The sequence below is a fragment of the Cupressus sempervirens genome, chromosome 7 (genome assembly GCF_028749045.1).
Source record: "Cupressus sempervirens isolate cs-2001-9-10 chromosome 7, ASM2874904v1, whole genome shotgun sequence".
Lineage (NCBI taxonomy): Eukaryota > Viridiplantae > Streptophyta > Pinopsida > Cupressales > Cupressaceae > Cupressus > Cupressus sempervirens.
The window spans coordinates 77,823,479-77,895,567 of record NC_143124.1 but is presented as its reverse complement, the minus strand read 5'-3'; the positions used below and the strand labels follow the sequence as shown (position 1 = coordinate 77,895,567).

Below are 72,089 nucleotides of genomic sequence, written 5' to 3'. Positions count from 1 at the left end.
CATCCAACTCATCATCAAAACATGAAATCCCAACCCTATCATGATGAGTTTGGTCGCATTATCCTTTTTCTTGCTACATCCTATTTTAATGATGATGAAAATTTTGTTGACTATGATGGGTATCTTGACAGCCTTAGATGCCTTTCGCCAACCATCCCCCAAAATCCAAGCATTCCTCCAAACTATCTAGTCATGCCATCTCATATCCCAGCTTCTCCTCCATCACCCAATCAACCAAGCTTCCAATCTTCCACCCCCATCACACCAGCTATTCTTGTCAATCCACCACCTCCACCTCCAACACACAAGTCTCCCAGGAATCTCCTAGAGGAAATACAAGAAAAGTTGCCTCCAACAATCGATAAGCCATGTCATCTAATCCAACCATGTGAAGTAGTCAGTGATGAAGCTTCCCCATCTATAATATCACCTCCATCTCCCATAGATATCATCCCCATACCATCCATCAAATTGCTTAAAATCCTTCCACTTCTTGCAAGCATCAAAATCCCACCACCTATCAAATCTCTCCAAATCCTATCCACATCACCTCCAAGCATTTCTCAAATCTCCCATAATGACCCTTATGCATCCATCTTCTACTCACCCATCTCCACTACTAAATCTCCCATCTATCCATCCATTGCCTTTGAAGAATCCATCCCTTCACCTCCTATCGCACCATCCACTCCAATCCAATCCTATCAAGATCCTGCCCAAAAGCATGTTGACATCCCCTAAAGCATAAACAAAGATATCATCGTACCATGTCTTCCATCCATAGTACAGTCACCATCCCCTCCATCTCTAAAACCTCAAGTCCTACCTCCTCTACTAGAGGATATCTTTTCATCCCATCAGCTAAATCAAGATCCTATCCTACCATCTCCTCCGCTCCATGCTTCCATCTTACCACCTATCCAAGTTATTCCACCATCTATAATCTACCTTCTTGGTTCACTTACATTCATCCATGGTGGCCCCCTCTCAGCAGAAGAATTAAGAATGGTATCTCCCCATTGCAGTACATCTAATAAAGCACTTCTACCATTTTCTAGAAGCAAAAAGTTTCCTCAGCTCGTTCAAATGCTCAATCAATGGCATTATCAAGGTCAAGGTTTAGGACCACAAGAGAAAGGAATCAAAAAGCCTATTATTGCACAAAAGAATCCAAGATTTCATGGTCTTGGATATGTATCCAAAGGCTCACCATCTAAAAGTGTTGGTACACACCATCCCCAAACCAAGCCTATCTCCAGGCCCACCATGCCAGCTTCCCATCACTCCTTCAAGAAATCTTATGTCATCCCCTCTCCACCATCTTTGCAACCCAAAACAACCTACCATATCCCCCCTTCATCAGCTAAATCCATTTTGGGTCCCCATGTCCCAAAATCTACCATCCTCCATCCTCCTATCAGCCATCATAAAAATCTTATTCCCTCCATTCCTACGCAAGATCAACAAAGGCACATTTCAGGGCACATCATACATCATCATCCCCCTACATGCTCTTCCACATCCTCTCCATCTCACAAAGCTTCTCCTAACCATCTTTCCAAAGCTTACCACAGTAATGTGAATGCCAACTTCAAAATGCATAAAGCTAAAAATCCACATCCTAGGCAATCATATGTTTATTCTAAAAGACATACTCCAAAATGGAAAAATCCAATCAAAGAATGCAAAACAATGCAAAAGCCTATGAAAAAAAAATCAAAAACCATGTGGATCCCAAAGAAAAAAGTTGAAACCCAATGCATAATGGAATCCACCATTGCTAATCCCCCATCCAGTGACTCGTGTCCCCCATCTCCTAAATCCATCTTGGGTGCCTATATCCCCAAGTGCGCTTCCACAAATCCTCCATCAAGCCCACATCTACCATCTATCCCCCATATGCTCTTTTCACACCCATCCCAATATGTGCCAATGTTGATCCTACAAGCATCCCCATCTCATGCTCCTTTCCATCCTTTTCATCCCTCCATCTCCTACCATCAATCCCATCTAATCTGATCTATTGCATAAATCACACATCTGGTGTACCAACAACTAGCAACAAAATTGAACAACCCAATAGCCAGTGAAAAATCCCAAAAAAGTCAAAAATAGCTGAAGAGAGTCAAATCATTCCAGCTAAGTCCAAAGTCAAAAAGTCAAAAAAATAAAGAAAAATAAAGTGTCCACTAGTGAAAACTTGGCAATTCAAGTGCCTTGGACAAGTACCATGATGAAAACTTGGCAAACAAGCATCATGCATAATCGAGCCATCCCCAGCTTAGCCTATCATCCTCATGCTTTTGGTCACATCTTGCCATCCAGCTCCATCTTCCAATTTATCCACCTATCTTTCATCCTCTAGCTTTTATCTATCACTATCCACTTATCTTCTGCAACCTCACCCCATCATTCCAACTATCATCCATCTCCCTAGCGCCTTCAGCTTTTCCATCCTAGCTTCAATCCTATCACATCCATTATAAGACCTCCTTTCACATGTCATCTTCTGACTGGGGGCACTATATTCCTTGGAGATCTTGTCTTGTCCATCCTCCCTTGTCATTGGTATCTCGTTCTAGGCTATCCTCATGCAACTCCAATGTCATCCTCTCATTAGCCATTCACTCTAGCACCATCTATCAGCTCAGTTACCACCAACCTTAGCATTGTCCCCATCCTTGGTCACACATCTATCATCATCATTGGATGCATCATGCCAAATCCATATCTTTCGCTATCACCTCATCCTTAGCTTCTACATCTTTCTCCAACTTGAGCCATCCAGCTATCTTATCATCTAGAGCTCCTGTATAGCTTGTAAATAATCTTGTATCCAACGTTTATATCATACCTTGTATCATCACTTGTATATCCAATCTTGTCCAAAACACCTTGTACATTTGTAACATATCTTGGTCTATCAGCTTGTACATCCTCTTTAGCTTAGTACCATTGTATCTATCCAACTGTTATGTCAGTTCATCCTTGATCAGCATCTTGCACACATCGCACAACCCTTGGTTAGCTATTCAATTGTATCTGTTAGCTAGATCTCCTATCACCAAAGTGTTATCCTTCTTAGTTCAGCTTGCCAGATGCATCACTCATCTAAATCCACCAGCTTAGGTGCTCTCTAATAGATCCTTGCAGGATATATCTTTCCTCATGTTTGATTTTGGTATGTTATTACCTTGTCCTACCCATCTCATTGGCAAATGGTTCTCTTTTAAATTTTTGCTTTCTTTTGATTTGGAATCTTCCCTTTTTGGGTCTTGAAGTATCTTTTCCAAGCAATCTTTTTGTTTCCTCTTCATGGTTTTCACGATCTTCCATATCATGGTATGCTACAAATGGGGCACTCTAAGCATATGGTTTTGATCAAGTCTTTTGTTTGTTTGTTTTTTGTTTGCGGGTTACCCAGTGTCAATTCCATGTTATTTCCTCCAAATTTCATGTGTGATGCTGGGGCAATCCTTGTGTGTTTATTTCGAGTTAGTTTGTCAGTCCTCTGGACGGTTGGTGACATGGCCTTGATATTCTTGGTAACCTTCGCAATTAACCAACAGTCCTATAGCAAATCTAGTGCTCAACTACATGGTGTACTTCTCTTTGAAGTATCCCCCTGCTCAAAAAGCTTCAATGGATTCCCTTCATCTCCATTATCCCCCATCCATATCCAACATCTGTCTCTCCTACCCCAGCTTATGCATCAGTATCTCTTTGAATCAATCTTCACTTTTAGCTTTAGGGATCCACAATCCTACTCTTAGGGATCCACCAGTCAAATCAATCCACCAAGCCTCATCTTTCGAGATCCACAATCCTAGTCCTAGGGATCTCTGAAACCCATCTCTCGCCAATCTAGCTCTTTGAAATCCTATTGCATCAGCTTTATCATCCCATCATCCATCTCCCTATCTTGGATTTCTTTTTATAGCACTCTGCTCCTTCATCCTCGCCCCAATCCTAAAAGTCTTAAAGCTTATTTACTCTTGTGCCTCTGATTTTCCCCTTTATCATTCTCCTATAGTGAGAGTTTGAGCTAACTAAACCTCTTCTCTTAAGCCACTCTTCATCCTCCCACCCGCCGAGATTCTTGTACTTTTCAAGAAGTCATCGAGCCTCACTTTCTCTCCCTGCCACCTTCTTGAGGGGGCATCTCGCAGTCCATTCTCTCCTCTTCTGCTCTAGCCTTGGGCATCTTATTTTCTTATCTTTGATGCCATGCCACTTGTGGCATCACATCAAAGAGGGGCAAAATGTAGACACCAAAAAATTCTTTAGAAAATAAAGTATTTTTATTTTCTGAAAAAGTCCCTGATGACATCATTATTTATTAATTATTTTATTTATTTATTTATTTTTATACCATTAAATCCCTTTATCTTAATTAAAAATATGTAATTAAGGAACCCTCCCAAAAATGTTTAAATCTTATTTAAACATTATTTCCTTATTTATTAATTATTTAATTAATAAATTGACCAAAAATCCCAAAATAAATTATTTATTTATTTTTTGCCCAAAACTTGGCCAATTTCCTTAAGACAATTAACCTCTTCCAAAATTTTCTAATCTGCCTTTAATTTTGACTAAAGGCTAATCCCATCATTTCCTTACCCTAATCCCACCTCAAAATATTTAATTAAGATTAAATGTTAATCCTCATGTTTATTAAAAAAAAATTAATAAATATCTCCTCAACCCAAACCCTTGAAATAAATAAACTTTATTTATTTCCAAAAAACCATATTTATCCTCAACCTAGGAAGTTCTAGACTCTTCTAGAAAGTCTTCATCCTCATTCTAAGCCTATCCCTAATCCTCCATTTGGCCTAATCCACCCCATCCACCCATACTCACCAAGCTTAGCCACTAACTCACCCACCCTCATTAAATTCCATCCACTTGCACATCTCTAACATCCCTAATCTAATCCTAAACCATCTCTAATCCTACCCTTAATCATTTGCACAATCCTAAACAAGCTTAAGACTTTCCTAAACCAAACCAAAGTCTATCCCCTCAAAATATCCCAACCACCAAGCCATGAATTCTCTTACAAAGTCATAAAAGACTCTTACAAGCCCATTCATTGCTCTTACAAGCCATTTGAGGGTCTTTATGAGCTTTGAGCCTCCTTTGTTGACCCCTCAACCCCTCTTGCTCTAACTAATGACCCTGTGACATGTGTCACTCTCTGATTGGTTGTAAGGAAGCACAATCCATGTGCTCTCCTCTCATTCAATCTAAACCTTCCATAAGCTTTCTCCCATCCTTGCATCCTAGCCCTTGATCCCTCAAGCCATTTGCCTATTTAAGGAATCCTCTCCCAAGCCATTTAAACACAATCCTTAAGCTAAAGTTATCATGCCATTTTGAGAGAAAATTTTACATCAAATCCATTCACCCAAGCCAAAATCCATCAAGAACACCATTGAAGCCTTTGGAGAATCGAACATACATCCTATCTAATTAGACAAAGCTACTCAACAAGAGAGCTTCTCATTGAGAGAGCCCATTAATGGCTCATATTCTCAATTGAGAGCTCATCTTAGTCTATCTTGAAGTTATGTTTATTTAGTTTTGTGAATACTTTTGATTTTATATTTAGTGTTCTTTGCATTACTAATCCTATGAGTTTCCTCACTCGGAATAACACCAATCATATCATCATATTTTAGGGTACTAGATCTAGGAACAGAATTATTCACAGCCATTACCAAGTCATTTTAGCTTTCAAACAAAGAACACAAAATCAAGAGAGCCTTAATTTCTTCATCAATATTGATACCCAAAGAAGATAACTGACTAGTAATAGTATTAAAATCATTGAAATAATATGCAACAAATCCACCTTCTTCCATTTTCATATTAAATAAATGCTTCATGAGAAATACCTTATTTGAAGCGGAGGGCTTTTCATATAGTTTCACTAGGATTTGCATCAATTCTTGTGTTGTCTTCACTTTTGTAATATTAAATGCCACCAGTGGTGCCAAGTATAATCATATCCTTCCAAGTGTCTTTTTGTTTAAAAGATCTCATTCATCATTTGACATAGATCATTGATTCTTGACTTTGCCTTCTAATGGCTTCCATAAATCCTTCTAATAAAGATAGTCTTCCATTTGCATCTTCCATAACAAGAAGTTTTTCCCATTAAACCTATCAACCCTCATCTTACCCTCATCTGTCATCACTCCCACTTAACTGTGACACTCCCACTCAACTATGAGACTTTCCTGTAGAGGATAATTGAAAAAAAAAAACCTTGCTCTGATATCACTTGTTAGGAATAAACCATAGATAGAAATAACAATCACATGCAAATATAACCAATATCAGAAAATAATAGATCATACAGAAAAGAAAAAAAAAACACCAGGATTTCACCCAATCCCTAGGCTATGTCCACGAAATAGAAAGCCCAATATTATTACGATCCAGTGATGATAACTTGATTACAATTTGGTAATCCCTTAAAACTCAATACCACTGTAAGAACCAATTTTTGCATCACCAATATGAAACAATCCCTAACCCTAAGCTTTTTTATATAAGTATTTTTACTACTTTATGGTTGTAATTATGAAGTATGTACAGTACTTCCCTTATCAGTCACCACAATCTAATAGAAACATAGAGTCAAATAGGTCAGATAGATTCATCTACATCTCTAGCACAAGTTCAAGGTGCAATCCAAAGCAATGTGGTAGAAAAGGACAAGCCTGAAGAGACTTAGCTGACACCCAACCCAAAGGATCTAGCAGCAATTCAAGCACTAGTAACTTTTCCAAAATTTGGTGCCCCTTCCAGTCACACTCTTTAGAGGTCAAGCATAGATGCAACACCTTTGCAATTCTCAATACTAATTCCAAGTTCATTAAAGGTAGAAGAGGTAATAACATATAGATATGTAAGCCTAGATGAAGAAATTATTTTTCCAAAATATGATTATGCCACAGTGACAATAGAGCATATGGGTATACTTCAAGAAGCCCTACCTAGAAAGAAACATCAAGAACTACTTAGAAGGGAGCATAGGCAGAAGCAAGCTTTGCTTGATATTAAAGACATCTTCCTAGATGCATTCAGTCTACCTACTCTAGATGAAACAAAGCCAGTTATTGAACAATTGACAAATATAGTGGAAAAGGTAAGTGATGCAAACTTTGATACTAATACAAAATTATTAGAATGGTCTAAAAAAAAAATTCAAGTAAAGTGAATGAAAAAATATCTAGTGATATAGCACTTACACAAGTTGCATTGGCAACTAAGGTAGGAAGTGTGAAGAAGGTACTTGAGAACATTTTCTCTCTTTACACCAAACTATGTAATCCTACACTCTTCACACAAGAGACAAGGAGTCACATTCTAAGGTTGGAAAGTCAAATTAATTCATCAGGTTCAAAATTGCCCATGACTCTAGCTTAAAGTGAGAAACATTTCAAAACTTTATTGCAAACTCAGAGTTAGTTAGCAGCATTATCTACAATGAAGCCAATATAAGGGCCAAACTTATAAGCATCCAAACTACATTGACTACTCACATGGATATTTTGCACAAGGAGTTAGGCTATGTAGAAACTCTTATGAAAAAAGACCCCAATCTTTCTACATTAGATTGCCTAGTTCACCTTACTACCAAGTTGGCCATCCAAATTAAGTCTTTGGAGGTAGCTTGTGACAATTTAGATGCAGCTCTTAAGATTATCCTTGAGGTCCATAAATCTTTCTTGGACAAACACACTATTAGTGTATAACCCATTGGCATCAATATCAAAAATGGGGAGAAAGTTAGCTTAAACAAAGGGGGAGAAAGAGAGCTAAGCTAAGGAAGAGGAAGAGCATGGGGGAGCAAGCAAAGAATAGCAAGCAAGTAAAAGAGTACTAGTTGAGGCACATCTACTCATTAGGAGTAACATTTTGAGTACAAAACTAGATCTAACAACTCAACAGGAGTTATAAGATTTTGAGGTATAATTTGTTACAAAAAAAAAATTATTTTGACATTTTTTCAGGAGTAACATTTTGAGTACAGAACTAGATCTAACAACTCAAGAGGAGTTATAAGATTTTGAGGTATAATTTGTTGCAAAAAAAAAATTATTTTGACCTTTTGTATAGAAGCCAAATAAGAGATATGTTATACTCGTAAGAATAAAAGTATTAATGCATGACAAAGTGTTTTTGACACTCATGTCAAAGGGAGAGATTTTTTATCTCAGATTGGTTTTGACTAGTGAGTGTCTATACACTTAAGTCATTTACTTAGTTCATGCCAAACAAGTACTATATGTCAAGCACAACATGTATAAGATAGATCATGCAGAGTCAATAGTAAGTGTTGAGTCACTCATGTTCAGAGTCACTCAAGTACCGAGCAGATAGCATATGCCAAGTGATTTAGGAGCCAAGTAAGCAATACATGTCAAGCCATTCAAATGCTGAGTCATAGTATAGAAATTCGTATATTCTGAGCATTAGAGACTTTAGATACCGAGTAACATAGTTTTTTCATAGTTGTTTGTATTGGCACAAACTACTCTGTAAACTATTTTTGAGCTGACTTATAAATTGAATTATGATATTTTGATGATAAGGATGAATCTTAATTTAGAATCGCTATGAAGTACATGCATCCAATTAGGTAAAGGGAAGGTTTCAACAAAAAAATGGATGAATCACAGTCGCTAATTCATATCTAATCCTAAGTCACCTAGGTCTTTTAAAGGAGGAAAAATCCTAAAAATTTTGTGTGGAAGGAGAGAAGAGAGAAGTTTGCATGTTCAAATAGAGTATTCATGGTTGGTAAGGAGTTGTGAATTGAAATTGCATTGTAGAATTAGTTAAAGTATAACAGAGGAAGGAAATAGTAAATAGCAAAGAGACATATGATCAAGAAGGATCAAGAATACATTAGTTTAGAGGTGATATGTCATCAAGAAACAAAGTGCTAACTACAAGATCAATACTAAGACATTCTAACAAGTGAATCAATTGAATCTCTTCACAAAGTAGTCCTAATAGGTTGTATTGAAATCCCCTAACAAGGTTCTTACTTAATTGTGAGTTGAAGTCCTTTAACAAGGCACACTTCTAATAGGGTGTTGAAATCCTTTAACAAGGTAAGACCTAATAATCTTTGTAAGCCTTTAACAGAGAAGACTTTTCATAGGGTAGATCATGTCTCATAATCAAACATTGTAACCTTCATTCGATACACTTTATTACTATAGTAGTGAAGGTTTGTGAGTGTCATCCCCACCCTAGTTTTACCTTCTCATTGGAGAGTTTATGTGTAATCATATATGGTGTCATATATGTGTAATTCTTACTTGCTTACATGATTTAGGTGTACATGCTTTACATGTCATTTTAGTTTACTTATTGAATGTATGAGATGGATGTGTGGTGAATGTTTTATAGGTCAAATTTTAAAGCACTGCTTCACCCCCACCCCCCCCCCCCCCCCCCCCCCCCTCAGAAGTTTAGCTTTCCTATTTGTAATTCTAACATTATCAGGCATAGCCAAAGTGCTTACTTCTCACCTATTGTGATGGTGCACAAGAAGGATGAAACTTGGCACATGTGTCCAAATTATAGAGTGATCAATAAGTACACCATTAAAGATAAGTTTCCTATTCTAGTCATTGATAATCTTCTAGATGAATTAAATGGAGCTATGTATTTTATAAAGTTAGATCTTAGATCAGGTTATCACCAAATTTGGATTAAGGAGGAAGATATTTATAGGATAGCATTTCAAACTCATGAGGCTGATTATGAATTTTTCATGATGTCATTTGGTCTTACCAATGCACCATTTACATTCCAAAGTTTGATGAATTCAATTTTAAGAAGTTCTTAAGAAAATTTGTAATAGTGTTTTTTGATGATATATTAATTTATAGCAAGACTTGGGAAGAACATTTGTAGCATGTAGATCAAGCATTACAATTACTTGAAGATCATCAACTCTATGCTAAGCCATCCAAGTGTTCTTTTGGTCTTAAGGTGGTGGAGTATTTGGGACACATAGTTTCACATGAAGGAGTAAAGGTGTGGACCCTAACAAAATTAAGGGTATCATGGAATGGTCTATCCCAAAAACCATTAAGAAGTTAAGGGGTTTCTTGGGATTGAAAAGGTACTATAGAATATTTGTAAAGAATTATGGTCATATAGCAACACCCCTTACCACTCTATTAAAGAAGGATTCATTTCATTGGAATAAATATGCTAATGTATCTTTTGAGAAATTGAAGAAGGCTATGTGTACAACTCCAGTACTTGCCACTCTAGACTTCACCAAGGAATTCATTCTGGAATATGATGCTTCTAGAAATAGGATAGGAATAGTTCTCATGCAAGAAGGTCAACCAATTTCTTTTGAGAGTCATCAATTAAAAGGTAAAAAATAACTCAAACCTAGTTATGAGAAGGAAATGCTAGCAATCCTTCATGTAGTTAAGAATGGAGACCTTATTTAATGGGTCAACACTCCAAGGTTGAGACAAATCATGATAGCCTAAAATATTTTTTGGAACAAACACTATCTTCAGAAAAGCAACAATAATGGGTCACTAAGGTGTTGGGATTTGACTTTGAAATTATATACAAGAAATGGAAGGAAAATATTATGGTCGATGCACTTTCCAACAAGGATAAAAAAAAATGAAGCCTTATTGCATGCCCTTTCAATATTATAATAAGATTGGGTGGTATAAGCCAAAGAAGAGCAGCAAAACGATGTTACAACAAGTAATCTCATCCAATAAATAAAAAGTGAACCTAGTAGTTTAGATAAGCTTTGTTTAAATAAGGATATTCTTTGGTATAAAGGGTGCTTCTATAGCTACAATAATTCCACTCTTAAACACAAGATTCTAAAAGAACTACATGAGTCCCCAATTGATGGTCATTTAGGATTATTAAAGACATCATTAGGTCAAGCAAGATTTTTTTGGGGAAGGGTTGAAAGGTGACGTTCAAAAATTTATGGCTAAATGTTTGGTTTGTTAAAGAAATAATGGGGGGGGAATTAAGACACTAGGTCTCTTGCAACATTTATCTGTTCCTAGCCAATGTTGGGAAGAGGTATCTATGGACTCCATCACAGGGCTTCCCAAATCTAAAGGTCATAATTTCATCATGATAGTATTTGATTGCATCATTAAATATGCACATTTCATTGCATTATCACATCCTTTTATAGCAAGTATAGTGGCAAAAGTTTTTTTCTTGGAGAATATCCAAAAGCTACATGGTACACCAAGGTTATTGTTAGTGATCGTGATCCTATCTTTACTAGTCACTTTTGGAAAAATTTATTCTTATGTTTGGGTACTCAATTGGCTCATATTTCTTCATATCATTCTCAATCAGATGGGAAAACTGAGATTGATAATAAATGTTTGGAAGGATATCTACGTTTTTTTCACTTTAGAAAAACAATCTCAATGGGTAGATTGGCTACCTCTTGCAAAGTGGTGGTACAATACTTCTTTTCACAGCTCATCAAAAATGTCTCCATTTTTGGCACTTTATGGATATCATCCTCCTTCCATCACATCATTATTAAAGGTTTCACCAAGAGTTCAAGTAGTAGAGGACCACTTGATTCATCAACAATAGGTACTTTCAGGAATCAAGGAGAATTTAGCTATGGCACATAATCAAATGAAACAACAATTGGACCAACATCGTAGTGAAAGAAATTTTGAAGTTGGGGACTAGGTCTTCTTGAGATTGTAGCCTTATAAAAAAATCTCAATGAAGCAACAACAAAAAGAATAATAATATGTCTCCAAGATACTATGGACCATAGCAAATCATGCAAAAGATTGGTAGTGTTGCCTACAAGCTTGAGTTGCCACCAACAACAAAGATGCATCCAGTTTTTCATGTTTCTTTTTTGAAGAAGGTAATTTGGAAGAATATTCCTACTCAAAATATACTACCAAAGCTTGATGCAGAAGGAAGAATAATTTTGGAACCAAATTGCATTCTTTAAACATGCATGAAGAAGCTAGGAATAGAACCCTCACTCAGTATCTCATCCAATAGAAGAACTTACTAGTTGAAGAGGCCACATGGGAGGATGAGGAGTTCATTCAAATGAATCCACACTTGGTTAGCATTGAGGACAATACTTCTTTCAAGAGAGGGTGCATGCTACACCCTTAATATTAGTGTATATAGGGTTATGAATGGTCAACTTGTGTTTATCTTAATCCTTAATTAAGTCATGTTATCAGTATTATCTTATTATTTAGGTAGCTAGGTTGGCTAAGTGTTACACAGGGTTGTGTCTATTCAACCTAAGCATAATTAGGTATATATAGGAGGTTGTGAGTGTTATTTCAAGACATATTCTGAATTATGTTCTAATTGGAGATATTTGGAGGTTGCCCCCTTGAAGTGGCCTATTACTCTCAACTATTATCAAGTATTTATATAATATTTCATATTATTTCTTCTATTGTGCAAGTTATTTGATTACATATACTAAGAGATTTCAAAATAAAGTGGATTAGATTTGTTTTGATCAAAATGCACAACATGTCCTTTTTGTTATAACAACCTATGAAGATAACAAAGAAGATGGTTCACTGAGGTACTGTTAGGATTTGATAGATCCAGAACAATATAAGAATAAATTGTTATATGCAAAAATAATAGAAGAAAACATAAAGAACATAGATAACACATAGATTTAATGTGGGTCACCCAAAACTTGGGCTATATCTACTTACACAACCTTCAACATTTGTATTATCCAACAAAAACTTTCACCAACATTACAATGCATTATGCATCTTAGCTGCTTATAACAATGTTTTAGGGAAACCTCTAAAATTGACCATTTTGGGGTTTTTACAATGTTGTTAGTTTTCTTTTCTTGAGAAGGTACCGCAACATCAACCCCCACTACATGATTAGTCACCACAATATCAACAATCTCCCACTTGGAGACTGAAACTAGATGACAATGTAATACATACAACTCCCACTGGATAAAAGACTTTGCTATGTATTAGCTCCATGAACATTAGTCAAGAAGCCCAATAGAAGCTGAGAAAGAAACTAGTTTCTCCTTAGGGACTACCTTTGTGAACATATCTACAGGATATCACTTGTGTGAATCTTTTCAAGTCGCAATTGGTCATCCTCCAAAATAGACCTTATAAAATGGTACCTGAGCTATATGTGCTTTGTCCTTGAATGAAAAGAAGAATTCTTTGCAAGATGAATTGCACTCTGGCTATCATTTTACAATGGGAGATCTTCCTACTTCTGATCCAATATCTCTAGAAAATATTGTATCAACCAACAAAATGGTATAGCTAAAAGAAAGAACATAGCCATCATGGATTGTGCAAGAACCTTAATGATAGAAAAGAGTGTTGTAATCAAATACTGGAAGGAAGCAATTAGTACTCTAGTGCATACCTTAAACAAAGTACAATTGAAGAAAGACTCAAATCAAACTCCTTATGAACTATGGTATGGCTACAAACATAATGTAAGTTACTTGAAAGTATTTGGTAGAAAATGTTATATCTTGAGGGAATTTTGGAAAGGTAAATTTGATGTCAAAGGTGATGAAGGCATGTTCCTAAGATATTCCTATAAAAGTAAAGAATACAAGTGTTTGAATCTAACTACTCATAAGATTATAGAAACTACACATGTGAGAATTGATGAATTTGGATAAAAGAGTGAAGAGGAAAGCAACAGAGAACTTGAGGATTATTAAAAAAAAAATTTACTATGAACCTGACACAGTGCCAAATCTATTTGGAAGTCAAGAGGCCTTGGCTCTTGAGTCCCCAAAATCTCCAAAAGCTATCAAGTTGCAACCAATGAAACCTGAGTCATAGTCTAAAGGACTTGAGTCGCAGTCAGAAGCTATTGAGCTAGTGCTAGAGCAAACCGAGTCTAATAGACCCAAGTCACAACTAGTGGGACCAAGCTTGATATAGAAGATCATGAAGAGGTTAGTGGAATGAATTTTAAATCCAAAATACCTATGTCAGCAAGATATGTTAGAAAGCACCATGCACCTGATCAGATCATTGGAGACAAGTTAAATGGAACAATGACAAGAAACAAATTGAAAGGTACATGCTTGCTTGGTAATTTGAACCTAGAAATGTTAAAGATGCTTTGGATAATGAAAGTTGGATTGAAGCTATCAATGAGGAAATAGAACAGATGGAGAAGAATAAGACCTGGACTCTTGTTCCAAGACCCGAGGATAAAAATGTTAATGGCACAAAATGGGTATTCGAAAATAAGCTAAATGAAGATGGAAAAGTTTCAAGAAACAAAGAAAGGTTAGTGTATAAAGGTTATTACTCAAAAATAATTTATTGACTATGGTGAAACTTTTTCTCATGTTGTAAGATTAGAAGGTGTTAGTACTATACTAGCATATGCAGCACACTAAGGATTTAAAGTTTATCAAATGGACGTAAAATCTACATTCTTGATGAGGAAGTCTACATTGAACAACCTAAAGATTTTTTAGATCTTATCAAAAGAGATATGGTCTATAAATTACACAAAACATTGTATGGTCTCAAGCAAGCTCCTAGAACTTGGTATGAAAGACTTCATAACTACTTGATAAAGATTGGTTTCCAAAGAACAAATGATAATAGCAGTGTGTATATTAAAGAAGGACCAGAAAAGAAGATTTTTTTAGCATAAATATTTATGGATGACACTTTATTTAGAATAAATGATGACTTATGCAAGGTAATTTTAGAAGAGATGAGTAAAGAATTTGAGATGTCTATGTTTGGAGAGATAAAATTCTTTTTTGGATTGCAAATCCAATAGAAGAAAGATGGTATCTACATTACTCAATAAAAATATATCAAGGAGATACTAAAGAAGATTAAAATGGAAGATTCAAAACCTAATGGAACACCTATGTCTATTAGACATAAGCTTTCAAAAGATGATGATTCCAAAGAAGAAGATCAGACCACATACAGATCAATGATTGGAAAATGTAGTATGTAGTGCATACAAGACCTGATATTTCATTAGCAGTCAGTATGGTGGAAAGATTCTCAAAAAATATCAAAGAAAATCACATGATGGAAATCAAGAGAATCTTGAGGTATCTGAAAGGTATTGAAGAATATGGTTTATGGTACAAAAAAGGAGACAACCTAGATTTGAAAGCATTCATATATGTCGATTGGGCAGGAAGAGTTGATGATAGAAAGAGTACAAGTGGTAGAGCACTCTTTCTTGGCAAAAGGTTGGTGTCTTGAACAAGCAAGAAGAAAAATTATATTTCTCAATCCATTGCAGAGGCAGAATATGTGGCAGTAGCAGTTAAGTGTTCAAATGTTGTTTGCTTCAAGCAATAGTTGGTAGGTATGAAGATAGAGATCAAGGATCTAGCAGTTATATTATGTGATAACACTAATGTAATTAATATATCAAAGAATCCTATGATGCATACCAAAACCAAGCACATTGCTATAAAATATCATTTTTTTAGAGAATTGCTACAAGATAAAGAGGTAAGATTGAAATATGTGAATTCTAAAGTGCAAATTGCAGATATATTCACTAAGCCATTACCTAAGGATTCATTTTATATCTAAGAGGTAAGTAAGGGGTCATTCCCCTATCTAAAGCTCACTAAAAGAATTTTTGTGATGCATCAACCAAAGCAAGTTGAAGATTAGCCAATTGATGTAGTATTGTCAAGGCACAATGCAAATGAATCAATGCATGAGGTACATTGATATTCACTCGATATTGTCTTTGGCATGAGATGTCAAAGAGGGAGAAGTTTGTTGTCATATCTCACAAAAACTTTATCACTTCAAGAGATGACAAAGAGGGAGATATCAAAGAAGGAGAAATTGGCCTGATATCAAAGAAGGAGAAATTGGCCTGATATCAAAGAAGGAGAAATTGGCCTGATATCAAAGAAGGAAAGTTTTCTATCAGAAGAAGATGTTGAAGACAAAGTTTTTCTAACAAAGGGAGAAACTAAAGGCAAAGGGAGTTCACCCTGATGGAGAGAGTTCTCAAGGATGAGAATTAGAATGAAACTAAGGATATGTTCCTTATTTTATTCTTCCTCTAAAATTTTATTGTACTATGACATGTTGTGTTTCCATCAATGCCAAAGAGAGAGATTGTTGAAAACAATTGATTAATTGTGTATTTTCTTTAATATCACACAAAATATCATATCACTACCAGTCAGTGTATCTCAATCTCACTCGCATGTTGAAGGCAATTTCCTATGTCTGTCAAGCATTCCAAAGTTTGCCTAGTTTAGAAGACAGTTCTACCAAGTTCACTCGGTCATCAAAAGAAAGTTTACAGAAGTTGAGTGTTAACCAAGCTCACTTGGTTAATGAAGGAAATGTTGGATGGAACCAATGTTAACTAATCTCACTTGGTTACCAAAGGAACTTTTTAATTATGTAATGTTAACCGAGTTCACTGGGTTGACACAAGAAAATTTCTAGATTGAATTGTCTAAAGACCTCTAACAAGGTCACTCCTAACAAGGTGATTAAATACTCTAACAAGGTCACACCTAATAGTGTGTTTTGTAACCTTTAATAGGGTTGATTCCTAATAGGGCTCACTTCAAAACAGTAAAAATTAGTAACTAGTTGCAATTGGTGGTTTTTCCCAAATTGGGTTTCCATTTTAAATCTTGGTGTCAATTGTATTCATGTTATTTCTTTTATATATGCAACTAAGTTAAGTAAGGTTAATCATAGATAATATCTTAAATATTTTCATATTAAGCAGTTGCTGATTTATTTCAATATTTACCAAGTTATAACATTTTCTAGTGTAAGTTGAGTGCATGTGTATTTGCCAAGTTGGAATAGAATATAGTTTAATCAGAGTTTTGATTTATATTTACATCTAAGGGATCTTGGATTTAATTTAGTAGTAACTGATTTACCCCTCCCCTCTCAGTTACTCCTCTTATATTTCCAACAATAACTTCCATTATCTAATCTCTTAAAATATACATAGTGATCAGAATGACATCTATGGTACCCTTGTTCATCCATAAAACTATCAAATTTTAAATACCATTATGAAGGTGTCTGCTTTATGCCATATAAACTTTTCCTTAACTTGTACACCAAATTATCCTTATCCTTGACCTCATATCCCTTTGGTTGCTACATGTAAATTTCTTCATCCAAATCTCCATGGAGAAAATTTGTCTTGACATCTAGTTGTTCAAGATGCAAGTCATATGCAGCCACAAGACTTAGTACAATTCTAATTGAAGTAATTTTTACGGTAGGGGAGAATATTTCATCAAAATCTATACCCTTTTTCTATGCCTTATACATTTCTTTCCTCCATCTTCCTCCTTGAGCCTATAAACCCATTTGTTAGGCAAGGATCCTTTTCCTTCAAGCAGAGGGGCTAAGGCCCAAGTCTTATTTTATAACAAGGAGTCAATCTCCTCTTTCATGCCTAGCTTCCACTATTTTTTGGCATCCACTTGCATTGCTTCTTCATATTCTTCTGGTTCATCAAAATTAGTCAATAAAATGGAATACAAAGAAGGAGAAAACTTTTCAGGAGGTCTACTTGACCTTGTAGAATGTCTAACGCTTACAGGATTTTTTGGGATATATTGTTCTTGATGAGCATTAGGTACCTATGGCTTTTAATTTTTAGAAGTCTCATCCAACACCACATATTCTTGTTTGACCTATTCATACTTCTTTTCCTGCAATTGTTCTTTATACATGAACTTCTCATTGAATATAACATCTCTACTTCTAATTATTTTAAGATTTTCAAAATCCCATAATCGATAACCATATTCATCTACTCCATATCCAATTAAGGTACATTTTAGAGATCTAGCATCAAGCTTGGTTATATTTTCTTTATCAACATGGACAAAAGCTTCATTACAAAAAGTTTTCAAAAATCAATAAGTTACCTTTTTTCTTCCTTTGGAATACCACCACCCAAAGGGATTGAAGGTTCTCTATTTATCAAATAAATAGCAATGTTTACAGCATTTGCCCAAAAATGAAGAGGCGGGCCAGCATGCGATCTCATGCTCCTTACACATTCCATAATTTTCCTATTCATTCTTTATGACACCCCATTTTCTTGTGGGGTTCTTGGAACTATCTTCTACCTTTGAATTACATTAATAGAATTGTAATCTTCAAAGGTTATACTAAAATACTCACCTCCATTATCAAATCTGAGACACTTCAACTTCTTTCCTATCTCATTTTCAACCAAAGCTTTGCATTTCTTAAATATTTCAAAAACATCATATTTTCTTGGTTGAATCATCTATCAAAATAACATAATAATGAGAGCCACAAAGAGATGATACCTGAGCTGGTCCCCATACATTTGAATGTGCTATCTCTAACTTCTCATTCTTCTTTCCTTTTCCAACTCTAAGAAATCTGACTCTTTGCTATTTGCCATAAATACAATAGTCACATAACTCTAAAATCAATATTTTTTAGTCTTGGAAATAGATCTTTGGAGTGAAGGATTTTCATCTCTTTCTCACTCATGTACCCAAGCCTATGGTGCCACATTTTTTAATCTATTCTTGCAACATCTATATTAGCTTTTCCTGCATTAACATCATCAGTAGTAGCTAAGGTAGAATAAGTGTTACTAGTACACAAATATAATGTGCCTACCTTTACACTTTTAGCTACTACTAATGAACCTTTAATGACCTTCCAAATATTGTCTGAAAACATGACTATGCATCCTTCACTACCTAGTTTTCCAATAGAAATTAAATTTCTTCTTAAATTAGGAACATGTGTTACCTCCTGTAGTATCCATTCATTTTTGTTTGACAACTTGATCTTTATTTTTCCTTTCCCAACAATGAGATAGGCTCATCATCACCCAAATATACTTGTCCAAAATCACCTTGAACATAATCTTGAAAATATTTTCTATGGGGTGTAGCATGGAATGAATCCCTAGAATCTATTATCCAGGAATCATTAACATTATCCAAACATAAGATTAAAGCATCTTGTAAAGTATTACTTACAACAATAGCTTCATTACTATCATCTTCATTTTCATCTTCTTGTTTTTTTTTCCAAGACCAACAGTCTTTCTTTAGGTGACTAGGATTTCCACAATATTAACAATATTTCTTTCCTTTAGATTGAGAACATCCTTTCTTTGACTTCCCTTGTGACTTGTCATGTGAAGGCCCTTTTCCTTTTTCCCTTGTTCTTCCTTTATTCTCCACATTTAAAGTAGAACCTAATGAGGTTGAAGTTTCACCTATGATTTTCTATCACATTTCGTCAGTTAGGATAACACCAACAACTTCATCAAATTTCAAAGTATTTGAACTAGAGATAGAGTTATTTATAGTCATAACCAAGTTATTCCAGCTTTCTTGAAAAGAACATAAGATTAAGAGAGCCCTAACCTCTTCATCAAATCAAATTTGTACGGATAACAATTGACTAGTAACTATGTTAAATTCATTTAAATGATTTGTTATAGATCATCCCTTGCCCATTTTCATAGTAAACAAATGCTTCATGAGAAATACCTTATTCAAAGCTAAGGGTTTCTCGTATACTGTAGCCAATGTCCATCAGCTTTACTATCATTTTTGCCTTTAATATGTTGAATGTTATGGATGATGCAACGCACATTCGAATAGATCCCAATGCCTTCTTATCTGAGATCTCTCAATCTTCATCTGTGATGGTTCCTTTTTTCTTGGCTTTTCCTTCTAATGGCTTCCACAGATACATTTGATATAGTTAATCTTCCATCTAAATTTTCCATAATGAGAGATTCTAGCCATTGAATTTTTCAATCTTGAACGTGGAATCCTCCATTGCTCCCACTCAAATTTGAAAGTCCTATCAATCTACAGCAACAAACCTTTCTTTGATACCAATTGTTAGGATTTGACAGATCGAAAACATTATAAGAATAAACAGTTATATGCATAAATACAAGAAAACACAGATAACACATAGATTTAACATGGTTCATCCACTACCTAGGTTGTGTTCACCTATACAGCCTTCAACCTTTCTATTATCTAACAAAAACATTCACCAACGTTACAATGCATTATACATCTCTACCACTTTTAATAGTTTTTTAGGACTACCAGAGAAGGCGCCACAACATCAACCCCCACTACACGAACAGTCACCACAATATCAATGGTTACGAGTTACCCTATGTTGGATAGACCCAAAATGATGAAAATCCTAGCTTGTGGTGAATTGGAAAAGAAAATGCTCATAGGATGGGATTGCAGGAGAATTAAGCTAAACAATGTCACTGCTTATGAGATATATAGCTCAAGTAGACCAAATGATGTCCCATGTGAAGATGTTGACTTGGCTTACAAGGTATTGAAGAACAACCTATCATTTGACCTTATCAAGTTGTAGTTTAGTTAGCTTAGTAAGAACACAGAGAGCATCTAAGCTTCAAACAAGAACATATGTAAGTTTGGATCCCTCTTAGTTTTCTTATTCTTTTATGTTCAAAAGTTATTTCCATCCAAAGGTAGTGTGGTTTGGAGTAAGCGTAGACCTATGATTTACCAAATCAATGAATACATTCAAGAGTTGGGAGAAAATTTTGATTGCAAGGTAAAAGCACAAACCTGTGTCACCTTTTTATAAAGGAGAAGTGATATCAGAATTTAAAGTCTTCAATTTTAACGAAATAAAAGTGGCATTTGTGCTTAGAATTTGAAGATGATGTAAACTAATGAAATGTGTAAAATTGGATAAGTTTATGTCTATAATTTTTTTTTAAAAAATTGAGTGAAAATTTAATTTATTTTTGAACTTTTAAAGTGTATTTTTTAATTTTTTAAAAATACTAAAAATATAGAGTTTTTTTTCCTGTCAAACAAATATATGCAAATGTTCATATTTTCGTTTGATTTTGGAATATGTTAGAGTTAACATGTATACCTAGTGCACCGAAAAAGAAAAATTGAAATTCGGCTAATATTTTTGAAGTTATAACTCGTCAAAATCAAAGTTATCAAAAATTGATAGTTTTTTTCTCCCGTCAAACTTTTTCCATGAAATCTACATATTTTTTAAAACAAATTACATTTTCTTGAAGAAGACTCTCTCGTCTAGTGAAACATTAAAAAAAAAAAAAAATTTAACATGATTTACTATTTTTTTCTTATTTTTGAATAGACATCTTCCTAAATCTTAAGATACCTACTTGTAATATTTTCAAATTATAACATATTATTCATAATCAAATTATATGATCATAATCGTGACTCTAAGAACTACAAAATTATATTTTTAGTTTTAAAAAAAAAACTTCAATTTAGTAGGTCAAATTGGCCTTCAAACTGAGATGTTTATAGAAGTTCTAATTTTTGCTTGTTTGGCTACCACATAGACTGTTTTGGCCGAAACCGTTTCGGCCGGAACTATTTTCGCCAAAATTGTTCAGGCTAAAACCCCCGTCGGCAGATTAAACCACCAGTAGTTAATGTCACTATTTGATATAAAATAAAATTGTTTTTTCTTTTTTTTTTAAATTAAATATACAGAACAACGAAAATTGGAAGATGATTTTCAAAAGACAATTAATTTTGAAGCAATTTTCAACAACTATTCTGCGGATTTAATCAATATTGCAAAGGATCAAATATTTGGAAAGTTCTTTTTCTCTCATCTGCTTATTTTTATTTTTATGTATTCTATATTGAACCATTAGCTGATATTTAGTGAAATCTAAATTTATTTATTTTTGTTTCTATAGATTGAAATATTTAATGGGTAGTAAAATAAAAAGATCAAGGAAATATGATAGGAAAAGAGATGACAAAATGAAAGGCCATACAAAACATAATCAAAACCAACCTACTGAAATTCCTAAACAGGATGAGATTCATGAAGAAAATGAAAGTAATGAAGAGGAAGAAATTAGCAGTTCTATTGATAGAGACAAATTAGAAAGCATAAAAAAATTTGATGGATTTGGATGAAGAACTACTTTTTAACCAAATTCCATCTAAAGATATGATAAATGATAACACTATCAGAAAGCATTGTCAGAACATGTGGGATGAATATTTCAAGGATAAAAGTATATGTGGACAAGCACAATTATTTGTCAAATTATTTAGGAGAAAAGATATGAGACCTGTTTTGGAGTTGTTGGGTGTTGATAATAGGAAAATCCATGCGCATAATATTAATAAAACAATAGTTGAAAACTTGCAAAATGCTTATAACAAAATTGACAACACAACTCGAGGAGGTGATTTGAGTAATGCACGTAGAGCATTGATGACTACTATATCTAGTAGAAAATTGACACATAGAAAACAAGTACATACAATTTTTGATGTACTACATATATCTAGAAGAATTGTCCAGAGATACATCAAGAGGAGAAATATGCTAGATGATAACATTGAGAATAACTGGGTGAATATTTGTAGAGTTCCTCGAAAAGATAGGATTTCTAAAGATGTAAAAAGACAAGTTATTGAATTTTGGACCACACAGTCTCGTGTTTCTTCCAATAGGCATGATACTATACAAATTAAAGATCAAGAAACAGGGGCCAAAATTGAACATCCAAAACATTTCATAGATATAACTCAAAGTGAATTATTTCAAGCATTCAAACAAGAATTTTCAAATGTCAAAATATGTCAGAGAATGTTTGAGAGTTTATGTCCTTCCTTTGTACGCATAAATAAGATGCGTGAAACTTGTTGTTGTAGAAATCATGTTGAATTTGGTCTACACTTGCAATCATTTAAAAAAGTTATGGCAATATTTGATCCTAATTTGGTCTACTCTTGCAATCATTTTAAAAAGTTATGGCAATATTTGATCCTAATTTGGTCATCCCTAGCAGTACAACACAATTTGTGAGGTCCATATTATGTGATAAATTAGAAGATTCAGATGAATTCAAAGTGCAATGCATCAAAAATGAGTGTGAAGATTGTGGAGATTTACACAAATTTTCTAAAATTATGCAAGTTGAGAATATTAATGAATCCACACTAGTTTCATGGATGAGATATGAATATGAGATATACCAAAATAATAGAGGAGATGAATCCAAAAAAAATTTATTGAAGGAGAGTGAATTGTATTATGATGAGTTCATGACCAAGTTCCATCCTTTGATATATCCACATATCCAACATGGTCATGGTGCACGATGGCAAGCTAAATAGTTTCGTGATTCCAAAAATTGTTTTCCACCTAGTTGTATACTTTCAGTTGTAGATTTTTCTAAGAATTATACATTTTCACCTCATACAGAGCTCCAAGGCCAATATTATCATTCTAAACAAGTTGCAATATTTGTGCAAGTGACCTATAGACACGCATAATTTGAGGTGGATCAGATAGAAAGATTGGATGAAAATGAATGCATCATCATCAAAGAGGTTTATTTCTATATTAGTGATGATAGAGTTCATGATAGGAGTTATGTGGCTCATTGTTTTGCAATGTTCTCTGAAGATCTCAAAAATCATGGAATAAATGTTTCAAAGTACTGGATTTGGTCTGATGGATGTGCAAGTTAGTATACACGAAATAGTTACACATTTATTTAACTTATATTTATTTGGACATGTCTATTTCTATTTGATATATGTACATGAATAATTGTAGATACTTATCATGTTTCATGTTTACAAGACAATTCAAATCTACAAAAGCATTTAATTGGTTAGCAATGCAACATGCTAGAACCAATGTTAGATTTTTATAGAATTTCTTTGAAAGTGGACACGAAAAAGGGGAGCATGATGGAGCAGGAACATGTATAAAACGTGCACTTCGACAACATGAACTTGCAGGTAAATATATGCATTTTTAAATGTACATGTTTAATACTCTAGTAGCATATATTTTAAATTTTATATATACATGCATATTGTATGTACATACAAGGAATAGGATAGAGAGCGCAAATCAAATTGTTGAATAGTGCAAAGTTCATTTTTCTACTTGAGATACTGAATACAATAAGCATTACTTTTGGGAGGTGAAAGGTGAACTAAGTTATATTTATTTTTATTGTATTTTTCAAATCAAGTTGAGTTTTTAATTAAATATTTATTTTGAAATATGACAATTATTTTTTGTATTTGTAACAGATATAGATCGATCTAATCCTTACAATTGTCAAACGATTCCTGGTATTAGAAGTTTACATCAACCGATGACTACAAGAAACCATAAACCTCCAGTAATTAAAGTAAGAGAGAAAACATGTTTTTGTGATGACTGCATTAAGGACAATCTAGTGAGTGCATGTGAAAATATTGGGAATGGATATGTTTCACATTGGGATTTGAAGGAGATAGTTAGAAAGCCTCTTTTTGAAGATGCTGACATTGACATTAACATTCATGATCCTATATATTCAGCTGATTATGAGCACATTTCTGATTTAGTTATGGTAGGTTTGCATGCATATATACATATATATAAATTAATATACATGTATATTTATTTTAAAATTAATTTATATTTATCTATATTTTTATATACATGCAGGAGATATTTTTGTAGTTCAAGCCTTAGCAGATAATGCAGAAAATGTGGACTATTATCTTTTAAGATGCACAAAAGAAAAACACAAGTTGCTAGAAGGAACTATAGATGCTGATCAATAGTCATATCCAATCGGATCAGTTTTTATTGAAGGAACATATTATCAACAAACAAGGGTAATTGATAGTGGTATTGAATTTATTGAATACAAGCCTGGAGAAAAGGTTTTACACTACAGTAACCATGTTATAGCGACCAAATTACAATTTGAAGCAATACAAAGAAAAAGATGTCGTGGAAATTGCCTATTGAAGAACATGAAAAACTTCTAGAGATAATAAAAAGTAGAGAGGATCCTAACAATACATTGTTTGTGGAGCTCTAGTTTACCTATGTACTTATTGTGGAGCTCTACTTGAGCTATGCCTGTATAGCTCTTATACTTTCATATTTAATATTGACAGGATATTTGTTTTATAAATTTTTGTACATTGGATCATTTATCTTGGATATGCAAAATTACACATGTATTGTTATTTTTATTTAAATTCGACATGGATATCTCATTTAAGACCACCTCTTAGGACCTCCCCTTAAGACAATCTATTAGGACCTCCCCTTAAGACCACCTATTAGAACATCCCCTTGGTACCACCTTTTACCTGACCTCTCCTTAAGACAACCCCTTTAGTATTTGTATGTATTTATATGTACATTGTTTATGTTTTCTTACATATGATTGTTAATGTTGTTATATATTTATGTACATATAATCTTTATATGTTCTTATATGATACATTCTTTATGTTTGTATATAATCATTATGGTCTTGCCATGTATTAACTTTTACTAATTAAATATCGTAACATGCATTCTTTAGGTCATACTCTTTATATGTTCTTACATGTATATGTTATATGAACTATGTTACATATTACATACATTATATTTTATTAATTATGTTGTTAATTATAGTTAATTAAGAATGTGTGTCATTAAATATAGTTAATTATAGTTAAATTAAATATAGTTAATTAAGACATGTCATTAAATAGAGTTAATTAAGACATTAAATATAGTTAATTAAGACATGTCATTAAATAGAGTTAATTATTAAGACATTAAATATAATTAGATTAAATATAGTTAATTAAGGCATGTAATTAAATATAGTTAATACATGAGACATTAAATATAGTTAGATTAAATATAGTTAATTATCTAGTTAATTAAGACATGTCATTAAATATAGTTAATTATACTTAGATTAAATATATAGAACTTAATTATACTTATATTAAGACATGTCATTAAGTATAGTTAATTAAACTTAAATTAAGGCATTAAAAATAGTAACATCTATGTATAAACATGAATATTGAAAACATATGCATATGTATATTAACTTTTATTAATTAAATGTTGTAGTTCATGCATTCTTTCTAGGTGATCATAGTTTTTATATGTTCTTATGTACATGTATATGTTATATTCTTATGTACATGGACCATTAAAATTATATAGTTAATTACACTTATATTAAGGCATTAAGATGAATAACTATACATATACATGTAAACTTGAATATTGAAAACATGAATATAAGGCATTAAGATGAATAACATATAGAAACATGTGCATAACACATACATAAGTTACATAAAAGATTAAGACATCAAAAGATCAATAAGATAGACGTGTACACTAAAAGATCAATAACATACATGTACATATATCTGGAGAATATAATGTACCCATATCAAATGTATAAAAATAGATCATGTATCAAATGTCTGGAAATAACATATATAAAACATCAAAATCTCCATATAAACATGTATGTGGAAATAACATATAAAACATCATTTAGTGTCCATGATATAAACACGTATCTGGAAATAACATATAAAACATCAAAGTGTCCATATAAACCATGTATCTAAAAATAACATATAAGACATCAAAGTGTCTAGATATAAAATGTATGTAGATGGAAATAACATATAAAACATCAAAGTGTCCATATAAATATGTATCTAGACATAGCATGTGTGTAATAAAATAAAAGGCCACATATGATCTAATCAGCTACATCCCCCCTCCTGATCCTAGGCCTTGTCCCCAAAAGGGTCTATCAACTGCATCTGAACCCTGTGTCAAATGATAACTTGAACCATTTAATTATGTGTACAGAAAAATTATATCAAGATCTACATGTATATAAATCAAATATATATATATATATATATATTCTAACATACCTGGGACTCACGATGTGTAGGATCTGTCAGTGTCTGCAGATCAACAAAACGTAACATACTATCACTCAAACCCTATAACACATACACAAACACACACATATACATAAATTTGAACATATATACATATTATTTACTATAATAAAAATAAATCTAAACATATAGAGATATTTACCGTAGCATTATGTAATGCTCTGTCGATCTGACTGATATCTGAATCATGTAATGAAAAAATAGTATCAGCATCCAAGTCAATAGTGCAGCCCTGATCTAAAAGCATGGAAGTAAATAAACCAGGTTTTCTAGCACTAAGATCCTAAGTAGGGGAGGGTGTTGTAGGGTCCTGAGTAGCTGGAGCTGGTGCTGTAGCCTGGGCCTATGTAGCAGCAGCAGCAGTAGAAGGTGCAAGAATGTCCTCTTGCCTTTGTGAATCCTCTAGGACTACTGTACGTGACAAAATATGACTAATCTAAGAGCTCATGTCACGAAGTGGAATCCCTAAGAGTGTAGATAATGCTCGATATGCATCTAAAAGATCAGATGCTAAATATGATGCCAAATGATGCAATGCATCCTCCTCTAAGACTGCAAAAATGTCTATAGGAGAAGGTATGTCTGCAACTCCATAATCATCATCAACAGGTGTGCTAGATGATGCAGTTGTAGGAGCAGTACCTCGAGACCGTAGCATATATCTACCACATTGATCATAAGAAATCTCGTGTAACTGTGTGGCGACGGTGGCGATGCTTGAAAAAATTTGTGTCCTAATTGTGTCATCAAGAACACTCTCACTTGTGGCAGCCATCTGTGGACCTCTCGGCATAACCAAAAGGTTTGGACCTACCATTACCCATTTGTTAATGGGCGCAAGAGTGTCCGCGGGTCTAAATCTATCAGAAAGTCTCCCCTGACCCTGCCCAACATGCCCTGGATAATCTGTATAGTCAACATCGTAGTGTAAATGAAATTTTGCAAATAATTGTTTGCAGAAATATAGAGGGAACTCATCCTTTTGTGGCCATCTATGGTGAGTGGCCAACCAACGAGGATACATCAATGGTGCGATGAGTGGATCAGTACACTTCATCGTAGAGTAGCCTCTAACTTTGCGATGATCTGTATAAGATGGAAACATGGACTTCACCTTGCCGATGGAAACCTCAATGTCAATCTGTGTGTACTTCACAGTGCCAGTGACACTATGAGATAAAGAAGAATAAAATGTCTCAATGCTCATATCATCAAAAGGGTTGTATGATTCAACTGTTTGAATCAAACGAAATAACTCCTCTCACATCGCTATGACCTTCTCCCTATTAGGTAGGGTGGTAGAAGAGGAAAGTGAGGTATCCAAAACCTACATAGCATGAGATAATCTCACAACTGTATCTTTAAATAACTGTTGTGTATCATGAGTGGAGGAGGTCGATCTGCGTGTTGTACTAGACTCAGTACTATGACCCCCACCATGAACACTAGCATCCCTTGAGGATGCAAGAGCACGATCCCCAGAACCGGATGCCATAATGTATATATGAAAATAAATATGAGGATATGAATGTGAAGCTACAAGAGTGATAAATATCTAGAGATCTACACATGCATATATATACAAATATAAACGTACAAGTGTATTTAAATTAAAATAATTAAAAGTTAAATTTAATTTGAAACACACGTACATATAAATACACAACATTAAATGTATGGTGCTAAATTCAATCATGTAACATGTATGTATTTTTAAACAAATTATCTTAGAGACCATATCTAATGTACATTGTAACGTGCTCATTCAAATGTGAAAAATAAATATTCATACATGTACATGTGTATATGCAATAAAAATAAAATAAAATTTCTTGATCAAATGATAACTAAGTGTACACATGTATACATGCAATAAAAAAATATAATTCTTGACTAAATTCTAGATTTTGATGTAAATGCTTTGATGATTATGGGGAGTGTAGATGAGAGTTAGGACATAGGGATAGAAAAATTTGTTACTAGATAAGTAAATGAGTTTTGTTAGCAAATGTTAGTTTACAATTTAGAACTCATGACTTTATTTAGTAGTTTGAATTAGAGTTAAGAATGTTAATAAAGTAAATGGGATATAGTCTTATTAAGGTTAATAGTAAGGTCAGTCTATTATGTGCTAGTAAACATATGAATACCTATTAGAACCTATAACAGACGTAATGACCTAGTAGGAGTCCCTAGGTCCCCTTAACATATATATGAATAAAAATACCTAGAAATGTATCATAAGAGGTCATTATGTGTCATTTGGTAATGTAACAATCATCATTACCTAATAAGACCTATTATATCCTAATAATACATATTAAGACTTATTAGAACCGATAAAAAAATAGTATGACCTATTACGAGTCCTATGTCCCCTTAAGACACACATGTATGGATAACGTACTGAAAAATGCAACATAAGTGATCTTAATGTGTTGTTTGGTAATTGAAGACTCATTATTACCTGACAATACCTATTATGTGCTAGTAAACATATGAATACCTATTAGAACCTATAACAGACGTAATGACCTAGTAGGAGTCCCTAGGTCCCCTTAACATATATATGGATAAAAATACCTAGAAATGTATCATAAGAGGTCATTATGTGTCATTTGGTAATGTAACAATCATCATTACCTAATAAGACTTATTATATCCTAATAATACATATTAAGACTTATTAGAACCTATAAAAAATAGTATGACCTATTACGACTCCTATGTCCCCTTAAGACACACATGTATGGATAACGTACCAAAAAACGTAACATAAGTGATCTTAATGTGTTGTTTGGTAATGTAAGACTCATTATTACCTAATAATACCTATTATGTGCTAGTAAACATATGAATACCTATTAGAACCTATAATAGACGTAATGACCTAGTAGGAGTCCCTAGATCCCCTTAACATATATATGGATAAAAATACCTAGAAATGTATCATGAGGTTGTTATGTGTCATTTGGTAATGTAAGAATCATTATTAACTAATAAGACCTATTATATCCTAATAATAAATATTAAGACTTATTAGAACCTATAAAAAATAGTATGACCTATTACAACTCCTCTGTCCCCTTAAGACACAAATGCATGGATAATGTACCTAAAAGCATATCATTTAACTGATCTTAATGTGTTCTTTGGTAATGTAAGACTCATTATTACCTAACAATAACTAGTTGTTAAAATGAACATCATGAATATCTAAGTGTGGTTCATTCGGTTAGTAGAGTGCCTATGTTATTGTTAGAATGTGGTATGGGTTATGATTGTAGTTAATATGGGGTTATGTTAGAAGGTGTATTTAATGTCAAAATTAATTTCACCATAAGAGATTATTGTTTCACCTCTAGATCTATCAGGTTATGTTAGAAACTGAACAATGTTCCCTAAAGGTTTGCTACATTTTTTACTAATGTTTTTCTACATTTTTACCTCATATTTTTCTATATTTTTTAACTAATTTTTTTGACATTTTTACCTAATGTTTTTCTATATTTTTACCTAATGTTTTTCTACACTTTTAACTAATGTTTTCCTATGTTTTTATCTCATGTTTAACTACATTTTTGCTAACAAATTAATTTAAATACCATTCTAAAACAATCTAAAATAATTTAAATAATTTAAACATATTAAAAAAAAAAAATTTAAATATTTCACTCACAAAATAGGTAAAAAACAACTCCTTTAAGTACAATTAACATTTATTAATCAAAAAATATGTTAAAAAAATTTTAAAAAGTAGAGAGGAAAAAGCCACTAACCAGTTACGGCCGAAACACTTGACCTGCTCTCCAGGAACCTAGGAACCACAACAGTTAAAATGATAGCAGCAAGAGGTTTATAGCAGTTTTATTACATCATAGGGTTTTGACCGGCACTGTTCCAGCCGAAACAATTTTGGCTGAAACAGTATGAGGCACGTAGGCGCACGAAACTGCCACATATGTTCAGTCAGAACTCTTCTGGCTGAAACTATTCCAGCCGAAAGGTTTTCGGCCGAAACACCTAATGATATCACAAAGGGTGACATAGGTTTGTGCTTCCACCCAGCATAATGGAAGCATATTTTGATAAATTCAAGGATAAAATGCATAATAGGTATAGGTTACCTTAGCAATTGGCTAAACCATATGCTCACTATATTTTTTTCTTGGTTGACTATGACAACACTCACACTCAGGTAGTCATTCCTAGCATGGGTGAAATCCTTGGGATATAAAGTCAACATTGATGATACAAGGGATGTCATAGAGGCTCTTTTGAATGATCTTGTTGGCCCTAAGGCAGCTTGTTTTGGCACCTATGAAGAAGCAAAGACCAGGATATCTCTAGAGATAGAGATTCTTTGAGTCTTGAAAAGAGGAAAGAAGAGGATGGAGACCCTAAAGAAGAAAATGATAGGTGGCCCTCTCATGCTAATTGAGGGTAAAGGTGAACGAGAAGAGGAAGCAGAAGAGGAGGAAGAGGAGAAAGAACCTCCTAAGAAGAAAGGAAAAGTGTTTACAAGGGTACCCAGGAAGGTAGCTGCCCCTGTATTCACAACTGTCAGGAAATTGAAGAGGAAGCTTAAGCATTAGGATAAAGATGATGCAGAAGAAAACCCTCATATCATCCAGTTAAAGATGCCTCCACTATCCTTTAAGAAAAAAGTTAAAAGATTAAGAGATGGAAGTGGCATGGCAGGTTTCAAATACATCAAATATTAAACTAGAGGGAAAGAAGAGAAACAACAAATTGAAGATGCTCAAGTGGAAAAAACGGCCAAATGGAAAAATGACCCAAATGAGTTGAAAGGCGAAGCTCCTAGTGTCCTACTAAAGGTAGTCACATAGAGATGGACTACTGTTGTTAAAATGGAAAGGGACATCAGAGAGAAAACTCTAAAAAGTATCATGCCTGACCTCTCAAATGGAGAAATCAAAGAGGCCATGACAAAGCATGAGAACAAGTAGACTCCTAGATTCAAAGTTTTTCAAATTTTATAAAATAATATTGAGGATTTTGTGTTACAGTCCACAATAAATTTGTGGATAACTATTTTTTAACAAGAGGTACAGACTGTAGAAGAGTCTGATACAGAGATGATGGTAGTAGTTGTGATTGCATCCCTACCCTCCAGTCTGAGCCAAGTCATTGCTACACCTAGTGTAGATCAATCAGAGAAGAAGGAGAAAAGTCTTCCATACACCCAAGTAGGAACTAAGTTTAAGACTCAATCTACCTCTGGGACAACTTTAACTGAGAAAAAACCCAAGGATGAAGACAAGGTTGAAAAAGAAAGAAAAGAAGCAACTTAGAGTCAATTGAGTGAAGAGGATAAGATCTCTGATGAGATAGACTTGGATACTGAGATTGCGATTCCAAATTGGGATCAATCAAATTTCACTACTGATCACATGGAGGTACTTAGTGATCTATGGAGGAAAAAGGCACAACAAAGGAAATTAAGAGCAAAAAGAGACAAAGGTAAATTTCTTAAAGACATCAAGGACATATTTTTGGATGTACTACAAATTGATGTGGATAATGAGGCCCTTGTTATTGAGCAATTAGTAGATATTGTACATAAATTCAATAAGGATATAGATGGGTAGGAAAAACTTTTGCGAAGGAAAGAAAGGAAGTTTGAGAATAAAGTTTTGGAAACTATAGCAAAGAAGATTTATGTTGATCAAGTGGAACTATCCACTCTGATTGGAACTCTTGAAGGAGTTGTAAAGAATAATGTTTCATTGTTCACAAATTTATGTGATAGATTAGTTTTCACAAAGAAAATAAAAGACAAAGTGACAAGAAATGATGAAGACTTGAAGAGAAGTACTAGTTAGTTAGCACCTGACCCAAGTACCAACTCAAATTATTTTGCAAAGGTCATATTTTTTATGGATTTGTAGGCTAAGTTATTGAGGTAGGAAGCCATAATAAGGGCAACCATTTCAAACATCTAGAGCATGACACTTCCTCATATGGATGTGATGCAAAAGTATTTAGCACATGCAAAGACATTAGTACATTGTAATGCCTACCCCTAGTTGACTTTTCTATTGTATTGTTGAATTCTTTTAGGCTAGTGTGATGGTTATGTCTTATGATTAATGGTACTTGATTACCAGATTGATTAAATGTTATTTCATATTTAGTTGATTTATGTGATGAGTTACTTGGTTATTTCATGTGTTCATGATTTTTTTGATGATGATATATGTATGTTTATTTAGTGATTTAAGTTATCCCATGATGATTAATAAGATGAATGATTTATATGCAGGTTCTATGGTTACCCCATTCTTGCATGTGTATGGTGTATGTCTCTATTTTACTTTATGTATGACATTTCTGATGTTGTTGAGTGCTAGTCGGGGTCTACCATACTATATTTACCATATGTATATTTCTACTATATGTATATGTGGATGTACCACTCCCTTCCATTGCATGTTTAGTTAGATTAAATGTGTATGTACATGCATGGATTTTATGCAATTTGTAGGTACCAGGTATCAACTTCCATGAATTGCCAGGATGAGCGTACCCTATCGCAGTATCTCAATGGTATAAGTGGGGAGATAATTCTTGAGTCCAAACCCTAACATAAGCTAATTATCCTAGAAAGTAGGACAAGTAGCTGAGTTGTTTACCCATCTGAATTTGTCAAGTGATGTGAAGTCGTGATTTTGACCCTGGAGTTTGATTATGTTGTTTGTCTTCAGTTGAAGTTAACGTATTTGATTTTATGGATCTGTTTTGATTTTAAGTTATAATTAAATTAAATTAAAAGAGATAATTTAACGATTTAATTTAATGGAAATTTTATAAAGAAAATTTAATATTTAATTATATTTAATTAATTGAGAAATTAATTAAATAAAAGAATTAAATTTTAAAAAATTATTGAAGTTCTAATTTTGGCATATTTATATTTATTTAATTTAATAATAATTTATTTAAGATTTTTATTTTAATAATAAACTCTAAATAATATTATTAGTTAAATTAATAAATATTATATTAAAAGCATCTCATGATTTAATAAGAAAGAGAAAGCATTACTTTAAGAAAGTTTATTTTAATTAAATTGCAAAAACTGGAGCATGAAATTAAAATATAATGAAGTAATTAAAAAAGTTGTTTTGCATGATTGCACAACTGAAGTCCTAAATTGGGGAAAGCTCTTTATTAGGAAATCAAAACTCATTTCTCCATAGACAGGTTTGGAGGAGCTGATTTTTGAAAAGAGGGTTTTCGAAAGAGAAGGAAAAATATGTGTGTTTTGTGCATTCATTATTTAGCATCAGATCTAGGTAGGATCTTGTGAGTTTTGCATAGTAGTTCTTACATTGAAAATATTTGTCTTCTCCATGTCTGTTGTATTTTTGTTTTCAGAATTCCTTTAGGTTGAAACTCTTATGTGTGATTTTATCATTCTTCGCTTGAGAAACCTCTATATGAATTGAGAATATGAAACCCTTGTTGTCATTCTATTGGGTTTCATTTCTAAATTGTCTATAAAAAAATGAAATTTAGTTTTGAAACCCTTGTTCTATTTAGTAGATTTGGGATGAGGTTTGGAAAAGAAATCAAGATTTAAGTTGTAAATTTGATTGGTTATTTTCCTATTAGATCTGTAATAAAAATTTATTATATATATATATATATATATGGTAATAAACATTACCGTAATTAAAATTCTTACTCACATGTTACTTTTGAAAATAAAATATGAAATTGTGTATGATTTTGTACAGGGGGACTGTGATTGGTTTTGTGAAAAAAAAAATTGTATTGTTTTGGGGAGGTGAGCCACCAACCCCACTTCCCTCCTCCCTTTCTATTCTTACCGACGGCTTTGGTCTCTCTTTTTTTAAATCATAATAATATTTTTTTGGTGGGCAAGAGCCACCACCCCCCACCCCCCTTCTTTCTTCTTCCCCAGCTGCCCGTGGCTATCGTAGTAGTAGCTGCCAAGGCAGCCAAGCCGCTAGTTGGCTTTCCCATTTATGGGAACATGCAATATGAATCACATTTTGATTTTTGTGTTTTATTTTATTTTATTGTTATGTAAATTATTTTATATTATTAATAGTTATAGTTATTAACTATTAATATTATTATTAATAGGTTTATCATTATTATTATGTTATTTAATTTAATAATTATTATTAATAATAAATAATATTATATATATTTTATTTCATTATTAATCAAATAATTATAAGTATTAATAATTTAATAATAGTTAATAGAATTTTAATAATAATATTTAATTATAGAATTGTTATAAAAAAAATTATTTTAAATTGAATTAATAGAGCTTTTTTTTGGAATTATATTAGAGAATATATTTCCTATAGGAATTTGTTAAGTATTTGAGGTTCTTTTAGTCTTGAAGACCCTAGCGAATCCAAGACTTGAATAAGTGAGAATGTGAACCCTGATTGTAATGGAGAAACTCTATAAATTGTAATACTTGGAAATGAGAACTAAAACCCTATTTGTATATTGAACTCTTATGTTTGAAAAAACAAATTTTAACTATGAAAACTGAAACCTTACTTGTATATCGAATCTTGTGTTTGAAAACAAACTAGAACCCTAAACTCCTATAGTGAAAATTGAACTTATGTGTTTTCAAAAAAAACTAATGAATTATGAAAGTTACTTTTGTATGTACATTATGTGACGTGTGGGTTATAGTTGTTGGGTTTGGGTTGACTTAGTGTTTGACCAATCAGGATGTTTACCAGAGGCTTGGGGGTTTCGTTCTGTGATGATGTTATGGCTTATTTTGATTACGATCTTTTATACCCGACTATGGTGATGTGTCATGTCTATTTTATGATGAGTTTGATCAGATGTTTTGTTGTGCTTTCCAGTTTCTTGTGTAGAACTGAGGTGAATGGTGTGACTTTTCTCGTATAAACTTTGAGTCTTCGATCAGTTATCTTTGGATTGCTTCCCAATTGCTTGTTTAGGGCTGAGGTGATTATTGTGATTTGTTTTTGGTTATGTCATGGGTTGGTATATGTGTACTTGATTTTGGGTCAATCCTATTAGGATGATTATATTGGTGAAATCTGTGATTTTGATTAGTGATATTTTAGTACTTTCTAGTTGCTTATTTAAGAACTAATGTGTGATTTATGATTGTATGAGACCACCTACTTTTGCTAAGCTTAGGGTACGTTATTTGTATGTCATGTTGGGAAGTGGCTTGCAATAGAGGTCAGAGCCCTAAGTGGTTACCTAGGTAACCCATTGTAAGTTGTTTTAATAAGTGATAACATTTCATTAAATAGGTTTAAAATGAATTAATAAGATATCAGTGCCACATAAAGTCACTAGAGGGTCAGAGTCCATAAAGGTTGCCAGGGTAAACTTAGAGTTGACTTGTTAGTATGCCTTGTCTATTTGAAAGGATATTGATGCCACATAGAGACACTAGGGGTTGAAGTCCATAGAAGCTACCAGGGTAACCTTAGAGTCAGCTCATGCGATGACACTTGCCCACTTACATAGTAGATTTCCTACATGTCTTGTTGCCTCTAGAATTAGTTGATACTTGTGTCTTGGTACCCTTTAAGATAGTTTTTTTTTAGGTGATTCCTTGAACCTAGATGTTGGTTATGATTTGTGTTTTGTTATCTGTATGGGACTTGAATTTATCTCCTCGGCATGGTGGGAGTGGGTTAGTTAGGTTCTACAAGGTCGGGTGGTAGTGCATTTTCTTATACCATTGAGATCCAACCATTGGATATTTTTGTTGGATGTTCTTGTGCAAATGATCATTTCTTTCTGATCTTATATTTTTGTTAGATGGTTATATCCTCTTATATTGTACTTGATTTGTCATAGGTCATATGAGATGATGTATTTTATATATGTTGTATATTCTTTGAGCTTATCATACCCTGTGACTTGTATAGTGGATGATTAAGCATTTATGATTATTGTCGGGTGGCATCTTATATAATTGTATATTGTTTAAATGGATTTGCACTTGTGATTATTCTTTGATGTGGTTATGTTGAGTATTGAATTTAGTATTAATTAAACTTAAATGTGATTCAACGTCACAGAACCTTAAGAAATGTAATATGTTTTATGGTATGTGTTTATGTGTATGTTATTGCTTCCTCTATATTATATCTATTGTTGTTAAGTTATTATCTTTCAAAAAAAAAAAAATTTGACAAACTTAGTGAACTTTAGGTTAATTTATTTTGGGTTCTTTGGGGGGATATTACATACATGACACCAACTTCTCACTTGCAGATCTCATGATGGAGCTATTAGCTGAAATCCAGATTGAACTGCACATTTTGAAGGTACTACAGGAGAATTGGTATAAACTATGTCTTTAATTTTGAAATTGTATAATGATTACCTTTCATATTTTGGTATTACTTTGTAAGTATATGTTTTTGGCATTTGTAACAAAAAAAGGGGGGAACTATAGTATGTACATAATCAAGGGGGAAATATGTATATAAGGAGATGTATAAAGGAATATGTATATGATCAGATGTTCAAAAAAAAATTGAAAAATCCAAATTCGGATACAATTGTAACCGAGCTACAACATTTCAGTTCAAATCGAGTTACAAACCAAGCACATGCAAAGGGGGAGTGTAACAGAGAAAAGATTGATTAAAAAAAAATTTATTACTGATAGAACTACTCAAGATAAGTGTTTTTGTCATTAATGCCAAAGGGGGAGATTGTTGACCCTATGTAAGGCATATTGTCAATTAGTGACAAACCACATAAGCTATCCAAGAGGGTCAGTTAATACTACACTGAAATTTCCATCAAGGAATAGATTTTAGTGTAGCCCAAGTAGATGAAGGTATGTTGTGCTAACCAAGCTTGCAATATAAATCGAGCTATTCAATATTATCAATGCGAAATAGACTTCATGTGTGAATCGAGTTCACAAAGCTAACCAATAAATTGAGCTAGCTATATCGCCCAAGTTCCACGATATTACCCAAGATTTCAATACTAACCGAGCAACAATGTTACCTGAGCTCACTACATTGCCCGACTATCAGTAGAAGATCAAAAGCACTGTATTGCCTGGGCATCAGTATATGGGCTGACCTAAAGGCATAAATTGATTATTATGAAGATATCCATTGTGGGAGCCGACTTGGTATAGAGTTATTGTTTAAAGGATATATAGTTAAGACAAAAGTCATCTGTCTAATGTGTGTGAGATGTGTAATAATGGAAGAATAGAAGATACATGATTATTTTGGTGTCAAGAAGCGAATATGAAGCAGAATATGTAATTAGGCTACAAGGCAGTATAAAAAGCAAAGTAGAGACTCATCCATCACAGTCATCACAATCAGGTGATCATATTATTCAAAGGATATTATTCAACAAATCAAGTTGCATTGTAGATATCATCTTGTTGAGTCATCCTAACAAGTGCATTAGTCAAATCCTTTAACTAGGTGGACCTAACAATCTTATGCTAAATCTCTTAATTGGGCAAATACTTAATTGTATTGTAAAATCCTTTTGCAAGGTGGACCTAGCAATCCTTCATACTCCTAATAGAGTAGATCACCAAAAGTGATCAATTGTAAGCCCTAAAGGGCCAACTTCATTACTGCAACAATAAAGCTTATGGGTGTCATCCCCACCACAATTTTACCTTCTAGTTAAAGGGTTTTGGGGTTACCATATCTTGTGTCAAAAGTGCTTTGGTGTTAATTTCTTTATTCCTTTATGTTCATGCATGGAAATAGATTAGACAATCTAAAGAAGTAAAGGCAAACTAATCTAACATATCTTGTGTCAAAAGTGTTATGGTTGTGATATTGCTATCAGGATTTAACTGTGTGATTTTGAGTCAAACTCATTGACCCATTGCTACTCGTGAAACATGGGTCAATGAGTTTGACTCAAAATCACATAGTTAAATTTTGATAGCAATATCAAGATTGGAAATTATCTCCTACTTATCAAGTGTTACGGTGTTAATTTCTTGATTCGTTTATGTTCATTCATGGAAATAGATTAGACAATCTGAAGAAGTAAAGGTGGAGTAATCTAAGTGTGAAAAAATTATTGGTTCTCAAGGATCTTGAACACCCACAACCTAATCAAATATGATTATGTATTTTGATAATCAAAATGTTAAGATGTCTAAAAATTTGGCATTCTTTGCTCAAACAAAAGCATACTGAAATACATAAGAGTGTCATTAACACTTTGAATGGTTACATGTTGTGATGATTAATTCACTATGTTGCATATCTTTCCATCAAAGCTTTGATTCTCATTAAGATGAGGTCCCTCATTTGCAAGAACATTTACTCTTTGAAGAAAAAAAGAATGTCATCAAGAAGAAAAATGAAATTGTTTAATGTTAAAATAATTATATGCCAACAAATCATTGAACAAAACATATTGATGTGTCACCACTTTATTTTGCAAACATGTCATTAACCAAAAATAAAGTAAACTAATAAGCAGCCTATTGAGTAGACAAGTTTTTTTTACATTTTGTAGCCATATCATATGCAGAAAAATGATGCTTGCACAAAACATATTGATATGTGTCACCACATTTTTTAAGCAAACATGTCATTAATAAAAAAGTAAAGTAAAATAGTTTAATAAGCAGCCTATTAAATAGACAAGTTTGTTTTACACTAGTAGACTTGTTATAGATGGTTTCATCATCTGATTGTTTAGCATGACCTAATAAGTATTGAACTCCAACCTTCATTCATCACATCATCTTTATATCTATACATAGAAAAGAGATGTATGCATGTGTTTTTTATTTGAATGATTCACAAATCCATTACTAAAATATAAAAAATAAGTCTCCGAACTTAACAAGCTCATAGCTGATAACAAAAAAATAACTAAACCATAAAGAGACATATTTAATTAAGCTAAAGATTTTTAAATAAATATAAAGTAAGAGTGACGATGTAAATCAACTGATCATTTGCAATCCATCACAGAAATTCCAAAAATCTACTTAAAAACTGAACTGCTGAATGCTGAAAGGCTTTTCACCAAAACCTTCCACTTTCCTCACCATCTAATCCTCCATATTATGCATCGCAGGCGCCCGTAAAGTAACTGATTTCTAGTGGGTTTTATTTACAATCCTCCAACACAGAAATTCCCTAAAACACTACCTAAAAAGTGTACTGTTGAAAGGTTTTTCACCAAAACCTTCCATTTTCCTCGCCATCTAATCTTCCATATTGATTATGCATCGCAGGCCCTCTCCTTCCATCATGTTGTCAAATGCCTTGTTAATGTCAGAAAGTGGGAGTTGGTGAGTTATGAACTTTTCCAGTACAATCTCCTGCACAACAACATGGGCTAATTTAGCAGTAGTAAATTAAAAATTGAGATGCCTGAACGGGTATCTGGCCCTAATGATGTACAAATTTGCAGATGAAAAAGAAATCATGATATTTGTTTTTACCTTGTTCATATACTTATCCACCAGACCTGGTAGATCTGTCCTGGGCTTATAGTTCCCAAAGAATGTTCCTTTTAGTGTTTTTTCATTCAGAAAATTGATAGGACTGGTAGCAAAAACTGCATCTGAATGAGGCACTCCTACTAAAACTGCTACGCCCCACCCCTTCAAATCAACACAAAGATGAACTCAAGTTAGTTGCAGACTTCAATAGCATATTGATACCCTTTCATTACCAAAATGAGAAGCATATAGATCAAAGAGTGTTATGGATCACAGCATGCGATTCGAAACATTGACGTTAAATAAACAAACAATCAAATATACAGAAAAAGATTGGATTCAAATTGAGCACTTTTCTACAGAAAGGGTCGGACCACAGCGTGCATACTAAATAAACACACAATCAAATATACAGAAAAAGAACTGCTTCAAAATGAGAAGCACTTTTCTACAGAAAGGGTTGGGGTTGGGGCATATACATCATGACACGCTTCGAATGCCTGAATCATCGCATTAATATTCCCTGTGCACTCGATACTGTAATCTACTCCTCCATCAGTCATGTCTGCAATTACCTGTAAAACAGAAAAGGGTGAGATCTCTTGGAAAGAAACAGAATTAGACCATTTGATACCATACAAATGGAGAAATTGTATTCTTAAAATAAGTAAATTTGCGAAAATAAGAAAAAGGCATTCGGCCATTAAACCCCATACTAAAAGATTAAGTAAATGCTAAAGATCACAGTGTAAAGTGGGGTTCAACAAACCTGTTGAACAGGTTTTTTATGATCTTTTGGGTTTATAAATTCCGTTACTCCAAACTCTTTTGCTGAAGAAAAGAAGCAAAGCAGAAATTAGCGGTAAAGAACAACACCAAAACCCCTAAACCCTAAAACACCAGAACTTCAAAACCCTAAAGCCCTTGAAAGACTTTCAGACTTTCCATTGAAGAGGGGTTATTAATTATCCTGATTTGCCAAAGATTACTTTCAAAAACCAAAAACATCAGGTGGGTGGCATGTGTAACAACCTTTTGCCGTGGAAAAACTGGTTGCCAGTACCAGTTGATTATAGAAACACTGGCATTGTTTTATTCTTTAACAAATTGCAAACATATTATTGTGTAAAGCTGCATCAAGTGGTCTTCCATACCTTTCTCGTATTTTCCAGGGTTATAATCGATGCCTATAATTCTGGAAGCTCCAGCAATTCTCGCTCCTTCAGCGGCCTGAAAAACGGCCCAAAATTTGAGTTTCAAGCTTCACAAACCTTGGTAATCAATATCAAAACTAGGGAGAAATTGATTATAAAGATTTCTAGCCCGAGCTTTTTCAAGTCACTCTTACTGAGATGGACCATAGAATAGGATCGATGGCTATGATAAAAATCTGCAGACAGTTTTTTCCAAGTTGTGTTTTGGATCATAGCAATTAATTACACGAGAGAAATGATTGTTATTCTTACCGCAAGTCCAACTCCTCCGAGACCGAATACAGCAACAGTGGAACCCTTTTTTGGTTTGGCCACATTTAATGTAGCGCCCATACCTGAATTTGAACAAAACTGTAACTACATCTGATAAAGATTGAAAAATACTCGACAGTTCTGACGATTCATTTAGTATTAAAGGTACCTGTAGATACACCGCAACTTAGAATGCACACTTTGTTGAGAGGAGCTAGAGGGTTTATTTTGGCAACAGAGCCAACATGCGCCACAGTGTACTGACTGAATGAGGATGTGCCCAGGAAGTGATAAATCGGTTCTCCTCCGATAGAGAATCTTGATTTGCCGTCATTAAGCATAACTCCTCTGTCCGTGTTAATCCTTAACAAATCACACATATTACTCTCTTCTGATTTGCAGTGCCTGCATTCTCCACACTCTCCTGTAAATACAGGGAGTACATGATCGCCCGCCTTCAGATCGGTTACTCCTTCTCCCACACTTTCCACCACTCTGCCATTGTCAATTGGTAAATTTGAGTAAGCGGTAGTTTTTAAATGGACCTAACCGATCCAGATTCATCCCACTGGTACTACTCAATTTGGGTTAGAATTTAGGAGAAAATTGGGTTTTCAGTAAGAATGATTTTGAAGTATCAAATTTATGATATAATTTACATTGATCAGACCGCAGTTCACAAAATCTCGAATTGGGTATTGGAAATGTGGGCAAAGTAGGCTCCATTAGCTCTGTTTACCAATTTTGTCCAATTTTATGAGTATACATGATTGATCAGACCTCAAATCTCACAATTTCAAAAAATAAAATGCTATTTTAGGGAAATGAGATACTGAGGCAAGGAAATTTACCCGGCTGCTTCATGTCCGAAGATGCGCGGGAAAATAGGCGTTTGGCCCTGCAATACAAGAGAAACTGCGCTGAGATTTCGATTAAAATTAAATTTCAGTATATCGACATTAATAGTATTAGGCATGTAGGAGAATCAACCTTTGCTTGCCAGAAAATAAGATCTGTGCGACACAAGGAAGTATAAGCGATTTTGATTCTGACTTCCAAAGCTTGTGGAGGCGCCACTTGAATTTGTTCAATCTTCAGGGGCTCCCCTGCCTTCCATGCCACAGCGGCTGCTCACAAACCCAAATTGCAAAAATGCTTTACTTAAAGAACACAAATCTTTAAAAAAAACTTCAAAACCCGCATTCCAGGTTCTCTATGTTCTCATAAATGGAAAAGTTCAGAAGAAAGAAAGGTAGAACAAATCAATGTTTACAAGGATCTCTGTGTTTAATCTGTTGTAGAGAAATGGAAAAACTCACGAAAAAACAAGGGCATACTTTGTTACCTTTACAAGTGAGGATCTGGCCTGGAAGAGAAATCGACATTTTCGCTGTTAAATTTCCTTCGATTTCCGATTCACAAATGAAATGTTGATGAAACTGGGAGAAGCAGAGTTTTCTTAAAAAGACGCTGGTTTGCAAATGGGTTTCCAGGTGAAGTCAAAGAAAGGGAAAAAGAATTTACCACGACGACAAGTCCGCCCGTATGCATACCCTACACATAAACCAGCATCTAGAGAAGAAGTTTCGTCCCGGTATTTGAAACTGTGTTTCTGTTGGATAGTGCCTCGCGCGGCTTAAATTTTACTTTCGGCCCTGCCTGGCAAGCAATGTTATTTTTGACGGCTACAAGAGTACAGTACCCAAAAATATATATACACATGAGAATAGTTATCAAAAATATTAAACATTTTTAAAACTATATATTACGATAAAATGACTAATACGGTCCTATGGCCGTCAAATTGAAGAATCGGGATCCACAATTGGGTCGTACCATGTAAATTTGAAACGCTGGCACCCTGAAAATGATTGATCGATATTTAAGGCGGCTAAAGTAGATATTTTTCCTAGCTTCACGGGAAGAAGGCCTTGAGATATTTAAGGCGGCTAAAGTAGCCGTTCAATTTGAGAGACATAAAATATATTTAAATAAAATACACTGTTTAATTTTAGATTTGGGTTTTTTTGTCGGTAATATTTTAGATTTGGTTTTTTAATTGGTGTCTTAAAATTGTTTTTATTGATGTTTGTTATTACTTATAGAGAGAGTTTGAGCATAGTAGAATTCTTTTCTTCTAGTCAAACTTTTAAAATTGTTTTTATTGATGTTTGTTATTACTTATAGAGAGAGTTTGAGCATAGTAGAATTCTTTTCTTCTAGTCAAACTTTTAATTATGACAATTTCAAGAACATTGAATAAATATTAATAGTAACGATAGCAGGTTTAGTTCAAGAAATCTAAAATGATCTTAAATGTCAATGTCAGTCAATCTGAAAAACATACTTACAAAAATATAAATGTATCGAAATTATTATTATAAATTAATAAATGTAATATAAATATTTTGTAAAAATTTTAAAATTAATTTCATATAACATAATTTAATTTTTTTTAATTTGATTTCAGTAAAAACACATTAATATACATCAATGTTAGTGTTTCTTTGTTAAAAAACATACTATTAAAAACTTAACAATTTGTTTCAAACTTATTCATCAAATTAAAAAATACTAAAGAAATAAATAGGAAAAGCATTATCAAAATGTAAAAAAATCAAACGAGTAGATATTTTCAACCACTATTTGTTATTGTGATGGCAATGGTATTTTGTGTGGTAACAAATCTCTTATGGAATTTTCAATGATTATAGTTCTTTTGGAACCTTGGCTATTGTGAAAACAAATCCCAAAAGCAATATTGCTTTTATATACCATTCAAGTTATTAAAAATTATCCATATTTTTCTTTGTAGGGTACAAATTGCTAGGGCAAGTTGGCATCCACACCTTGTATCATTGAGAATCAAGATGTTAGGTCTAAATATTGCTTAAAACTAACATGTGTTGAAATATAAGTTGTTTATTATTACTGATAATTAATAGACTTTATTTATTGTTTATTATTAGTGATAATTAATGGACTTTATTTTTTCATATTAAGTATAATAGAATTAATGACATTTACATCATGTAGTGGGTTTCAAAATAATTCATCCCAAAAAATAGGCTCCTCAAAAGGAGGATATTGTATGGTGAACCTTAATATAACTTTACAAAAATAGTATACATTTTATATCAAGATGCTAAAAGGTACTCATATTTATGAACAAATTTCATTATTTATAAGGCCAATCCACGAAGTTTGACCATTAGACCCTTCCATCCACTTAAAGATCTTGTCATTTTGAACATTTATGCTATAAAAATGAGATGGTACTAAAACTCTAGGTCATTGAGGTATGGCAAGTGGAGGTGTGGTTGCCACAGGAATGGCTTGGATTGAGTGATATATGGTACACCTTGTTTTTTCCTTTATTTCTTGCAATTGTATTTTGAGTTGGTTCAAGGCATGATCGAATGTTGAGCTCTTTGTATCATTCAAATATATGGTGTACCCATAGGCAAGCTCCTTTTTATTAAGCATTTGAGCAACATCTTTATTTAGCAAATCACCCAAAAAAAATCATCTATCTTCATAATTACTATTATTTTATAATTTATGTTTTTTTATGTTCGATTTTTTAATTAAAAAAATATTATTTTTGGAGTTAAATATGATAATGTAATTATTATGGTTTTAAAAGTTGATTTCAATTTTGAAAAATATTGAAATGAGTGTAGAGTCAAATATCGTGTACCCCCATTTGCAATTTAGGCCACACTTTTGTAACCACTTTAGCATTCAATCCATTAGAATTCATGTAGGTCACCTTGCATCATCCTTTTCCTAGCAGGATGCTCAAATTCCACATCGGTGGCTATCTTTTAGCATTGCATTTACTTTTCCACATGTCATTTTTTATTGTGATGTGTTTGGACACTAGCCCATCATTCAGATGTTCGCTCACTATCAATTCATCCACCAACATATTAATGCTCAAATGTTGGTCATGTGCATGCTTTTTACTTATCACTTACTTGTATATGTAAGAATCTTCTAGAACCATTAGGAAGCCTCTTTTTCCCTCCTACTCTCTTTAAATTGAGGTATTTTCTTCTTTCAACCTCTCTTAAAATTCTCTGCCTACGATCTCTATATTTTTCTTGCTAACTACTCTCTTAGTTCTTATGTACACACAATCTCTTGCATTATCTTGTCTCTCGTAGCTCTCTTTCTCTCTCACGTGCTACAACAAACCTCTTGCAATGAATTGGTAATATCTCTCCATCATCTCTCTTGTGTCTTTGAGTGTCTCACAATTTATCACATCCTTTGTCTATGATATATCTCATGCAATAGGGTTTTCTCTCTACTAGTGAGGTTTTTTTCCATTTGCATATCTCATGTAAGAGGGTGTTCCTCCATCTTTGTTTCTACAACATTATTATTTATCTTTTTTCTTCTATCTATCTATTTAGTTGATGTGGAGGTGAAAACACCAAATAAGAGACTAGACTAAGGCAAGTCTCCAAATATCCCCCGACAATTTTCTCTCTCTAATAGTTGTTCAGGTCTATTGGAAGTCTTCAACCATACAAGGGTTTTCTTATACTTGATTTATTTCATTTTCATTCATCTTTGTTATTTGATGTATTTTATCATATTTCTGACTTTTATATTTTGCAAGTTATCAAAAGTACAGACCTAGGTTCCTATCAAAAGTACTAATTGTTTCTGACTTTCTTTAATCTCTCCAAGTTTTCTACCAATTGTGCTCTTAGAATCTCGCTCAAATTAGCCTTTTCTCTTTCAATGCACAATTTGTAAGTTGCATGTATAAATCATGTTGCAGAACAAATCTTAGTGCCTATGATTCTGCTCACAAACTTAACATCATCTTGTTTGATCTTGCTAATGACAATTCCTCTCCCATTGTATACAGATTTAATGTTTTCCAAAACAACTTTCTTTACATTATTTTCATTCACATGTATAGCTCCTTCATTACACAAACCAGTGACCTCATGAATAAGGTTAGCTAAGATTTCTACCACATTATCTCCTAACCAAAACTTTACATCATGAACTCTACTTAGTATGATCTTGGTCCACTCCTCATTGTCAAACTCATAAGTGAACATATATTTAACTAGGTCATTATGTTCTAGGTGTTTGAATTCTTCTTTAAGACTCGTGTCCTTATTGTATATGAAGTCAAATTCATTTTCTATGTGTCCCTCTTCGATAGACTCAAATTTCTTTTTAACATAACTACCAATATCCTCCAACTATAAAACTTTGTCTGGTATTTTCAAAAATGCAACTATGGGATTGTCTTCCAAGGGTTGGATAGAGTTTATTTTCATCTTAGGTCTCAATTCATCTTCCACATTATGAACTAACAACATATCTATATATTTAACTAAGAGTTTTGAATTTAATTTTTATAAATTCAACCTTCGTAAATTGTAAAAACCCCTTTTTTTTTTGTAGATATAGGGTTTTTTAGAAAATTCACTTCAATGTTGCATATATTGTCTTGAATTCACTCTTAATTTTCTCTTTAACTCTTTGCACAATCAAATTATGCTCAAAATCTCAATTCTGGTCCTTAAATCCTTTCCATTTACCTACTCCATTAATTGTGCAAGTATGCAATCCTCAAAAAGTTGTTTTTGATAACCAAGAGACTTGTTTTCTTTCATGTATCCTTATATGAACTCCAAAACCTTTGTGCTCTTAAGTATAGCTTCAAAACAACATATTTTACCTTATACTAATGTCGCATACATTAACTTACTTCATGTCATTATTTCTACCTTCCTGATGCTCAATCTTTAATAGGAAGTAGTTAATTCAAGTAGGATGAATAAAATACAATTTTTGAATTCAATCTTCTTTGAGATGATTTGTTTGACTAATCCTCTAACACTACATGTGAACTAGATGGATCTTTAGCTTTGACAAATACCTCTCTGAACTCTTCTACATGTGATTTTATGATGTCTTTTTTATTGTCACTTATGCTATCATTTTTTTTGGCATCCTACTTATACTCCTTCTAAAGTTTAAATTCCTTGTATTGTGCCTCATATCCATTCTACACAATCTTGCCATATTACAACAGTTGTTACACAACTAGCATACCGATGCATTGTTTCAAAATCTGGGTCTAGGTTGGTTTACAAGTCATCTGCAATTTCTAGAAATATGTTCAAAGTTGTTACATTTGTAACATACAATGTTATTCCATCTTGATCCATTGTTTCCTTCTTCAAATCTTCTTCTAGTAGGGTTAGTACCTCTAAACATTCTACTATTGCTATTATTATTATTATCAAACTTAGGTTGTTTACAATTTACTACTCTATAACCAAAACCATGACAATTATAACAATAAAAATTAGTAATAGGTTTAAATGACTTACCTATGCAATCCCTTTTCATATGACCAACTCCATTACATGCATAACATCTACCTTTGAATTCATATCTTACTTCAATTTACCTAGATTTCTTAGGTTCATCAACTCGTTTAGATTGACTAACTTGTTCAATCTCCTTAGGTGTATCAATAGATTGATTTGACTCAATCTTGTTAAGATCTTATTTTTCTTGCATAGGCTGATGAATTTAGGATTAAGTTCCTTTCTAGCTTCATATTTCTTTGTTGATTTTTCTCCAATGAAATATCCAAGATCAGTCTTATCATAAGAAGGTCTCTAAAAAGATATTTGTTCATTAATCTTATCACTACTAGAATATAACTTCTCAAGTTGTTTCTTGTCCTATGTCAACTCTCCTTTCACAGTGATGTACTTTTGAAGTTCTCCATACTAGAATTTAGTAGATTCAAGTTTAGAAGTAACTTTGGTAAGGTATCTCAAACTTTCATTTTCAGATCTGAGATCCTAATTCAACTTTTCCATCATCTTTCTTTAGGCTCAATTTCATATCAGTAATCTTCAATTCATGCTTCATGATCTCATTTTATTTCTTCAATCTAAAAACTTCATCAATGTCCTTGATTTGATCTTTAGGCTCTTTCTTGGATTTGAGATAATCAATCTTGTCTTTCAGCTTTCCAATGTAGTCCTTTGCATCTTCATATCTTTCTTTCAAAGCATCTCTTTCTTCAGTAAGAATATCAATCTACTCAAGAGCTTCTTCTAGATTCTTTTGTAATTGTCACATATCCATAGGGATCTTACTCAAGATGTTAAGCCTCCTCTGAGTAATTATGCTCTGATACCAATTGTTATAAAGGCTAGGGTTGTCGTTGCACCAAAAGACCGACATGTCAATGCCCTATACAAACAATAGTCTTATAGAACCACAAGAGGCAGTTAAGCCATGTCGTGAAGCATGCAAGGGATGTTGGCCCACTGCCAACATATCCTTCTTTCATTCCCATGTCTTCAAACTAGCCTCTCAAACTTTCAGCTTTAGCCCTTAACACATTTTTGTCTCCTCCATGAATTTGTGCCAACTTACCTCAAATTTTCTTTGTAGTAGTGTGATCCTTGACATCATCAAACTTGGCATAATTTAGGGAAGATACCAATTCTATCATCATTTGACTTTGCTTATGCTTTTCTTTTATTTTCTAAATTTACATGGATCTAAGTACTTCTATGTATTCATGTTCCAAGTAGTATAGTTCAGAATCTTCAATTGCAAATAGATACAATCTTATCAAATATTTCCATTTTGGGAAGTTCTCTTTGTTCATCATGGGTACCTCTCTTTTGTACATCTTGATCTTTAGCTTAACTCCCTTCAAACTTTCCCTGGAAGCACCACAACTTTCATACCAATAATGATTAAAATAACTGTGAGAGGGGTAAACCAATTATCCTTAGGGGTGTACCAATTCCACTTTTAACAACTTCAAACAACTCAGTCAAATTAACAAATCCACTCAGTCAATATAGAAAATCATCAATAATTCAACTTATTCATTTGAACACCCATCTCTCTATTTTAGTGTTAGCTGAATTGCAGAAACATGTAATAGTAAACAACATAACACATGCAAACAACATTCACACAAGTATGACACCAAGATTTAACATGGATACCCGATTTGGAAAAAAATCACCAAGTAACATGCTACCACTTTTTCACTCTTCTGAAGTGAGCCCAGTTAAGAGCCAACCCTATTAAATACAAAACACACCATTAGGTGTGACCATAGTAAAGGTTTTAAATCACCTTGTTAGAGGTCTTCAAAATTATTCCATCAAAATGTCACCTTGATTAAAGGGTTTACAACATGACTATTAGGTCAACCTTGATTAAAGAATTTTATTGCACAATGGTTAGAAAGTAATAGCTAGGTTGATATGATAAATTACAACTCACTTTGCATGTTCAGATCTCCATTTAGCTCATTGCTCATTCATTATCTGGTCTTTATCATATTCTCCATCTCTGATCTACTTGGAAACACCTCAAGCAATCTCTCCTATGTCAACTTCTAACTTTTCCTCTATAACTCTTGTTCTTCAATTGAGTCTTCACAAATTCACCAGTCAGCCTATAAAATATCTCATATGCCTCCTTAAATAGATAGATTTAATATTTTTCCACTTAGAAATAGCCATAGATCTTAGGGTTTGATCAAATTCATTGAATATGTTCGTCATTTGTCTTTCTTCTTCTTTCCTTGAAACTTCAACAAACTTCTCATTGAATCCTCACCTTGGATCACTTAACAAAATTAATTCATGCATTAAATAGGTTAGCTCATAAATCCTCATCTATAGCATGTTTTGACTATTCTATAAATTCAACTTTGTTGGTCTTAAATCTTGATTCTTTCTCAAACTATCAATGTACTAACACTTAGTCATCATTGGGTAGCTTGATCACTACTAGTTTATCACACTTGACTTACATTGGCCTGCTTGGCCATCACTATGCTTGGTCACTCCTTCAATTTTCCTTCATCTTTCTCGATTACTACCATCACTTAACTAATACTTAAATTCCTTAATCTTTTGTTCGGTAATGCTTAACTTCTTCATTGACCTAGTAAATTATTGTTTGGTCAAAATAGTGTTTTACATAACTTCTTGACTTGCATCAATCATCTCTTCTACACTTCAAATTATCTTTCTTCTTCACTTAATACAATGGTCAAACAACACATTATCTTGTCAAATACTAATTGATCAAGTTCCCTTTTTAGTTACATCATACTTATTCCTCTTTACTCAACCACTTTACTAATTTATCTTGTCATCTCTCTTTTAAAATCCCCTTCATTAATCAAATGACATGACAATCTACACTGTTAGCAAATGTCTTACCAGTAAGGTTTGACATTAATGACAACATAACAAATTTTCTAATTGTAGTTCCAACAGAGTTCATCTCACCAACCTTCTTCTTCATTTTCTCAATCTCCTCCTTAAGAGATTTCTTCTCACCTTCTTTGTTGGCATCATGCTTAAATAATTCACCTTCATTTTTTGAATTGGAAGATAGTGATGATTATGATGATGATGAGGATGACCCACATTGACCCCTTTGTTTAATTTTCTTACCAGTGTCCTCTTCTTCTAGACTAAGCTTCCTCTTTGATAACTCTTGCTACTTCACACTTCATTTTCCTCATGTCTTACTTAATGACACTTCTGACCTTGATGGTGTAAATTCTTTTACATGTTTTTTAGCCTCATCTTGTTTGGACTCTTCTTTTGGTATTGAAGTCTTTTCCTTTTCTGGTGTCTTCTCCCTCTCTATTGTCTTTCCTTCTTGGGAGTCTTCTTTTTTTCTATTCTCATTTCTTTCTTAGAGCTCTTCTCATTTTTTGGCACTTTAGCTTCTTCTCTTTGAGTGACCTCTATGACTAGTGTGGTACTTTTACCTAGTGTGTGTGTCTCATGTTGTTCTTTTGGAGCCTTATCTTTCTTGGGAGGCTCTTCATCTTCTTATTTGTCACCCCTTCCTAGGGTAGCCTCCTTTAGTCCTCTCTCACCATTGGTTGTGTTGCAAATTTAGGAGACTTTTTGATGGGGAGTTTCTCACACCTAGAGCTTCCTTGCAATTTTCAAGGCTTTCTCCTAGCCTTCCTAGGGTCCTTTATCAATACCCTAACCTAGAGGATATCTTCCTAGTCCTCTCCAAACTAGAATCTCACCTATCAATTTGAAATACTCTCTTTATCCTCCAAACTTCCACTAAAGCAACTTTTTGCATACACAAGCCATCAAACTCAGTTATGGTTCCCAAAAAGGTAAATAGTTGTTTATAGGCCCTCATGTGGTTCTTGGACATTTCCCAACCATTCTACATCTTCTTTGAAGGTTTTGAACTTAAAAATCATAAACTTGCATAGTTTAGCCTTGTAGCCCTATCAACCCCAATTAGGCCTCCTACAAACAAGGAACCTACTATAACTCCCAAAATTCATTAATAGTCCTCTCTAATGTCTTCTAGACTTTGTTTCATATCAACCTAGACCAAAGGATTTTCTAGGTTTTAGCTCTCCAAAGTGTTTGTATTGTACTTTTCCAAAAAACCCTATTTAAGGGTTTCAAGGGCAGTGACAGCAACTTAGTTTGTTTGATGCTTGGATATTCTTCTTATATCTTCTCCTTTGGTATTCACTATTTGGACACTTTAGTCAACCTTTATAATTTCCCAAGAAGGATTGGCACAAAAAATCAAGTAAACTCATTAAAACTCTCCTGCAAGCATTCTAACTCCTAGCCAAACAACTTTAGGCTTGCTTAGGGCTCACATGAAAAAATACTAAACTTGTTCACACAACCTCCAAAATTCATATTTACATAATTTACAAAGGGTACTACTTGAATCCCAAAGGCCATTAGGTTTTAACCATAGAAATTCAAGTTATAGTCATTCTTGTCTAGACTACTGTGTACAAACTAGCAGGAAAAGCAAAACTAGATAATTTCCAAAACCTATCAAAATGTACCCAAATTCCTCAAAAAAGTATGCAAATATTAGTTACATATTTTTAAGTAGCTAATCCATGCAAAAAAGTTAGAGTATCAATCCAAAATAATAGATCTCACACCAAAATAATGTTTTTCCTGTCAACACTTTGCCTCTTGCTCATGAACAATTTGTAAAAGACAATCACCAACCCTCAAAATGGAGTGGTGTGTCCTTTTATACCTTAATATAAACTAATTACACACTCAAGTAAAATTCTAGACCTATTCAGTGCTTCTTCCTAAAATTGTGGAAATGTTGTCATGACAACTTTTCAAAATTGCAAAGTTGTCATGAGCAACTTTTGGAATATTTGCAAAGGTGACCTTTTAACACTTCAAACCTATCAAGTTTGATTCAAATCCATCCAATTCAATCCAAAAAATCCTATGGATCATATTTTAACTCCCATCCCTCAATCTTGAGGTATTTTGTAACTTTGACCATAGTTGACCCTATTCGAACCTTAGAGCAATAACTAGGTCTTAACAACTTAATCATGAACAACACTTGAAATAAACCTATTTATAGACTCTCTAAACACACCTTGGGACTTTATTATTAGTCCTTATTTGGTCAATGGTTGGCTAGACCATTTACAAGTCAAAATTCCTATTAGGGATTGCCCTTCCCTAAGGTGCTCCTGCACCATACTCCCCCTACAAGAAAAAAACTAAGTTACATGTGGTGAGAGGAACTCCATGCTGATACCATGTTTCTTGAAGTCACTCTCAGCAATCCATGTTGCTTCAGCTTCAGGGGTGTCTTTCCACTTTATCAAATGCTCCGTGTAGACCTTGTTCCTAGTACTCTTCTGCACTCTAGAGTCTAGTATCCTCTCAACTTGATGTTGTAACTTCTTAGGTATTTGTAACTCTACCATATCCTTGTTCAACTCTACTTGATATTGTTCCTCATCAAGATTTGGACTCTTATATGGTATCAAGTCTTTAACATTGAAAATGGGAGAGATTGACATGTCCTTAGGTAAGTCAATTTTGTAGGCATTTGAACCATACTTCTCTAACACCTTACATGGTCCAATCCTCTTCATTTGGATTTTTCTTGGGATCCCCTTTTGTAACTTGGATTTATTCAAGAACACCATCACCAAGTCCCCTATTTGAAATTGTAGATCTCTCATTCCCTCATCTTTCTTCTCCTTCAACTACTGATTTGCCTCCATCAATGTCTACTTCACTTGATCATGAATCTCCTTCATTGAATAAGAAAAATCATCTACATCCCCATTGATTATCATGTCCTGGTAGCTCTCAAAGCTCCATAATGCCACTTGGATGATTTGGAAAGGACATAGTTCTATTGTTCTATTTTTACTATCATTGTAGGAAAACTCTACTTGAGGAATAACTTGCTCCTATCCTTGCCCATAATGCTCAGTCAAACACCTTAGTAGGTTGCTAAGAACCCTGTCAATTACATCTATTTGACCATTTTGTTGAGGGTGATAAGTAGAACTATGAGCCAAATCAGTGCTTAACCTCTTCCAAAGTGTCTTCCAAAAATGCCCCATGAATTTGACATCTCTGTCGAAAAATACTCATTGGAAAATCATGTATTTTAACTATCTCCTTGAAGAAAAGGTGGGCGATATGACTAGCATCATGTGTTGTTTTGTAGGGTATAAAATGACTCACTTTACTGAATATATTGACCACAATAAATATAGTATCCAATCCTATCTTTGTTCTAGGTAGGCCAACTATGAAATCCATGCTAATGCACTCCCAAGGCCTATTTGGAATGGGTAATGGTTGATAGAGTGTTGCATTAGATGAAGTGACTTTATCTTTTTGGCATATCCCACACTGCTCTACATACCTCCTCACATCTCTTTGCATCTTGGGCCAATAATAGAACCTTTCTACGAGGTATAGGGTCTTATTTAGGCCAAAATGACCACTTGTACTCCTATTATATTTTTCTTGAATGATGTTTTCCCTCATAGACCCTCTTGGTATACATAACTATTGTCCTTTAAACAACAACCCATTTTGCAAAGTAAATTCATAAAATTGACTATGAAAGTGGTTTTCAAAATTTGTACATGCCATATATGCCTCTACCAAATCAATATCTTCCACATACATAACTTTGAACTCCTTAATCCCTATGCTTTGCAACTTGACCTCTTAAACAGTCAATAGCCTTTTGCTTAAGGCATTAGCCACCTTGTTATAGAATCTCTTCTTGTGCTTAATTGTAAAGGTATAGGATTGCAACAATTCCATCCACTTAATGTGTCTAAGGTTGAGTTTCTCTTGTGTGTTTATGAAACTAAGGGTCTGATTGTCAATATAGACAACAAACTCCTTTGGTAGCAGATAGTGCCCCCATTTCTTGAGGGCTTGAACTAATGCATATAGCTCCAACTCATAGGAAAAATACCTTGACTTTGCCTCATGAAGCCTCTCACTGAAAAATGCCACAGGCCTCCTCTCTTCACTTAGCATTGCTCCAACTGCAATGTTATTGGCATCACATTATACAAAAAATAACTTTTCAAATCTTGGCAAGACCGTCGATATTGGTTGAGTTCCCACTTCCTTCCTCAATCTTTCAAAACTCTCATATGTTGTCTTAGTCCATACAAACATGGCTTTTATGCCTCCTTTTATGGTGTCATTCATAGGAGCACAAATCTCACTAAACCTCCTCACAAATTTTCTATAAAATTGGGCCAGTCCATGAAAACTCCTCACCTTAGTAGCAAACTTAGGAGTAGGAAAATTCAAGATTGCCTCTACCTTTTTTTTTTCCATTTTCAAATTTCCTTAGGAAACTGCAAAGCCCAAGTAAACAAGTTCTTCCTTCATTAACTCACTCTTTTCAAGATTTATTGTCAACTTCTCCTCTTGGAGTCTCCTCAACACAATTTCTAGCTATTCATATGCTCTTCCTTTGTTTTGCTAAATATTAGGATGTCATCCAAATATACTACCATAAACACACCAATGTAATCTTTTAGGACTTCATTCATCACCCTTATAAATGTACTTGGTGCATTGGTAAGACCAAATGGCATTACCAACCAATCATAGAGTCCTTCAGTGGTTTTGAAAGAAGACTTCCACTCATCATCCTCTTTCATTCTTATTTGATAATATCCACTCTTAAGATCAATTTTTGAAAAATATCTAGCTCCACCAATACAATCCATTAAGTCTCCTATCCTATGAATAGGAAATATATTTATTATTGTTATCCTATTTATTGCCCTAGAATCTGTACACATTCTCCACTTACCTCCATTTTTAGGGGCTAGGACAACTGGAACAACACATGAGCTTATGCTTTTTCAGATCAACCCTTGGTCAAGCAACTCTTCGACTTGCCTTGCAATCTCCTTGTTTTTCTTAGGTGTCATCTTTTATGCAACTTTGTTTGGGAAAGATACACCTGGTATGAATTCAATCTAATGACTTATTTCTCTTTTTGAGGGTAATGTAGGTGGTGCTCCATCACATACTATGTTTTTGAATTGATCTAACAATTGTTGTACTTCTATAGGTATGGGTGCTTGTTTTGGTGACTCCTCCTTTGGCTTCTCTATAATTGCATAACCAAATCTATCCCCTTCTTTAATGTCTTTAAGAAATTCCTTTCCACTTACTAATAATGCATTGGCATTTATTTTTTCCACTTAATCTTCCTCTATCAGAGATTGTATTCTATAGGTGATTCCACCCTTCTTAAAGGAGTATTTGTTCTCCTTGCCATGGTGAACTAGCTCTCTATCATATTGCCAAGGCCTTCCTAATAAAAAATGATAGGCATCCATTGGAATCACATCACAAAGGAATCCTATAGCAATATCTACCCGTACTTGTTCATTCACCAAGATATTCTCACCCTTGTTTAGCCAAGTCACCCTATAAGGACACACATGAGGAATCTTCATTAGTCCTATCTTGTGCACTACCTCCTATGATATCACATTATGATTAGACCCTAGGCCTATGACAACATTGCACACTTTCCCAAGTATCTTGCATGTAGTTCTAAAAAGAACCCTCCTTTTCTTATATTCTTTTTTATTGGTTCCTTGACTAGAACCCTTTTAAACATTAGATTCTCTCCCTTTTCCAATTCAAGATCCACCTCAGTTTGTTTTTGGCTATCCCCTTCTTGTACATATGCAATCCTCTTTTCACAATAGGATGTTGATGACTTATCTAGACATCTATAGGTAGGGTGCCCTATCTTTCCACATTGATAGCAGTTCATGTTGCTAAAGTGTGAGCCCTTGCTACTACTTCCAAATCTTCCTCTTCCACCATTGGAAAAACCTCTTCCTCTACCATAGCCTCCTTTGTTACTACAATCATGAATTTGTTCAAATGAGTTAGAGTCCCCTTGGCCTCTATTCTCATTACCTCTTCCATTAGAACTCCTTCTATGGCCACCTCTAGAATCTCTACCTCTTCCTCTACCCTAGTTGCTAGATTCTTGTTTCTTCTTTAGTTTTTCTTCCACCTTAAGAGCCATTTCGTAATAGCTATGTAGTGTTGTAAGGTAAAAGAGACTCAACTCCTCCTCTATGTTCCATCTAAGGCCATTTAGATACCTAGCCACCTTAATCCTCTCAATTTCTTGTACTCTGGACCTAAGGCTTAACTTTTGAAACTCTCTATATAGGCAGACACAACTATTTCTCTTTGTCTCAAGTATTTTCTTTTCTTATGTAACTAGATATCATAATCCTCTGGCAGATATGTTTCCTTCACTTTGGCTACCATAGCTTTCCAATTAGCTATTGGTTACTTCCCTTCACTTTTCATTTCATCCTGCACAAACTTCCACCAAGTTAGTGCTTGCCCTCTCAATCTTGATTTAGCCACTTTGACTTTTTGAGCCTCTAACACTTCATCACATTTGAAGTGATTCTCCATGCCTTCAATCCATTCTAGGAACAATTCTACATCCATCTTCCCATGAAACATTGGGATGCCTTCAATACTTTTCCCTCCTAGTGCTTTTAGTGCCTCGAGGAATGGTTCTTGCTCACCTAATAGAGGATCAAGTTTAGGTACTTCATCCTCTATGTCCACCTTTTTCTTTCCCTTGTTGGTGTTGGTTTCACCATCTTCTTTCATCAAAGTTGTCTTTGCAACTTCCTTCAATTTCTCTTTCATTTCTTCTATACCTTCATCAAGAAGCCTAGTTTTCTCATCCATTGCTCTCCTTTGTTCTTCCACCTCCTTGGCCAACTCTACATTGGGCACCATAGTGTTTTCCCCTATGGATTCTCCTTCTATTGACATCCACTACTCACTTCCAAAGCCTTTCAATGACTTTGATACCACTTTAATGGGGAGTTTCTCACACCTAGAGTTCCCTTTCTCTTTTCAAGGCTTTCTCCTAGTCTTTCTAGGGTCCTTTCTCAATACCCTAACCTAGAGGATCTCTTCCTAGTCCTCTCCAACCTAGAAACTCACCTATCAATTCAAAATACTCTCTCTATCCTCCAAACTTCTAGTAAAATGACCTTTTGCATACACAAGCCATCAAACTCACTTATGGTTCCCAACAAGGTAAATAGGTGTTTAGAACACCCTCATGTGGTTCGTAGAAATTTCCCAACCATTCTGCATCTTCTTTCAAGGTTTTGAACTTGAAAATCACAAACTTGCATAGTTTAGCCTTGTAGCCCTATGAGCCCTAATTAGGCCTCCTACAAACAAGGAACCTGCTAGAACTCCTTATAAGCCTTAACAAGCCCCTCTGATGTCTTCTAGACTTTGTTTCATATCAACCTAGGCTCAAGGATTTTCTAGGTTTTAGCCCTCCAAAGTGTTTGTATTGTACTATTCCAGAAAACCCTATTTTTAAGGGTTTTTAAGGCAATGATAGCAACTCAGTTTGTTTGATGCTTGGATCTTCTTCTTAGATCTTCTCTGTTAGTGTTCAATTTTTGGACACTTGACTGTACCTTTATCATTTCCCAAGTAGGATTGGCACAAACAATTGAGGAAACTCATTAATAGTCTCCTATACGCATTCCAATTCCTAGCCAAATAACTCCAGGCTTGCTTGCAAAAATACCAAACTTGTTCACACAACCTCCAAAGTGCATATTTAAATAATTTACAAAGGCTACTACTTGAATACCAAAGGCCATTAGGTTTTAACAATGGAAATTCAAGTTATAACCATTCTTGTTCAGACTACTGTGTATAGATCAGCAAGAAAAGCAAAAGTAGTTACTTTCCAAAACCTATCAAAATGTATCCAAATTACTCAAACAAGTATGCTCAGTTTAGTTACATGTTGTTAAAAACATAATACATGCAAAACAATCAGAGTATCAATCCAAAACAATAGATCTCACACCAAAATAACATTTTTCCTATCAACACTTTGCTCCTTGCTCATGAACAGTTTGTACAAGACAATCCGCAACACTCAAAATGGAGTGATTTGGCCTTATATACCTTATTCTTAAATTCTCAGACCCTCAGGTTGAATTCTAGACCTATTTAGTGTTTCTTCCTAAAATTGTGGAAATGTTGTTATGACAACTTTGCAAAATTGCAAAGTTGTCATGAGCAACTTTTGCAATATTTGCAATGGTGACCTTTTAACACTTCAAATCTATCTAGTTTGATTCAAATCCACCCAATTTGGTCCAAAAACACCAATGGATCATATTTTAACACCTATCCTTAAATTTTGAGGTATTTTGCAACTTTGACCATGGTTGGCCCTATCAAGACCTTAGAGCAATAACTAGGTCTCAACAACTAGATCATGAACAACATTTGAACTCAACCTATTTACACACTCTCTAAACACATCTTGGGACTTTATGATTAGTCCTAATTTGGTCAATGGTTGTCTAGATCATTTACAAGCCAAAATTTCTATTAGGGATTGCCCTTCCCTAAGGTGCTCCTGCATCACTTGTCTTTCTCCTCTATGACTTGTCTTACTAGGGAGTCAACCTTCTATGAGATTCCCACTATGATAGGTGTGGAAATACCAACTTGTGTATAACCTTCATGTTTCTCCTTGGGCGCCTTCACCTCATATGATCCATCTAAAACCTATCCTTTAACTACTTCTATTTTCTTAGAAGCGTTCTCCTTCTCTTGTCAAGTTTGTTGGATGGGTATGTCTTCCCTCACTAGTGAGTATACCCTTATTAGTGAAGCTTCTCTTAGTGGTGAAGCCTCCCTTTGAACTAGTTGTGTTGATTTATCTTTTGTTGGTGAGTTCTCCTTCTAAGTAGATCATTCCATGAAAGGATTATGTTGGGAACCTCTCCTTGGCAAAATGAGAGGAATAAAATTTACAAGCACATTAGGTAGCTCTTCTACATGTCCCTCTTCATCTTCATCCTTACTAGATCCTAGTCCATCTTTTAGGTTCCTTTTCTTTGGATTGGGTGGCTTTATGCTCTTACCTTTTGAATTAGTGTGCTAAGACAATTGTGCCTTTGCTTCTTCCTCATTTTTCTTCACACAAAACTATTCTAATTGGTCAACTAGTGCATTCCAATGCTTTACTACATTTTCATATACTTCCTTCAATTGTCCAATGGTTATGAGAGTTACATTCTATTGCATTCCAAAATCCAATTTTTAGGCATCTAAAAATGTCTTCCTTTCTGATGAAGAGTACTTTGACCTCATCTTAGCAAGGGCATCATCAAGTATTTTCTTGATTGTAAGATCCCTAGCCATTTCTTGAGCACAATGTCTCCCAGTTCTTTTGGTACTTGTTCTCTTACCTCTATTGGCCTTCTACTAAATGTTCTCATACTAAGCAGTACAACACTCATAACATTATTCTTGATTGTTTCGTTAAACATAGAGAATCTATTTTTCAATGTTTTACAACTTCCATTATGAAAATTATTAGCTACAATGTCATCAATGGAAAGGTGGGGTGGTTGATTCTTACCTTTTTTTACCACCTTTTCCACTTCAACATTAATTTCTATTTTTGAAGACTCTTTTTCTTTATGTACTAGTGACAATTTCCTTTGATTTTTTTTTCTTTCTTGTTCTTCTTTCTCTTGTATGTTTCAGTTTTTGTAGGTTGAGTTGTGGTTGCCTCCTTACCAGTATCTTTTGTTGTCTCAACAAGATTAGGTGATGAATTTTTAGCTGGACCAAGTTTTTCCTTGATCTTTGCCACTAGTTAAGGACTTGACAAAGGTCCATGATGAGCTCTTCCTCAACATCCATTTCTTCAACTTCTTCTGACTCTATGGTCTTGGGACCTTACCACTTCTTTAGTTATTTCATACAAAAATGGTGCCAAGTAGTGATTTCTTGGTTGAACCACTTGAGTCATGCATTTGTCTATATTTGCAAGGAAATACACTTCATTTTATGCTCTTGTACAAGATCAAAAGGAATCATTTTCCTTTGGTACATCTACTATAAACTTTGAAGTAACCCCACATGGTAGTGTTTCCTTTTCCTTCCAGTTTCATGTATATCTTGCTAATCTGGGTTGTGATAGGTGTATCTTTTTCCCATGTGAAGGGTAGATATCATGGAAATATCCTTCTAAAATAAAAGAAAATGCTCACAAAAATAGCTCCAAATTAAAAAATATGTTTTCTATAGTCCTTAAACTTTCCTAGAGTTTCTATTATCTGTCTATGAAGCCATCCACTTAGGTCAAGTGTGGTATGGTCTTGAATAACCTAGTATGCACCATATACAACACCACTTGAGATGTTGTTGTCTCAGCTTGAGTAGCAGATCTGGTAGGAAATCACCATTATTGTGAATCTCATCTCATGGTTGGGGATGCCATTTATTCTGCAAGCTCAGCCATCTGTGTGGCCTCCAGCCAATTTTGCAGCATTTGTGGTTAAGATTGTTCTGGTGGTTAGTTCTACCTCAATGCTATTGAAACCTATAACCCTTTGAAACACATCCTCCACGATCTTATAGGGGTTTTCCTAATACATGTACCAATAGTTCACTCTTCTCAGAATGGACCTAACCTATCCTTCGTGGAAGAATTTGGAAATGTCCATGACATGTAACAATGTCATCTTCTCTAAATGCTTGTGCTTGATCTTCAAAACCCAATTTTCACAATGCTCCCCACATAGGTCATGAATGTTTTTATCACATAGCTCTTGAATCTTGACCTTTAGGAATGCACTTACATCCTTAGTAAGTATAACATTAGAAGGGAGCAATGATAATACTCCTATCATATCTCTCACATTTGTCTTCAACAAGAGAACCTCATACTGTAGTCATTTGGTGACGTCTCCATCGACTAACACGAATTTTTTTATTTCTTAAGCCATTTGTTTTGAAATATTGGTGGTAATTGATGATTGATTGGTTTTTGTACTCTGAAGAACACACCACTTACAAGAGTGCCATTCTATCTTTACCTCTCTCATGACCAAAATATAAACATTTGGCCTTGTCCCATAAGAATTCAAGGGTTATAAATGCATGATATCCTATGACTTTGATTTTTTGAAGACAAATAATGTCCTTGTCATGTAACTTATTACACCAATTCTTGACAATATATTTCCTCTCAGGCATTTCAAGGCCTCTAACATTCCAACTGCACATGTGAAGATTCATAATCAACAAGCTGCATGGTTTGAATTTTTGCATAATCTATTAAAACAGTCTAGGATCTCATTATTCTTTATTTTTTATTTCTCTTGCAATTTTTAGCACTGTTACTCCTCTCATAACTTTTCCTCTTCTTTTTCTTATTAAACACCTTTGTAAACCGCACCTCTACCTAATAGTGAGCATTAGGGAGGATATGAAATTTATTATTCTGAGTTCAGTCCTTGGAAGTATCTAGTATGGGATCAACATGGTCCTCACTCTGTCCTAAGGAGTGTTTCTCTAGATCCAAAATCAATCTTATTATTACAATTAATATTTTTTTAAAGAAAGTCATTGAGCATTCTATTTTAGGTGTCATCCACATTTATTTTTTCTCTAGTGACAAGGATATATTACAGTCAAGAGCCAAATGGGTTCGGGAATTTATGGTTGCCACTTTGTTTAGTTTGTTGGACATTATATTCCTCCTCAAAGAGGGGATTACTAAGAGTTACAAAATTTTCTAACATCCTATCATGGGTACCTTTGAGAGAGGTGTTGTCTTCCTCCTTGTGGTTATTGTTACCCTTCACACAATTTTCTCCATTATTCTTGTTAACATTCTTGTCTGAATTATGATACTTGTTCTATGAAGGGGAGCTATTAGCATCTTGAATATTGAAATCCTTATGAATATTTTGCAGGAAGTGAAAAGCCCGTTCAATTTATAATGAAAGCAAGTCCTGACATGTCCAAGTTTGCAATTTTCCAACAATAAAAATCGTCATCTATTCTAATCAAAATAGCTTTAGGAAAAACAATATCATGGTTAAGAGAAATGAGGATTCAAGCATTGAGATGGGGCAAGGTAATTTTGGAATCCTCCACTTGGAGGACTAAAGCAAGTCTTGACATCTCCAAGTTTGCAATTTTCCAACAATAAAAATCATCATCTATTCTAATCAAAATAGCTTTAGGAAAAACAATATCATGGTTAAGAGAAATGAGGATTCAAGCATTGAGATGGGGCAAGGTAATTTCGGAATCCTCCACTTGGAGGACTGTCCCAAGGGATTTTAGTATATGTGGAATAAAGGACAATGTTTTTGGTTGAACACCTCAAATTCAACCCAATAAGGTGCAAAATAAGTCATGAGGTGTTCAGACTTATTATTAGGAGGATATGAGAAGACCCTAAACAAGGTTTGGTTGACACTTCAAAGGCCTTTTTGAAAACTTTTTCTTGCATTCAGAAAAATGGCAAGCCCCTTTTGGACCATTATATTGAAATTAACCAAATCCCTAGTTTCTTTCCCCAAAGATTATTAAACTAGCTATCCAAGATTTTTCTAGCAGGAAAGAAATTTAATATGTATGCAAACAAAAAAATTGCAATGCTTTTTAATCTAACTTGTTTGGTTTTAACAAATTGAGTCTCCACAACAAGCAACAAGGCCTTACCTTCACAACCTCCCCCATGCTCATCTCTTCTAAACTTGTCTTCTTCTCATCGATGTCCATTAGACACAAACCATCCTCTGTTTTCCACCAATTCTCTCCCAAGAAAGGTTCTATTAAAGGAAGTTGTCATTGGCTTAATGGAAGAATGGTTTTTTTGTGACTATAGCACTACCTAGCCACAAGGAACAAATAACAAGGTACTAAGTACAATTAAAAGGTAATCGACCCAAAAATGAACACAATTCACGATGGGGCCTAGATATTTACCACGACACAACCTCAAGACAACACACAGAAGCCAATGCTAGCCACTGAAGTAGTCTGCAACTAGGGCATGCAATGGGTGGCATCATCACACCCTACTTGTAGACTGTTTCCTCAATTTTTTTTCAATTATAATGTCACTAACCATACTTTCTTTGGAAAATGCCATTTCATTTAATGTACATGTAAAATCCACTATGTTAAGATCTTTGAAAGGAGTTGATAACCATGTACCAAGCTATCTTCTTATTTGACAAGCCTATCTTGAGAAAATTGTACGCACTGAGATGAAATAAACTTGGAGTTTCATTGCTTAAGGCTAATATATTCTCAAATGAAAGGTGGCAAAAATAGTCTAAATATACTTGTAAAGCCTTACATATTTATGAAATACTAAAGAAGGAAATAAGATCAAGGACAAATAAAATTCTAAATCTATATAGTTTTTCTCAAAGGAAATGTGGCAAAAATAGTCTAAATATACTTGTAACGCCTTATATATTTATCGAATACTAAAGAAGGAAATAAGATCAAGAAGAAATAAAATTGTAAAACTACAGAGAGGAGAAAATTATTTTGGGAATTCAATTCATATGACCTCTCATTCAAGGTGGTTTTCAAAGAATGAAAAATATAATAGTGGAATTAAGCTTTAATGATGGTTCTCATTTTGTCATTATTAGACATGATAAGAGTTTGGATTTTGATATATTGTTACATAATTGATGAGAATAAATGTTGTGTCAAATGCATCATAAACTTTTAGACACCCAAAGTGAAGAGTTACATATCTCCATCTATCTTCCTTGTGTTCCTACATGTGTGAAATTACACTTGTTATTCCTTCTTCCCTGTGTAATATCTAATCTTAGACGTGAGAGGAGTCACTTGTCTCTACCCCTCTTCTCTATAATGTGAGATTTTGGATCTATGAGTTTTGAAGATATTCCATTTAAGATTTATTGTCCATTGTTTTGGTTTTATTGTTTTAATGTTTGTAGACTAAATTGCTTTGGTGTGTTTTATTCTTTGTGGACTTAAGGGTTTGCCAAATGATACGTAAATATATTGAATATTGATAGTTTTGTGATATTACTAACAAACTCATCTCTCATGAGAATAAATGAAACACTTAGCACTCATTAATATTTTTGTATGTTCAACCCCTTGGTTTTGTAAATTTTAATATTCCTTGATTGTAGTTGCAAAATTGGCCATGTTTCATGTCACCCATAGATGTCTCATAGCAAGGTTTCCAATAAACTATTTAGATGCCTTGAATATACAAATATTGATGTTAATGGTATTTCAATGATCTTGCAACACTATAGGATGGGTACTCATTATAATCATGTAAGAGTACTTTGAGCCATCTGTAGTTGGATCATTTTAGAACCTGTAGTAGTAACTTGTTTTTTAGATCGCACTTTACTTTGCCTTTCAGAACTTCCTAATGTCACAATTGAGAACTTCGATCATATTGAGGCCATAGATCATATTAAGTAGGAAACAATCATCATGATACCATGAGTAGCTCTAAATCACTTGGGATAAGAGTTTTATCAGAGAAATAATATTATATCATAGAAGACTCTAGACCTTTCCTTGCTGTAAATTTTGTAACATAGTATGGTGCTCTTAAGAACAAAGCTATCTTTTGGAAGCATATGATCCTTTGTAAGGAAGATACAGATAATGACATCATGTAGAATGCTCAATTTAAAATAAATGATTTCTTAATTTATCTTTTAATTACAAGAAAAAGTGGTGAGAAGAACACTCCTTTCGCTGTGTCTAAACTCTAAGCTGGTAACAACTGAAATATAACCCCAGAAAAACCCATCTCAAGCCTATTACTAATAAGTACTTGGGAAAATCGTTTAGAAACAATTTAACAAAGAAACAACTGTATCTTTTATTGAGTAACTATAACTTAGCTTAAACTAAACGTCTGCATAGAAACCCTGACAATAGTAACAACTAAATTACTGATCACCAGCCAATCTTTTTCACATCCACCTCTATAAATTCCAAAAACCAACTTTGAAAGAATGAAGCCCAAAAACCTTCCACAGTGCTCAGACTTTCCTCGCTGTCTAATCTTCCATATTAATTATACATCTAAGGCCCTCTCCTTCCATCATATAATCAAATGCCTTGTTGATATCAGACAGAGGGATTTCGTGAGTAATGAACTTCTCTAGCTCAATCTCCTGCATAAGGATTGTAAACCATTTTAATACTACAAGTTTGAAATTCAAAAGATGAAATTTAAAATTTGAAATTCATGAAAAGACGTGTGTGGCCTGATAATCTAAAAATTTATAGAATTACATAGAAACCACCATAGTTTCCTTACCTTTTTCATGTATTTCTGCACCAGACGTGGTAGATCTGTCCTGGGCTTATAGTTCCCAAAGAAGGTCCCTTTTAGTGTTTTTTCGTTCAGAAAATTCACAGGATTGGTTGAGAAAACTGCATCTGAATATGGCACCCCTACTAAAACAGCAACGCCCCACCCCTTCAAATCAAAACAAGAAGACAAAGTCAATCTGAGTAGCACATAGAATCACTTCTTTCAAGTGAGATATAACTAAAACGTTACACTTGAAATCTAAGTGGAGGTAGGTTATGTGCATCAAGGTTACCAGAGCTTGTCCAACATGATAGAAAAAATTGATTAGAAAAATAAATTAAAAAGTTTTCTACAATGAGGTAGCTTAAATGGAGGTAGGTTTTGTCCATCAAGGTTACCAGAGCTTGTGAAACATGATACCAAAATTAATTTCAAAAATGGAAATAGATTATATAATAAGGGTTGGGGCATATACATCATGACAAGCTTCGAACGCCTGAATCATTGCATTAATATTCCCTGTGCACTCGATGCTGTAGTCTACTCCCCCATCAGTCATGTCTGCAATTACCTGTAAAAACAGAGTAAGAAATCGTCATTCCTTTAATATTTGAATATAACAGAAGGGTGAAATCAATGGAAAAGCAATAGTATTTGTCAATAACACAACACTACAAATGGAGAAATCTCTTTCTCAAAATAACTAGGTTTGGAAAACGAAATAAGATAGATAATAGTTCCCCAATTAAACCCCACAAGCCGACATAGCTTAACATTATATGTTACAGAAACAGCATGAAAAGGGAAGTTGAACAAACCTGTTGGACAGGTTTTTGATAATCTTTTGGGTTTATAAATTCCGTCACTCCAAATTGTTTTGCTGAAAAGTGAAAAGAAACAACAAAGAAGAAAACCAGAATAAGAACAAATAGCAATGATGCATTGGGGTTTATGATCAGTTATTAAAAAAGCTAACACAACAATTTCTATCAGAAACTCTTCAGTACATACAAAAGATAGTGGAAACCTAATGTCTCTGCTAACAACTGGTTCAGAAGATTAGTAGAAGCTGAAAGGGCTCCAAAACCTTTAAAAAATCTAAAAGGAACTTCAGATATGCCATGTGTATTTTTGAGAATTTACAAACATATTGGTGAAGTAGAACTCCATGAAAGAACCCTTCAATACCTTTCTCATATCTTGCAGAGTTAAAATCAATGCCTATTATTCTGGAAGCTCCAGCGATTCTCGCTCCTTCAGCAGCCTGAGAATTCACTCAAATTTTAAGCTTCAGGCTTCCACAATCCTTGGTTATAAAAAATAAAAACTTGGGGAAAGTGGGTATCATGAATTTTCACCATAGCCGTTTCAAGCAACTCTCAATGCAATCTACAGCCATGATATGAAATAATAAATCTATACAGAGCTTCCCCAAAATTAACTTTGGAACACAGCAATTAATTACATTGTACAAACCAATGTCTTACCGCAAGTCCGACTCCTCCGAGACCGAATACTGCCACAGTCGAACCCTTTTTTGGTTTGGCCACATTTAGTGTAGCGCCCATTCCTGATTCAGCACAAAACTGTAACTACATCTAGTAAAGATTGAAAAATAATTGGCAATTTTTGATGATTCGGCTTATATTAACAGTACCTGTGGAGACACCGCAACTGAGAATGCACACTTTGTTGAGAGGAGCTGCAGGATCTATTTTGGCTACAGAGCCAACGTGTGCTACAGTGTATTGACTGAATGAGGATGTTCCGAGGAAGTGATAAATTGGCTCTCCTCCGATAGAGAATCTTGATTTTCCGTCATTGAGCATAACTCCTCTGTCCGTGTTAATTCTTAACAAATCACACATATTGCTCTCTTCTGATTTGCAGTGTCTGCATTCGCCGCACTCACCTGTAAACACAGGAAGAACATGGTCGCCCGGCTTCAGATCGGTTACTCCGTCTCCCACACTTTCCACCACTCTGCCATTCACAATTTGTTAAATTGGGTTAGCATTAATGAACTGAACTTATACAAATTGGGACAGATTCATCCAACGAGTAGTACCCAATTTGGGGCAGACTGAGAAATTGGGTTTTCAGTAACTAGGATTAATTAGCTTCAAATGCATGTTTTATAATTGAATATTGAGTTCATGGGCTCCATTAGCCTCATTTGCATCTTCTACAAGCTACCAGAAAAATTAGCGGAATAGCAGTTTGCCCCATTGCATAGCGTTAAAATCCTGCTCTGTTTTAACAATTGCTTTTGGACACATGGGTATTTTCATGTCTACAAAATGTTGCAACAAATAATAGTCATTTTTCCTCAGCAAGCCTACTAAATTTTGCCAAAGAGATACTATTTAAAGATTGAATAGTATTCTATTTTATATTAAATTTTAAAATATTAGTAATTTTATAAAGCTTTAACAATTATAAATGTTCAAGATGTTATATTTACAACTCCTTACTGCTCTAGTGTCCTGATGATGGTTCACCGACCGAAACATTGGCTCAAAAAAATTCACACAATCAAAAATCTAAAAGTGCAGAATTACTATGATGGATTGTAGAAATGCATTTACAATTAAATTATATTTGTTTTTAAAAACTGGTAACTAGAACCATTTTAGACAATCTATTAAAAATGGACGAGTTAAAATGGAGAGACTCTTATTTTAAATATAAGATTCCGCTTTATCCTATAACAAACTTTAGTAATCTTCTCATCTATTCATAAAAAGAAATCTCCAAATTATCTATATCAATCCAATTCCATAAGAACACTATTGTTTTTTTTTATTTTTTATGAATAGAACTTTAGCTATCACTTCAAATTTTTGCTTAAGAAAAAGTAGCAACGGCGCCTAGCAGCAGCATTTCTATCAGAATTCAGATCGTCCTTTAAATCTTTTGTTAAACACAAGTTTTAGGTTTTTTTCATTTAGTAATCTTTAGGTAGACCTTATTTCTTACAAGTTCTATTCAGATATTAGATTAGTCTCTCATTTACTAATCTTCACCTACACCTTGTTTCTTACAAGGTCTACTCAGACATTAAATTCTTCATTCATTTCCACATTGTAACTTGATGAAAAATCTACATTAATCAGCTCTCAATTCCCACTATTTATAATCAGACATTCAATTCTTATATTCAGTTTACACATTGATCTACACTCTGATCAGAGCCCGGTTCTCTAATTGTTGAGAAAAATATGTTAAATTTAGAAACATGAGACATGAAAGGCAATCGAACATACCCGGCTGCTTCATGTCCAAAGATGCGCGGGAAAATAGGATTCTGGCCCTGCAACAGAAAAAAGAAACCGCAATGAGATTTAGGTCAAAGGCAAATGTCCACTTTGTTGCCATAAAGAGGATCATTCATACCTTTGATTGCCAGAAAGTAAGGTCTGTGCGACACAAGGAAGTGTAAGCGATTTTGATTCTGACTTCCAAAGCCTGTGGAGGCGCCACTTGAATTTGTTCGATCTTCAGGGGCTCCCCTGCCTTCCATGCCACAGCGGCTGCTCACAAACCCAGATTAACAAAATCAACAGATAAATCTATAAACAACTTTTCAAACACAATCAAACTCTGCCAAAAAGACAAAATATGAAATCTGGAGAAAACTTTTCAAACACGATCAATCTCTGAAAAAAAATGAAAAGAAACAACAAAACCCGCATTTCAATTTAACTCCTCTGTAGAATGCAAAACTACATACAGAAAGGAAAGGGGAAACATACCCTTGCATGTGAGGATCTGTCCTGCAAGAGAAATTGATGACATTTTTGCGATCGCTAGATTTCGTTCGCTTTCGAATGAAAGAATCGATTGTTTTTGGATTTGGAAGAACAGAGTGTTTCCTTATAAAGCCACCGATTTGCCGGTGGGTCCCTACAGAAAAACAATCAAACGCCACAAGGACAATAGCCGTCTGTATTCCTTCCCTGCACATAAAAAATAAACCGTTAAATCAGTTTATTAGAGGAAATGCGGTGTCTTGCTCCGGTTTTGACATGAAACCATGGGCAGTTTCGATTCCAATGAGTAAAACCCACTGAATAGTGTGGTTAGATTCTTTGTACGTGTCCAATTTCCGCGGTGAAGTTGATTGACTGCTAGAAAAGCACTTGCGCTCCGTGGAAAGGGGCGTCCGCCAAACTGTTTTTGAAGCATTTAAGCGCTAAGATGGCCGAATTGTCTAGACGTAGGATGAAATTGCAATTTTTATTGTATTTATTACTTCAATTAATTAAAACATATAACCAAGAAAGATCATTTCTAATTGTTTTACTGACGGTTTAAACATCACATGCTAAGGTTTGATTCTTAGGCTAAAATGTTAAATAGTCAAAGTTGACTTATTTTTCCAAGTCTAATTTCTTCCTTAAGTAATACATCATATGACTTTGTTGTATATACGATTCATTTTTTTGTTGTATAACTGATCTAATACTCATACACAAATGTCCTAATAATCAAGTGTTGTTAAGATTGAAAAAGTGATCTAATTACTAGCATTTTCGCATTGCAATTGAAAAAGTTGCACAATTGATCTAGATATTGAAAATGTTGCACAATTGATCTAATTACTAACTTTTTTCTTCCAACAAATAGACAACTATTGGTCCACTAGATATTTTTTAGTGGGCTTTTAATTAACGAAATTGAATGAATGGTAATTGAAACATAGACGATAATACTCTTCTCCTCAAAGGTAAATTCTAATCATCCATAGCTATCATTCTAAAATGACTATCATGGTCCACCTTGTATCCTATTCAACAAATTTTTCATGATGTCATTTTCTATTTGGTATTTGAAGGGCTACTTTAAATATAAAAAATTATCATCATAGAACTTTTGATTATTGGTTTAGGTTGACATAGATTGAATTCTGATATTTTAAGATTGATTTTGTGAAATTTTAATTTCAACTAATATAATAAGGACAATTTTCCGGGTAGATTGTGTAATGGTTTTTTTCCATTAACATTTTAGATCACACTCCATGATCCATCATCGAGATGATAAAGAGAGCATAAGGAGATCATAAAAAATTGTCTATTGATATATTCATTTTGCTGACCACAATGGTGTCTAAATGTATCTACAGGTCGAGATTCGAGGTAATGGCCAGCTCCAAGTGAAGAGAGAATAACATGGAGTTTAGAGAACTAATAGAGGACCTGGTAGCTTTGATGATTAGCTTAAGAAGAGCCAAACTTGCTTGGACAAAAAATTGCTTCGTGTGGCAGTTCCAGAGATGATGAGTAACTCTAGCAAAAGACGAGATCATCTTCTTGTCTTTGCATCTTTTTAAAAACACATGTTTTCACATGGCTTTTTATTGTTATCTTATTTATATATTCAACCATCTAAATGATTATGAAGAAGAAAAAATATGTTTTATTTTACATTGATAAGATGAACTTTAACAAGTTGACAACCGTTTTTTGGTGAATTCATGAGTTAAATTATTTATGTTGTAAAATATTTTTTTATTAAATTTTGTCTTTTCCCACCATATTATTAATAGTTGTAAAAAATTTCAACTCAATTTAATATGATGTATAAGTGAATCACAATTTAATAATTTTTCTTACAAATTATTATAGAAAGTTGTTAACCACATCTTCTATTTTTAGTAAAATAAATTTAGGCAAAATAATTTTGGTTGTAAGTCATT

The 72,089-nt window shown here is 33.9% G+C and overlaps 2 protein-coding genes across 2 annotated transcripts; both read right to left on the bottom strand.

The window, feature by feature from the left end:
* Window positions 1–39,780: 39,780 nt before the first annotated feature.
* LOC149545593 (alcohol dehydrogenase-like) lies at window positions 39,781–43,262 on the bottom strand. Its single transcript, XM_089790731.1, has 10 exons — window positions 43,173–43,262; window positions 42,818–42,954; window positions 42,679–42,725; window positions 41,997–42,322; window positions 41,828–41,910; window positions 41,516–41,591; window positions 41,131–41,192; window positions 40,841–40,936; window positions 40,362–40,523; window positions 39,781–40,238 (listed from the first exon to the last, which is right to left on the bottom strand). Exons 1-10 carry the CDS (start codon window positions 43,210–43,212, stop codon window positions 40,122–40,124), a joined length of 1,146 nt encoding a protein of 381 aa, XP_089646857.1. The 5' UTR covers window positions 43,213–43,262; the 3' UTR covers window positions 39,781–40,121.
* Window positions 43,263–65,750: 22,488 nt separating this feature from the next.
* Window positions 65,751–70,353, bottom strand: LOC149545592 (alcohol dehydrogenase 3-like). The gene is made up of 10 exons (XM_089790730.1): window positions 70,144–70,353; window positions 69,785–69,921; window positions 69,655–69,701; window positions 68,046–68,371; window positions 67,876–67,958; window positions 67,577–67,652; window positions 67,207–67,268; window positions 66,864–66,959; window positions 66,392–66,553; window positions 65,751–66,245 (listed from the first exon to the last, which is right to left on the bottom strand). The coding sequence occupies exons 1-10, from the start codon at window positions 70,184–70,186 to the stop codon at window positions 66,129–66,131; spliced, it is 1,149 nt and encodes a 382-aa protein (XP_089646856.1). The 5' UTR covers window positions 70,187–70,353; the 3' UTR covers window positions 65,751–66,128.
* Window positions 70,354–72,089: the final 1,736 nt, after the last annotated feature.

What these genes read in the sequence shown, in the direction of transcription:
- LOC149545592 (XM_089790730.1), bottom strand. Translation starts at nt 70,186, where the DNA reads ATGTCATCAATTTCTCTTGCAGGACAGATCCTCACATGCAAGG. An exon ending in CAGTTGCGGTGTCTCCACAG is followed by an intron (nt 67,959 to 68,045) that starts GTACTGTTAATA and finishes GTGCTGAATCAG; the next exon opens with GAATGGGCGCTACACTAAAT. An exon ending in TCGGAGGAGTCGGACTTGCG is followed by an intron (nt 67,653 to 67,875) that starts GTAAGACATTGG and finishes GTGAATTCTCAG; the next exon opens with GCTGCTGAAGGAGCGAGAAT.
- LOC149545593 (XM_089790731.1), bottom strand. Translation starts at nt 43,212, where the DNA reads ATGTCGATTTCTCTTCCAGGCCAGATCCTCACTTGTAAAG. An exon ending in TTATTTTCTGGCAAGCAAAG is followed by an intron (nt 42,726 to 42,817) that starts GTTGATTCTCCT and finishes CTTGTATTGCAG; the next exon opens with GGCCAAACGCCTATTTTCCC. An exon ending in AAGTTGCGGTGTATCTACAG is followed by an intron (nt 41,911 to 41,996) that starts GTACCTTTAATA and finishes GTTCAAATTCAG; the next exon opens with GTATGGGCGCTACATTAAAT.